Here is a 72089-nt window from a genome sequence, read left to right on the forward strand (position 1 = left end):
AGATATTTTTGCATGAAGTTTGGCCTGACTTGCAAAGGCAATCACACAAACTTCAGTTCATAGCGCAAATGGCAAATTTCAGTTCAATAAAACAACATCATGTGTTGCTGAACTTAAGCATTCTAGTAGCTGAAGTTGTGTTCTGTATTTGTTGAACTTCAACATGTTTTAGCTGAAGCTTTGTCATGTATTTGTTGAACTTCAGCATGTTTTAACTGAAGTTTTGTTCTATATTTGCTGAACTTCAGTATGTTTTAGCTGAAGCTTTGTTATGTTTGTGATGAACTTCAGGGCTGGAGTTTGTTTTGTATTTGCTAAACTTCAGCATTTTAGGAGCTGAAATTTTTGTTTATATTTGCTGAACTTCAGCATTCTTAGAGCTGAAGTTCTAAAACAACAAGGACAAGTTATCATTAAAATAACTACTATTTATTATATATTTTAGTCTTAGAATAATGGAATTATCAGAAAATTTGAAAAGCAATACTCATATAAAACAAGACCATTAGTAAAAGCACAGGGAATCAACTCGTGCTTTCGTGTTTCAGTAGCAATTAAAATTAGAATTCTTCAGCATTCAGAAAACGAAGGAGGAGCTAAAATTGTTTAAACAGTGGGTACAAGTTAAAACTTTAAAAAAAAATAGGTATATGTTAAATGAAGGCGACCAAATAGGGCGCCCCGTACAATTTTTACTATTCTAACTTATTATTTTCTTACCATTCTCAAACTCGGGGGTAGTTTGATGTAGGGTGATTAGTAGTTCCAAAATCATTAAATTCCCAAAGAATTATACCCAATATCAACTTTGTAGGGTCCACCATTGGGTGATTTACAATTATATTTTTAAATTATATAAATATTTAAGGGTATTAAAGTCGATCAATATTACAAGAATATTATAATTGTTTAACATTTAACATAAAATATTCGTGCTTTTATAATAGCTAGTCTCTATGCTCGTGCGTTGTACGAATACTTTATGTCGAATGTAATACGCATATAAAAAATAATAAACTTTCAAATACATAAATATTAATTATAAAGTTACTGACATCACAAGTTATACATTAAAGTTGTAAAACCAATCTAAGTATGCAACATAATTAATAATTTTTGTTATGCAATAATTTCTTTAGTTAACCTTAATGGCTCAGGTATATGAATGTAATATCTCAAGAAAAATATTAATGACAGAGAAAAAAAAAAAAGACAGAGTCTTCCATGGCATTACTTTTTGAGAAGGTATCCTAATAACTTCAATTAAATCTCTTTTTTTCATTCTCAACCTTATATTGTTGTGGGTATATGAGCATGTCATTTGAGACTCAACACCGGCCTTTTCAAATACCCTTGTTGAGTTGCATATTATCGTGTGTCAATTATCACAAAAGTTTATTTCTAATAAATTCTTAACCACACATATATTTAAAAATATTTATTTGATTGTAAAAGGATATAAAATTACACAAGAAATTACAGAAGTATACTTCCTCGTGCCTGAAATGGTTCACTCAATTTTATTTTTGTCAGAAAGAACGAGAGAGTCATCATGTATATCTCAACAGCTTGCAGAAAGATATTAATATAAAAATATATAACTTCACTACTAATTATTTTGCTTTACAATCACCTTGTCCTATAAAGAGAATTTTATCTTCGGGATACATGTTTTAACTAGACCACTTTTAAAAAATAGTGAAAATTACAATTACTTATTTATGCTAACAAGAACGATAAAATAACGTGGATGGAGTAAGTTTGTGTGTATTAGGTTACTTAATCCAAATTTCCTTCGAAATTCGACTTGAGCAGCTTAGCTCATGTACAATAGTTTTTCTTATATCAATATTTGACTTGGAATCAATAATTTGTTAGAAATTTACATCATAGGCAATCTAAGCAACAAAAAAAAATTGTTTGTAGGCTTGTTAAGCTATGTTTCCCAAAAGAATTTGACCCAAAATAATCTTCTTGATGTACGTGTAGTTTAAATTGGAAAAGAGTTCCAGCCTTAGATGATTTACAATTATATTATTAAATTATACAAATATTTAAGATTATAAAAGTCAATCAATATTCGAGAGATATTTTAATCGTTTAACATTTGGCATAAATTATTGGTGCTTTTACAATAATATAGATAAATATAGGTATAGATTTATATATATACACACATGTAAAAAATAATGTCGTTTTTTTTGTGGTACTTGTTATTGATAGTGTTGTATATTTACAAGACATAAAACCTTCAAGTTGACAATAAACATCTAATATTATTATTTGTATTGGTAAGATTAATTCAAGTTAATAAGATGTTAGTTAGGTGTTTGCGATACATAACCTTGGATCTTGTTATGAAAATTTTTATTTACTAGTTTAATTCAAAGTTCTAAAATACTTTTATCGTTAAAAAGTAGGTAGTCGTTCTTTCTTTTTATAAAGATTTTGTACTTTTTTCTACAAACTTCAACATTTTCTAAGACAAAAATAAAATATTAAATTTCTAATGAAAACTTTGGGGGTGTAAAGCAAAGCTAAGTGATGCATGGAAAACGTAAATTGTTTTAACCATTGAGCCGAGAGTCTTTCAAAAATAACCTCTCTACTCCCTTCGGGTAGGGGTAAAGTCTACGTACACACTACCCTCCCCACACCCACTAGTAGAATTTTACTGGGTTGTTGTTGTAGAATATTATAACATTACGACAATTTAATGTCATCAAAACGTATTAATTACTTGAACTTAATTAATTAGTGGATAAACTTGGAATAATAGTTTCAAAGGAAATGTGAAAAATAGAAATATCAGATGAGGTCAGTAATGTTCTAAATTTACATAGGAGTCAAAACATGATAAATGGAGGGGAAAAAGAGAAATAAAATAAAATTTCTCTTTTTAAAAATATCGCCCACCGTGGGGTTCGAACTCACGACCACAAGATTAAGAGCCTTGCGCTCTACCAACTAAGCTAGACGGGCTCTGACGTTACAGTAATTATTCTTTCAGTATTAATTATTTTACTTTTTTCTGCCTTGTCATTATAAAGTACAATATACATTCCCTAATCCAAGGTGTGTATGGCTTTTTGTTTTTATTTTATTAAGTAAGACTCAAAGTTGGACATTTGTACCGTAGACTTCCATTAATACATACCACTGAGTTAAATGCTCATTGATATGTGTATTAGTTTGAAAGTAGTATGTGAAAGTGCATTGGCGGACCCAGTATTTTGTGCAAGCGGGTTCAATCTTACAAGTACATAACTTTAGTCGTAAAATAATAGTTTTCAAGTGGGTTCAAATAAAATATTTATACAAAATTTACGCAGCTTTAATCCTAATTTATATATATACACAATATTATTTTTTGATGAAGCGGGTTCAGTTGAATCCGCTTGCCACTACGTGCGTCCGCAACTGTGAAAGTGTTATATATGCTTCTTGTGGGGATTATTTAGCCTAATTTTGAGTGTCAGCGGAAGTATCTAAACTCATCACCATATTGCATGACTTTCGAGTTCATAGTATTTGAAGTTTGAAGCAACTCTAATTGGGACCATTTTTTTTCCAAACTTTGGAGTTAGAAAAAAACAACTTTAATATTGAATGTTTTAATACGTAGATATTTCCGTGAGACCTATAGGTCATGGGTTCGAGCGGTGAAATCAACCGATGATGCTTGCATTAGGGTAGACTGCCTACATCACATCCCATAGGGTGCGACCCTTCTCTAGACCTTGTATAAATGCGGAATGCTTTATACATTGATAATGTAAGAATTGACGACATTAGAAGGACAATGCTGAATGTCTCTTTTAGTTAAATCAGAGTATGTTGTGCTCTTTTTACCCAAATATAATGATAAAAAACACTTCAATATGCTATACAACTTTCTACATATAGAAGTTTAAAAATCATATCTTCTGAAAAATGTATACTCTACTTCAGGTAACATTTAAGTCTAGATGAAGAGGAGATGATCTTTTCCAAAGTGAAATTTTGATGAGGAAAAAATAGTCCTTAAACAACAGTTATATTTCCAAGGAAAGACATCCATATAATTCACAGGTTTGGGACAAGAATACTGCACAATCTGCTATTGACAATGCCCACATATGTACTCTATTAGTCTAAGCAATTTGTGGCACAACTTTCAATTCCTCAGTGGTTGTTGAGAAGGCCAACAAGGATAATGAAGGGGAAAATTATGTAGTAGTAATAAATAAGAGAAGATACATGTGCGGCTGCAACGTCCAATGCAGGTGGTAGTGATAGACTCAGCCTGTTCAGTTACAACAATGTATCGGTGGAAAAAGACATGATACATACTATCAATAAAATAATGGGGCATGGTACGTGGAACATAGATGTAAGGACAAGTGGCGTTCTTAATTAGATGAGTTAAAGAATGCGAAAAATGCATGGAAGGAACACCCACGGGGATACACTGAGGAAAAAATCGGACCTGACAGTTGTAAAAGGAAAAACAAGAACGAAATGAATAAAGGTTGTGAAGAAGGGAAGATACACGAACCTATCATAAATAAGGTAGGGAAATCAGTGCAGCTACAAAGAAATCTTTAATCATAAATATTTTCGTTACGGTTATATATGATAACGGGCAATCAAGTCAATTAATACCATTAGTGAGCCCAAACTAAGTAAGGGAACAATTTTAATTGTATGCTCCTATATAAGGACTGAAATCTCATTTGTAATGGCAAGAAACAATTATTACTGAAATTTATACAGTTTTTCTTTGCTTTATTCTCAAAGTTCTAAGACGTAATTTTGGGAGTGATTATCAATTCATTTCATATTTTCTTTATCTATTATTTCCATTCCTTAATCTATTTTTTCAAATTGTTGGGAAAGTGAAATAAATCTTGGTTATCAGTAACCTAATTTCTTCTAGATATTGACTTTGAATGAGAAATCTATTTTTGGGTTAAACAAATTTGTTCCGTTACCGAGAATTTGATAATCTATTCACTTTTCAATCTTTAACAATCAAATATGTCAACTGTTAACGACAACAACCAGCTGAACCAACATGTGCAACTCTACCACACCACACACCTACGGGATTCCCTCAACAATCCCGAGGAAGTTCGCCTGAAAGGTTCACTTCACGTGCTGATAATCAGCAGGGAAACGACCAAACCATTGAGAAATATGCTCTAAAGCAATTGATTGCGGAATACGTGAACAATGCTCCTCCACCAGTTAATACAACGACTTTGGAGAACCCGCGTTCAGGACTTGATAATTCTGGAAGTGGAGAAAATCCTAATGAATCTCGTGATGGAGGGTCAGGTACTCCAAATAATTCTAATTTACAAAGTTTAGTGCTAACTTTGCAAAAACAGTTGAAGGAACAGAACGATCGTATAGAGCAGATACCGGGCATACAACCCGTAATCAAATAGGTGAATATTGATAAGTATTCACAACAACCCTAAAAGCCAAGTACGACACCTCTACCAATTCCCAAAAAATTTAAAATGCATGATATTCCCAAATATGATGGAACAACTGACCCTTGAGATCACGTAACTACGTTCACTATTGGCGTGAAACGCAATGACTTAACCAAACAGGAAATCGAATCGGTTTTGGTTAAAAAGTTTGGTGAAACACTCACAAAAGGAGCGTTAACGTGGTATTCTCTTTTACCCGAAAATTCTATGATTCTTTTGCTGAGCTTGAAGTTTCATTTATAAAGGCACATTCGAGAGCTCAAAAAGTTGAAAAAAGGATAGAAGACATCTTTAAGGTTAAACAAGGGAGTACAAAATTGCTCAGGGAATTCGTAGATAGATTCCAGTGGGAGAGGATGATGTTACCTTGAGTACCTGATAACTGGGCGGCTATGGCATTCGCGAGCAACTTGAACGAGAAAAGTTTAGAAGCTACGAGTAGACTGAAAGAAAGTTTACGAGAATTTCCAGCAACAACTTGGAACGATGTGTATAACAGGTACAGTACGAAGTTGCGGATAGAAGAAGATACTGTCGCACAACCAAGGGACGATGAGAGGCCAAGATCGAGACGTTCAGAATCAGAAAAAAGGTCTGGTAAAAACAGGTACGATCCGTACATGGGACCTGCAGGGCGAGACCCTCGATCTAAACATGAGAGTGCACGATTCGATTCAAGAACAAGGCAAAAAGACACGAGTTCTTCATCTAGGTTAAAAAAAAGGAATGAGATGCCCGAAGCAAGGCTGTTTTAAGAGGTATGGGGGATAAGGTGCGATGTCCTAAAGAAATGAGATCAGATCCAAGCAGAAGAAATCCAGATTTCTGTTGCGAATTTCATAATGATCATGGTCATAGAACAACAGATTGTAGGCTTCTGCAAGGAGAGGTCGAGCATTTGTTGAAGTAGGGTTATCTTACTGTTCTGTTAAGGGAGAAAGGAAGACAATCATATATGAAGAACAGACAAGAGCCCCCAAAACCTTCATCACCAAAAATAATAGTCAATGTAATAACTAGAGGAGATGAGGTCAATGGAGTGACATATACAGCCACAAAAAAGACATTAAAAGTAACGGTCACTCACGAAAAGCGAGTTAGCCAAGTCTTGGATGGCGACAATATAACATTCAACAATGAGAATGGGGGCAGCTTGATGATTTCTCACAACGATGCACTGGTAATATCTTTACTTGAACATGATACTAATGTAAACCGAGTTTTGATTGATCCAGGTTGCTCAATGAACATCATTTTACTGAGGGTGGTGAATGAAATGCAAGCTAATGATAAGGTTTGACAATTCAAGCGTTATTACAAAAGGGGAAGTTGTACTTACTGCATTTGCAGAAGGGGTCGTCAAGGATATAAAGTTCCAAGTGGTAGACACAGACGGCCTATAATATAATTCTAGGAAGACCGTGGATTCATGATATGGACGCTGTCCCTTCCACATTGCATCAAGTTATCAAATTTTCTTCACAGTGGGGAATCTGTAAAATTCGTGGAGATCAACAAGCTTCAAGAAGTATTAACTCAGTGGTGATCGCAAGCATGGTAGCCAATAATGTCGACATGACATAACAATTACATAATTCGGTTGAGGACAAAACCTAAACTGAAGACATACAAGGACAGACTAATGTTGATTCGAGACCCGATGTTATTCAAGAGCCTGGAGAAAATGAAAATATTAAAACAACTATTGAGGAGCTCGAAGCTATAATATTATTTGTCCACTAGCCAGACAGAAAAGTCTACATCAGATACCTTTGAGATTCTCCGCAAGTACAACATGAAGTTAAACCCGAAAAAATGTGCTTTTGGATGGCGTCACGTAAGTTTTTGGGTTTTCTTATTTCTAACAGAGGTTTTGAAGTGAATCCCGCACATATCAAAGCTATTGAGGAGATACCAGATATACTCACGAGAAAGAAAAAAGTGCAGAGATTAACAGGCGGGATAACAGCTCTGGGGAGGTTTATATCAAAGTTATCAAAAAAAAGTTTTAAATTCTTTTCAGTGCTGGAGAGGCAAATCAGTTTGAATGGACTGACGAGTGCCGGCAATCTCTCTAGGACCTAAAGTCGTATCTATCAAACCCATCTCTGTTGGCCAAACCAAAAGATGGTGAAAGATTTCTCATTTACCTTGCTGTGTCAGAAGTAGCGGTAAGTGCGGTTGGTACGAGAAGATAAAGGTAAACAATCCCCAATTTATTTTGTTAGTAAGACTTTACTAGATGCTGAGACACGGTATCCACACCTAGAAAAGCTCGCGTTAGCGTTAGTTATGGCATCTAGGAAGTTATGACCTTACTTTCAATGTCATCCTAATTCTGTTATAACTGCTTTCCCCTTGAGAAACATACTGCATAAACAAGAATTATCAGGTAGACTAGCTAAATGGGAAATAGAACTCAGTGAGTATGATATCATATATCAGCCTAGAACTGCAATAAAATCGTAGGTGTTAGCAGATTTTGTAGCGAATTTTAGCATGAATTTAGTTCCTGAGATAGAGAAAGAATTACATATGTTTACCGGAGCTAATCCGAGGAGTTGGACTCTGTTTACTGACGGTTCCTCAAATGTTAAAGGAGCAGGTTTAGGAATTATTCTAATTTCACCCTCAGGTGAAGTCATAAGACAAGCAATAAAATATTATCCAATCACTAATAATGAGGCAGAGTATGAAGCTGTGATTGCAGGCTTGGAATTGGCACGAGAACTTGGTATCGAACAAATTGTGATCAAAAGTTGTTACACCCTGCAGTATTATGTTAATGTTACACCCTGCAGTATTACTTCAATGTTATACCCCGTAGTATTATGTCGATATTACACTCCGCAGTATTACGTCGATGTTACATCCCGCAGTATTACGTCGATGTTACATCCCGTACTTTTGTACGTTGTGTTTGTCTTAAGATAAATTATATAAGTTCAAGAACAAGATTATTTTTGGAGGTTAAAAGTATTATGTTATTTCAAATAAGTGATGAGTAAGAGTCGTGAAGGTCAGAGGGTAAACGAGTTAAAGAAAATGAGGTTGGTCGAAGTTTGACATTTTGGGATAAAATACGATCCAAGCTATAATACCTCATATTTATGGACTAGTGCTATACCACATTGCCTTGATAGTAAGGTTTATGAATTTTATTAGTCTTTAAGTGAAATGAGATTAAGAAATTAATTATGTGGGTAATTAATTAAATGCAAGGATGTAATTAGGGATTAGTAAGACAAGTGTCCCAAATAGGGGACAATTATGGAGTCCATGTGGGACTACTCAAATCTCCACCTTATGACTCATGTTCCATGGATAGGTATATCTTGGTGGCTGCTCCATGGCAAAGCTTTTTTTTCTTATTAAATGATTATTATATGGGCACCCACAACCCACTAAGTATTAGCAAATTTCAAAGTTTCATTTTCAGTATATGTATATTATTAACAAACATCACCACCTAGGCTTAAAAAGCACAAAAATGTGAGAGATTGAGAGACAACTTTGGGATTTTATTTTCAAAAATTTTCTATCTTTTGATGGGGCAAAACATGGGCAGCAAAATCATAATACATAATTTATCCCTCCATCTCCCATAGATTAGCTTGTCGTAGCTGCTTATGGCATGACTGTTTGGAGAATAATTGGCAGGTCCTAGTTTATTAAGATAAGATTTTATCTCTCCTACATGTTCTTGAGGTTGTTGTTGTGTTACTATTGATATGCTTCTTGAAGTTGGAAGAGGGAAGTGTACAAGGTACCATATAAGAAGCGTTTATTGGGATGTCTTGGTGTATATTCTTAGTTGTTGATGATGTGAATTTAAAGGGATTAAAAGAGGTTGTAGTTGTGGTTGTTAAAGAATAAGGGAAATATTGTCCATTTCAATCTAGAACCGAATTATTGTTTGATGTAAGTGATATACTGGCGTCATCTAAGTTCGCATATGCATTCCTTTGTTATATAATTGGCATACTAGTTATGACGAGTTCGTTGTTGGATTGTGTTGACGATACGAGGTATCTTAATGCTATCCCTTCTTTCCTTTAGTGTAATGACCCGTCCGGTCGTTTTGAGAGTTAGAGCCCCAAACCCCTATTAACTGCTTTCCCCATATCTATTTCTGCTATTGTGACTTGCCGGGATGATTGGTTTTGAGTTTCGGAGTGTTTTGGGACACTTAGTCCCTAAATAAGAGCTTAAGTCTTAGAATTTGGACCGTAGTCGAAACTGTATGAAGACGGACCCGGAATGGAATTCCGTCAACTCCGTTAGCTTTGTTGAGTGATTTTGAGCTTAGGAGCGCGTCCGAATTGTGTTTTGGAGGTCTGCAGTAAATTTAGGCTTGAATTGGCGAAAGTTAGATTTTCGGCGATTTCGGCCGATAGTGAAAATTTTGATACGAGCTCGGAATGGATTTACAAAAGTGGTTGTAGGTTCGTAGTGTCATTTGTGACCTATGTGTGAAATTTGAGGTAATTCGGACTAGATTTGACGTGGTTCAGCGTCATTTGTAGAATTTAGAAAATTCTAAGTTCTTAGGCTTGAATCCGTGCTTAATTCATGATTTTTGGTGTTATTTGATGTGGTTTGAAGGTTCGACTAAGTTCGTATGGTGTTATAGGATTGGTTGGTAGGTTTGGTTGAGGTCCCGGGAGCCTCGGGTGAGTTTTGGGTGCTTAACGGATCAAAAATTAGATTTGTGTTGCTGCTGAAGTCTTCAGGCATCTGTTATTTTCGCACCTGCGGTGGAGAGACCGCAGGTGCGTAATCGCACGTGCGGAGAGGCAAGCGCAGAAGCGGATTTGGGATATGTGGTCAAGGGTCGCAGGTGCGAAGGGAAATGCCGCATCTGCGATGCCCGCAGATGCGCTAAAGGACCCGCAGGCGTGGACAATAGTCCGCAGGCGCGCACTCGCAGGTGCGGCCCTTTTTCCGCAGAAGCGGACCCAACCCTCTTAAGTCGTTTCTGCAACTGTGAAGGAAATTCCGCAGGTGCGGCGTCGCAGGTGCGACCCAAGGTCCGCAGATGCGGAATAACTGAGCAGAAATGGGACAGATTCGAGCGTTTGAAGTTCACTTCACAAATTTGATTGAGAGCTCGGTAGAAGGTGGAATTTGGAGAGATTTTTGGAGGAAGTTTTTGGGTAATGATTCTTAACTCCTTTATGGCTATATTCCACTAATCTATGCTTGAATTCATCGTTTAAATTCGAATTTGGGGTGAAAAATTGAGAAAAGTTCTTAGGCCGAATTTTGGGGTTTTGATCAAGATTTTGGTGTCAGATTTTAGTAAATTTGATATGGTTAGACTCGTGAGTAAATGAGCTTTCGTATTTTATGACTTTTACCCGATTCCAAGAAGTGGGCCCCACAGGCGATTTTGAGTTAATTTCAGAACTTTCGTTAAAATGTTGATTTCGTTAATTAGATGAGTCTATTATTGTTGTAATTATGATATCTAATTGCTTTTGGCTAGATTTGGGCCATTCAGAGCCGGATATTCGTGGAAAAGGCATTCTTACGGATTGTTTGAGCTTGACTCGAGGTAAGTGTCTTGCCTAACTTTGTGTGGGGGAAATCCCCTTAAGATTTGGAACTATTGTGATATGTGAGTGCCGTGTACGTGAGGTGACGAGTACGTACACATGCTAGTTGTGGTAAAACCCGTTTTTCTTACTGAGCAACAACATGTTTTCCTGTTATTTTGAGTTATACCATTTTAATGAGTACTAATCTATTTTCATTCTTAATTGAGGTATTACAATATGTGTAGCTATCATTTAGTCTAATACAACATGTCTACATGTCTTAATTGTTTATGTGAATTATGTGCAACATGCTTAGTGAATTTCCTGCTTCTTCCCTGACTGGTACTTAGTCTAAATTGTAAGAATTTCGTGATGTAGTTGTATTTCTATCATTCGCGCTGCATATTTACTTTGGGACTACGGAACTATATTCCGGGAGATCCCCCTGTACTGCATATTTATTTTAGGACTACGGAACGGTATTCCGAGAGATCCCCATGTACTGCATATTTACTTTGGGACTACGGAACGGTATTCTGGGAGATCCCCATGTATTGCATATTTACTTTGGGACTACGAAACGGTATTCCGGGAGATCCCCCTGTCTTGCATATTTACTTTGGGACTACGGAACGGTATTCCGGGAGATCCCCCTGCACATTTACTTTGGGACTACGGAACGGTATTCCGGGAGATCCCCCTGCTTATTTACGTTTGGGACTACGAGACGGTATCTCGGGAGATCCCCTATTGTGTTTCTGTGTACTGACCTGTTACCTTCTATGATTTCATTATTGTTAAATTTCAACCTTTATTTTATTACGGTATTATACTCTATATTGTTTTATTATATATTTACCAGTAGGGGCCTGACCCGACCTCGTCACTACTCGACCGAAGTTAGGCTTGGCACTTACTGGGTACTGATTGTGGTGTACTCATGCTACTCTCTGCATATGTTTTTCGTGTGCAGATCCAGGTGCACCTTGTCGGTCGCACTATCAGTGAGCCGTGATAGTTTTGGAGACTTCAAGGTATATCTGCCGCGTCCGTAGACCTCGGAGTCCCCTTCTACTCTTTCCCATGTACATTATCTTTTGTATTTTTCCTTGTTAGACTTTGATGTATAGAGACACTAGATCTTTCCTTCTATAGTTTGTGATTCACGATATTCCGGGTTTTGGGATTTGTTGTATATTTTTTTGAATAGTTGGTTAAATTTATATTTTTATTTCATTATTCCGCAAATGTTAGGCTTACCTAGTTATAGAGACTAGGTGCCGTAACGATGTCACATAGAGGGGAAATTGGGTCGTGACAAGTTGGTATCAGAGCTCTAGGTTCGTAGGTGTCGTGAGTCACAAACCGGTTTATTAGAGTCTCGCGGATCGGTACAAAGACGTCTGTACTTATCTTCGGGAAGCTATAGAACTGTTAGGAAAAAAGATTTCACTACTTTGATTCCTTGTTGTGCGAAAATTTGTTGACTTCAGAGATTCTAAATTTTTGTATTCTATTATCTCACAGATGGTGAGAACACGTACAAGCGGATCTGATGAACAGGTACCCGCGCCTCCTGCTAGAGCCGCGAGAGGCCAAGGCCGGGGTAGAGGCCGAGGACATCCACGTGGTGCAGGCAGAGCACCTGCACGAGCTGCTACAGATGAGCCCCCAATAGCTCAAGATGGAGGGCAGACACCTGAGATACCTGTTGCTGCACCAGGCCTCCAAGAGACTCTACCCCAGTTTTTGAGCATGTTCAAAACCTTAGCTCAGGTTGGATTGATTCCACTTGCTCCTGCCACATCTCAGGCTGGGGGAGGAGCACAGACTCCCGTCGCCGGTACTCCAGAGCAGCGGGTTCAGGTCAACCAGGTTCCAGAGATTGTACCCATGCAGTCGATAGCTCCAGCTCAGCCCGAGGTTAGGGCAACAACATCTGAGGCAGAGAAGCTCAGACTTGAGAGGTACAAGAAGTACCACCCACCTACCTTCAGCGGATTGGTTATAATTGATGCCCAGGGTTTTCTAGAGGAGTGTCATCGTATTTTCCGTACTATGGGCGTAGCGGAGACGAGCGGGGTTTCTTTTACTACATTCCAGCTTAGAGGAGCAGCCTATCAGTGGTGGCGTGCTTATGAGTTGAGTAGTCCGGCTGAGGCAGCTTCACTTACATGGACTCAGTTCTTGGACATGTTTTTGAGAGAGTATGTCCCTCAGAGCCTCAGGGACTCATGGCGCGCAGAGTTTGAGCAGCGATGCTAGGATGCTATGACTATGTCAGAGTATGCAGTTCACTTCAGTGATTTGGCCTGACATGCACCGACCTTAGTTACCACAGTTCGAGAGAGGGTTCGGCGGTTTATTGAGGGTCTCCATCCCAGTATCCGGAGTAGTATGGTCAGGGAATCGGAGATGGATATTTCTTATCAGTAGGTTGTGGGTATTGCCAGGAGGTTCGAAGGCATGTTTTCCCGGGATAGAGAGGAGAGGGAGGCCAAGAGGTCTCGAGAGGTTGGTTATTATTCTGGAGCTTGTGCCCCAGCAACTCACCATGGTAGGGGTTATGTGAGCCGCCCAGTTCATTCAGCTCTTCCAACCTCCAGCGATGTTCCAGCTCCTTCTAGACCCCAGGAGCCTTATTATGCACCGCCAGTATCTAGTGTGCCTCCTACACGGGGTGTTCCTAGCAGCCAGTTCAGCAGACCTGGCCCGAGCCAGTCACAACAGCCATGCTCTCCTAGAGCTTGTTTTGAGTGTGGCGACACTCGCCACATAGTGAGGGATTGCCCCAGGATTAGGAGGGGTGCACCTCCACAGACTTTTCAGAAACAGTGTGCTCCACCGGGTCCTCAGGTTATGATTACAGCACCAGCTGCCACCCCACCTGCTCAACCATCTCGAGGTGGAGGTCGGGGAAGTAGAGGTCGCCCTAGAGGGGGAGGCCAGGCCAGATATTATGCACTTCCTGCTCATACAGAGGTGGTTGCTTTTGATTCTGTCATTACAGGTATTGTTCCAGTCTGTCATAGAGATGCGTCGGTATTATTTGACCCACGCTCTACATATTCTTATGTGTCGTCTTATTTTGCCCCGTATTTGGGCGTATCTCGGGATTCTTTGATTTCCCCTATTTATGTATCTACTCCTGTGGGAGATTCTCTTGTTGTGGACCGCGTGTATCAGTCGTGTTTGATTGCTCTTAGTGGTTTTGAGACTAGAGCCGATTTATTATTGCTCAGCATGGTGGACTTTGATATTATTTTGGGCATGGACTGGTTTTCTCCCCATTATGCTATTCTTGATTGTCATGCTAAAACCGTGACACTGGCTATGCCAGGTTTATCGCGATTAGAGTGGAGAGGTACCTTAGAGTATACTTCCAGCAAAGTTATTTCTTTTCTTAAAGCTCAACGAATGGTTGAGAAGGGGTGTGACGCGTATCAAGCTTATGTGAGAGATGTCAGTATTGATACCCCTACAGTTGAGTCAGTTCCAGTAGTGAGGGACTTTCTAGATGTGTTTCCAGCTGATCTTCCGGGCATGCTGCCCGACAGAGATATTGATTTTGGCATTGATTTGTTGCCAGGCACTTAGCCCATCTTTATTCCTCCATATCGTATGGCTCCTCCTGAATTAAAGGAGTTGAAAGAGCAGTTACAAGAATTGCTTGATAAAGGCTTCATTCAGCCCAGTGTGTCACCTTGGGGTGTCCTGTCTTATTTGTGAAGAAGAAGGATGGTTCTATACGGATGTGTATTGATTACCGCCAGTTGAACAAAGTCACAGTGAAGAACAAGTACCCATTGCCTCGTATTGATGACTTATTTGATCAGTTACAGGGTGCCAGATTGTTTTCCAAGATTGATTTATGTTTAGGTTATCATCAGTTGAAGATTCGGGAGCGGGATATCCCGAAAACTGCTTTCAGGACCATATGTGGTCACTATGGGTTTCTTGTCATGTCATTTGGGCTGACCAATGCCCCAGCAGCCTTTATGCATTTGATGCACAATGTGTTCCGGCCTTATCTTGATTCCTTCGTCATTGTATTTATTGATGACATCCTGGTATATTCCCGGTCTCGGGAAGATCATGAGCAGCAACTGAGGACCGTGCTTCAGACTTTGAGGGAGAAGATGTTGTATGCAAAATTTTCTAAGTGTGAATTCTGGCTTGATTCAGTGGCATTCTTGGGCCACATAGTGTCTTGTGATAGGATCAAGGTAGATCCGAAGAAGATTGAAGCGATGCAAAGTTGGCCCAGGCCATCCTCAGCTACAGAGATTCGGAGTTTCTTGGTCTGGCGGGGTATTACCGTCGCTTTGTAGAGAGATTCTCATCTATTGCAGCACCTATGACCAGGCTGACCCAGAAGGGTGCTCCGTTTAGGTGAATAGAGGAATGTGAGGAGAGCTTTCAGAAGCTTAAGACAGCTTTGACTACAGCCCCAGTATTGGTATTACCTACAGGTTCAGGGTCTTATACTGTATATTATGATGCATCGTGTATTAGTCTCGGCGCGGTGTTGATGCAGGTCGGTAGGGTGATTGCCTACGCGTCTAGACAGCTGAAGGTGCACGAAAAGAACTATCCTGTCCACGACCTTGAGTTAGCATCTATTGTTCATGCCTTGAAGATATGGAGGCATTATTTGTATGGTGTTCCTTGTGAGATTTACACCGATCATTGGAGTTTGCAGCATCTGTTTAAGCAGAAAGATCTTAACTTACGTCAGTGGAGGTGGTTGGAGCTACTTAAGGATTATGATATCACTATTTTGTACCACCCTAGGAAGGCCAATGTGGTGGCCGATGCTTTGAGTCGGCGGGCAGAGAGTTTGGGAAGTTTAGCATATCTACCAGCAGTAGAGAGGCCATTGGCGTTGGATGTTCAGGCCTTAGCCAGCCAGTTTGTGAGATTGGATATTTCTGAGCCGAGTCGAGTATTGGCTTGTATGGTCTCTCAGTCTTTTCTTTATGATCGTATTAGGGAGCATTAGTATGATGACCCCCATTTGCTTGTCCTTAAGGACACAGTCCAGCACGGTGATGCTAAGGAGGTCACTATTGGAGATGATGAGGATGCATGGTAGGCTATGTGTGCCCAATGTAAATGGTTTGTGTGAGTTGATTCTTCAGGAGGCTCACAGTTCGCGGTACTCTATTCATCCGGGTGCCGCAAAGATGTATCAAGACTTGAAACAACATTACTGGTAGAGGAGAATAAAGAGGAACATAGTAGAGTATGTGGCTCGATGTCTGAATTGCTAGCAAGTAAAATATGAGCATTAGCGACCAAGTGGATTATTTCAGAAGATAGAGATTCTGGAGTGGAAATGGGAGCAGATCATTATGGACTTCGTTGTTGGTCTCCCACGGACTCAGCGGAAGTTTGATGCAGCTTGGGTGATTATGGATAGGTTGACCAAGTCGGCTCATTTCATTCCTGTGATGACTATCTATTCTTCTGAGCAGCTAGCTCTAATCTATATCCGTGAGATCGTCAGGATTCATGGCGTACCGGTATTTATTATCTATGACCGGAGTACAGAGTTTACATCACGGTTCTGGAGAGCTGTACAGCATGAGTTGGGTACTAGGGTTGAGTCGAGCATAGCATTTCACCCTCAGAAGGACGAGCAGTCCGAGCGCACTATTCAAATATTAGAGGATATGCTCTGTGCGTGTGATAGATTTTGGGGGTGCTTGGGACTAGTTCTTTCCACTCGTGGAGTTTGCTTACAATAACAGTTATCAGTCCAGCATTCAGATGGCATCGTATGAGGCTCTGTACGGTAGGCGGTGTCGGTCCCCAGTGGGTTGGTTCGAACCCGGTGAGGCCAGATTATTGGGTATGTACTTGGTTTAGGATGCCTTGGAAAAAGTGAAGGTGTTTCAGGATAGACTTCGCATAGCCCAGTCCAGATAGAAGGGTTATGCGGACCGGAAGGTTCGTGATGTGGCATTCATGGTTGGAGAGCGAGTCTTGCTCTAGGTTTCACCTATGAAGGGCGTTATGAGGTTTGGGAAGAAGGGCAAGATGAGCCCAAGGATCATTGGTCTATTTGAGGTGTTGCGTCGAGTTGGGAAGGTTGCTTATGAGCTCGCCCTGCCTCCCAGTCTAGTAGGAGTTCATCCGGTATTCCATGTTTTTATGCTTCGGAAGTATCACGGCAATCCGTCCCATGTGTTGGATTTCAGCTCAGTTCAATTGGATAGGGATCTATCTTATGTTGAGGAGCCAGTGGCTATTTGAGACAGGCAGGTCAGAAAGCTAAGATCAAAGAACATTGCTTTCGTGAAGGTTCATTAGAGGGAACAACCGGTCTAGGAGGTGACTTGGGAGACCGAGCAGGATATGCGCAGCCGTTATCCTCATCTTTTCACCACTCCAGGTACGTCTCTATGCTCGTTCGAGGACGAACGATTGTTTTAAGAGGGGGAGGATGTAACGACACGGCTGGTCATTTTGAGAGTTAGAGCCCCGAACCCCTATTAACTGCTTTCCCCATATCTATTTCTGCTATTGTGACTTGTCGGGATGATTGGTTTTGCGTTTCGGAGTGTTTTGGGACACTTAGTCCCTAAATGAGAGCTTAAGTCTTAGAATTTGGACCGTACTCGGAACTGTGTGAAGACGAATTCGGAATGGAATTCCGTCAACTCCGTTAGCTCCGTTGAGTGATTTTGAGCTTTGGAGGGCGTTCGGAATGTGTCTTGGAGGTCTGTAGTAGATTTAGGCTTGAACTTGCGAAAGTTAGATTTTCGGTGATTTCGGCCGATAGTGAAAATTTTGATATCGAGCTCGGAATGGATTTCCGAATGTGGCTGTAGGTTCATAGTGTCATTTGTGACCTGTGTGTAAATTTTGAGGTAATTCGGACTAGATTTGACGTGGTTCAGCATCGTTTGTAGAATTTGGAAAATTCTAAGTTCTTAGGCTTGAATCCGTGCATAATTCATGATTTTTGGTGTTATTCGATGTGGTTTGAAGGATCGACTAAGTTCGTATGGTGTTATAGGATTGGTTGGTAGGTTTGGTTGAGGTCCCGGGGGCCTCGGGTGAGTTTCGAGTGCTTAACAGATCAAAAGTTGGATTTGTGTTGCTGCTGAAGTTTTCAGGCATCTGTCATTTTCGCACCTACTGTGGAGAGACTGCAGGTGCATGATCGCACGTGTGGAGAGGCAAGCGCAGAAGCCTATTTGGGTATGTGTGGTCAGGGGTCACAGGTGCGAAGGGAAATGCCGTATCTGCGATGCCCGCAGATACGCTAAAGGACCCGCAGGCGCGCACTCGCAGGTGTGGTCGTTTTTCCGCCGAAGCGGACCCAGCCCTCTTAAGTTGTTTCTGCACCTGCGAAGGAAATTCCGCAGGTGCGGGGTTCGCAGATGCGGAATAACTGGGCAGAAAAGGGGCAGATTCGAGGGTTTGAAGTTCTCTTCACAAATTTGATTGAGAGCTCGACAGAAGGTGGAATTTGGAGAGATTTTCTGAGGAAGTTTTTGGGTAATGATTCTTAACTCCCTTATGGTTATATTCCACTAATTTATGCTTGAATTCATCATTTAAATTCGAATTTGGGGTGAAAAATTGAGAAAAGTTCTTAGGCCGAATTTTGGTATTTTGATAGAGATTTTGGTGTTGGATTTTAGTAAATTTGACATGGTTAGACTCGTGAGGAATGAGCTTTCGTATTTTATGACTTTTACCCGATTTCGAGAAGTGGGACCCACATGCGATTTTGAGTTAATTTCGGAATTTTTGTTAAAATGTTGATTTCGTTAATTAGATGAGTCTATTATTGTTGTAATTATGATATGTAATTGCTTTTGGCTAGATTTGGGCCATTTAGAGCCGGATATTCATGGAAAGGGCATTCTTACGGATTGATTGAGCTTGACTCGAGGTAAGTGGCTTGCCTAACTTTGTGTGGGGTAAATCCCCTTAAGATTTGGAACTATTGTGATATGTGAGCGCCGTGTACATGAGGTGACGAGTACGTACACGGACTAGTTGTGGTAAAACCCATTTTTCTTACTGAGCAACAACATATTTTTCTGTTATTTTGAGTTATACCATTTTAATAAGTACTAATCTATTTTCATTCTTAATTGAGTTATTCCAATATGTGTAGCTATCATGTTTAGTCTAATACAATATGTTTACGTGTCTTAATTATTTATGTGAATTATGTGCAACATGCTTAGTGAATTTTCTGCTTCTTCCCTGACTGGTACTTAGTCTAAATTGTAAGAATTTCGTGATGTAGTTGTATTTCTATCATTCGCGCTGCATATTTACTTTGGGACTACGGAACGGTATTCCGGGAGATCCTCCTGTACTGCATATTTACTTTGGGACTACGGAACGGTATTTCGGGAGATCCCCCTGTCTGCATATTTACTTTGGGACTACAAAACGGTATTCCGAGAGATCCCCCTGTATTGCACATTTACTTTGGGGCTACGGAACGGTATTCCGGGAGATCCCCATGTCTTGCATATTTACTTTGGGACTACGGAACGGCATTCCGGGAGATCCCCCTGCACATTTACTTTGGGACTACGGAACGGTATTCCGGGAGATCCCCCTGCTCATTTACGTTTGGGACTACGAGACGGTATCTCGGGAGATCTCCTGTTGTGTTTCTGTGTACTGAGCTGTTACCATCTATGATTTCATTGTTGTTAAATTTCAACCTTTTTTTATTGCGGTATTACACTCTATATTATTTTATTATATATTTACCAGTAGGGCCCTGACCTGACCTCGTCACTACTCGACCGAGGATAGGCTTGGCCCTTACTGGGTACCGATTATGGTATACTCATGCTACTCTCTGCATATGTTTTTCGTGTGCAGATCTAGGTGCACCTTATCAGCCGCACTATCAGTGAACCGGGACAGTTTTGGAGACTTCAAGGTATATCTGCCGCATCCGCAGACCTCGGAGTCCCCTTCTACTCTTTCCCATATCCATTATCTTTTGTATTTTTCCTTGTTAGACTTTGATGTATAGAGACACTAGATCTTTCCTTCTGTAGTTTGTGATTCACGATGTTCCAGGTTTTGGGATTTGTTATGTATTTGTTTTGAATAGTTGGTTTAATTTATATTTTTATTTCATTATTCTGCAAATGTTAGGCTTACCTAGTTGTAGAGACTAGGTACCGTCACGACGTCACACGGAGGGGAAATTGGGTCGTGACATTTAGGCAGGATCCATATGATGCAACAAAACGAGTAAACATACAACTTTCGCAAATGACTGTATTCTTAGAAGTACTAGGGATGCCCATATTCTTGATTCCCCATATGTCCTATTATTATATCGTATGTTCATGGGTTTAGAAAATACATAAGTTGATAAAGTTATTTCTCGATATTACCCGAAGGCATATTGATTGTATAACATCCCGAGAGATCTTATTGACTTACTTTATTATGCATTGCATTCATTTATACATGTATATTGACCCATGACCAGATGGCGTTATATACGCGTATATATATATATGTATATAGGGTATGAGGAAAAGGTTACGGCATTATATACGCATCACCATCTGATCAGCTGGTATACATTGATGATTTCGCCCACAGAGGCCGAGATGATATGATGGGATGCCCTCAGAGGCTTGATGATGTTATGTACTCATATACCTATGCATGGTATGACATTTACACGCATATGCATGACATTATAAATGTTTCACGATTCACAGAGATATTCAGACTTACATGTTGAGTTCTTTACACCATGTTTCTTTCATGCCTTACATACTCGGTACTTTATTTGTACTGACGTCCCTTTTGCCTGGGGACGCTACGTTTAATGTCCGCAGGTCCCGATAGACAGGTTGACAGTCCTCCTAGTAGGCTATCAGCTCAGTGGACGGTGTTGGTGCACTCCACTTGCTCCAGAGTTGCCTATTTGGTCAGTATGATTTGGCTCATGACAAAAATGTCTCACAGATCAAATGCAGGGGACTTACGTGGCAAGAGAGACGCGAATGCAACAATACCTGGAAAAGGTACGAGAATTGCTTAGACAATTTCACACACGGAAATCCTTGCAAATACCTAGGGAGGAAAATGCAGAAGCACACGCATTGGCAAATTTCGCATCTGTCGTGGATGTAACAAATACAGGAAATGCTATTGTGATACATTTATTTCTGTCACGACCCAAAATCTCACCTGTCGTGATGGAGCCTATCTCGATACTAGGCAAGTCGACAACATCAATAACCCACAATTTCTTTTAAATACTGAAAACATAATAATTAAGTTTAAGAGTAAATCCCACGAACATTAGAAATAAACATACTCCCAAAATCCGGTGTCACTGAGTACATGAGCATCTATACATTACAAGTATGGGAAACCTAGTCTATAATAATCCGACCTCAACTCGACCCTCAAATCTTCAATTTAAACCAAGAGGGTTTTCTAAATCTTCGAACTTAATTCACTAATTAAAAGTAAAAAAAAACCATGGATTCGGGGTAATTTAACCAATATTGAGTTTGGAACACTTACCCCATTTTTTCCCTTGAAAATCTCATGAAAATTCTCTCTCCCCGAGCTTCAAATCGGTAAAAATAGAAAATGGGACGAAGCACTTAAACTCTCTGCCCAGTCATTTGCTCTACGTGATCGCGGACAACCACACGCGATCGGGAAGCACAAATTTCCACTGCCCAGATTTAACCCTACGCGATCGCTGACTTTTCCATGTGATCGCGAAGCTCACTCTAACAGTCCTACGCGATCGCGAACTCGTCCACGCGATCGCGATGCACAAAATGCGTGACCTCTACTTCTATTCCACTTACTCTACGCGAACGTGGCCTTCTTCACGCGTTCGCGAATAACAAACTCGTACAGCTATGCAATCGAGGCCCTCTTCACACGATCGTGAAGAACAAAATCATCACTGCCTCAAACAAGCCTACACGATCGCAAAAATTCTCATGCGATCGCGTAGAAGGAAACCAGTGATAGAAAACCAGCATTCTTTAGCTGGAATGCCAAGTCCAGAATTGATCCGTTAACCATACGAAACTCACCCGAGGCCCCCGGGACCTCAACCAAACATGCTGTCAAGTACCATAACATCATACAAACTTAGTCCAACCCTCAAATTACCTCAAACAACGCTAAAATCACGAATCATACCCCAATTCAAGCCTAATGAACTTTTAAATTTCAAGTTTCCACAAACGACGCCGGAACCTATCAAATCAAGTTCGATTGACCTAAAATTTTGCACACAAATCATAAATGACATAACGGACCTATTAAAATTTTTAGAATCGGATTTCGACCCCGATATCAAAAAGTCAACCCCCTGGTCAAACTTTCCAAAAAATTCGACTTTCACTATTTCAAGCCTAATTCTACTACGGACCTCCAAATAATGTTTTGGACATGCTCCTAAGTCTAAAATCACCATACATAGCTATTGGAATCATCAGAATTAAATTCCGAGCTCGTTTACACATAAGTCAATATCCGGTCAACTTTTTTAATTTATGTTTTCAATTATGAGATTAAGTGTCTCATTTCACTCTGAAATCCTTATGGACCCAAACCAACTAACCCGGTAAGTCATAAAATAACTGTAAAGAATAACTTGAGCAGTAAATAGGGGAACATGGTTATAATACTCAAAACGACCGGCCGGGTCGTTAAATTCTCCCCCTCTTAAACAAACGTTCTTCCTCGAATGGGTGTAGAATCATACCTGGAGTCTCAAATAGGTGTGGATATTTGCTCCGCATCTCCTGCTCAATCTCCCAATTAGCTTCTCCGACTAGCTGGCCTCTCCACTGTACCTTCACTGATGCTACGTTCTTTGACCTCAGCTTTCGAACCTGCCGGTCTAAAATAGCCATCGGCTTCACATCATAAGTCAAATTTCCGTCCAGCTGCACTGTACTGAAATCCAAAATATAAGACAGATCCCCGACATACTTTCGGAGTATGGACACATGGAACACTGGATGAACACCTGATAGACTAGGTGGCAAAGTAAGTTCATAAGCCAGTTCTCCAATTTTCTTAAGTATCTCAAAAGGCCCAATATACCGAGGACTCAACTTGCCATTATTCCCGAACCTCAACACACCTTTCATGGATGAAATCTTGAGCAGAATCTTTTCCCCAACTATGTAAGAAACATCACTGACCTTCATGTCAGCTTAACTTTTCTGTCTAGACTGCGCCGTGCGAAGCTGCTCCTGAATCAATTTAACCTTCTCCAAAGCATCCTGAACTAAATCAGTACCCAATAGCCTAGCCTTACCCGGTTCAAACCAACCCACCGCAGACTGACACCGTCTCCCGTATAAAGCCTCATACAGAGCTATCTGAATGCTCGATTGGTAGCTGTTATTGTAAGCAAACTCTACCAGTGGCAGAAATTGACCCAAAGAACCTCCAAAATCAATTACACAAGCATGTAGAATATCCTCCATTAACTGAATAGTGCGCTTGGACTGTCCGTCCGTTTGAGGGTGAAATGCTGTACTCAACTGAACCTGTGTGCCCAATTCTCGCTGCACTGCTCTCCAAAACTGTGATGTAAACTGCGTGCCTCGATCTGAAATGGTGGATACTGGCACATCGTGTAGGCGGAAAATCTCACGGATATACATTTCAGCTAACCGCTCCAAAGAATAAGTAGTGCCAACTGGAATAAAATGTGCGGACTTGGTTAACCGATCTACGATCACCCAAACAACATCAAACTTCCTCAAAGTCCGTGGCAGCCCAACTATGAAGTCCATGGTAATACGCTCCCCCTTCCACTCCGGAATTTCAAGTCTCTAAAGCAATCCGCCCGATCTCTGATGTTCGTACTTCACTTGTTGACAATTTAAACACCGAGTTACAAACCCAACGATATCTTTCTTCATTTTCCTCTACCAATAGTGCTGTTTCAAGTCCTGATACATCTTTGTGGCACCTGGATGAATGGAGTACCATGAACTGTGAGCTTCCTGGAGAATCAACTCACGCAAACCATCTACATTAGGCACACATAGCCTGCCCTGCATCAGTAATACACTGTCATCCCCAATAGTGACTTCCTTGGCATCACCGTGCTGAACCGTGTCCTTAAGGACAAACAGATGGGGATCATCACACTGGCGCTCTCTGATACGATCATAAAGACAAGACCGAGAAACCACACAAGCCAAAACTCGACTCGGCTCAGAAAGATCCAATCTAACAAACTGGTTGGCCAAGGCCTGAACATCCAAGGCTAAAGGCCTCTCTGCTACAGGTAAGTATGCTAAGTTGCCCAAACTCTCAGCCTTATGACTCAAGGCATCGGCCACCACATTGCCCTTTCTAGGATGATAGATAATTGTGATATCATAATCCTTAAGCAACTCTAACCACCTTCTCTGCCGTAAATTAAGATCCTTCTGTTTAAATAAATGTTGTAAACTCCTATGATCAGTGTAAATCTCACAATGGACCCCGTACAAATAATGCCGCCAAATTTTCAAGGCATGAACAATAGCTGCTAACTCAAGGTCGTGGACCGGATAATTCTTCTCATGTACCTTTATCTGTCTGTATGCATAGGAAATCACCCTACCGTCTTGCATAAGCACTACGCCGAGACCAATACACGACGCGTCACAATACACAGTATAAGACCCTGAACCTAGAGGCAACACTAATACTGGAGCTGTAGTCAAAGCTGTCTTGAGCTTCTGAAAGCTCTCTTCACATTCATCCGACCACCTGAACGGAGCACCTTTCTGGGTTAATTTAGTCATAGGCGATGTAATAGACGAGAAACCCTCCACGAAGCGACGATAATAACCGGCCAAGCCGAGAAAACTACGAATCTTAGTAACTGATGATGGCTTGGGCCAACTCTGAACTGTCTCTATTTTCTTCGGATCCACATTCATCCCTTTACTGGACACTATGTGTCCCAAGAATGCCACCGAACTAAGCCAAAATTCACACTTAGAGAATTTGGCATACAATCTCTCCTCTCTCAGCCTCTATAATATAATACCCAAGTGTCGTGCATGATCCTCCTAGCTACGTGAGTACACCAGGATATCATCAATAAATGCCACGACAAATGAGTCAAGATACGGTTGGAATACGTTATTCATCAGGTGCATAAATGCTGCTGGGGCATTGGTTAGCCCAAATGACATCACAAGAAATTCATAGTGACCATAACGAGTTCTAAATGCTGTTTTTAGAATATCCGAATCCTGAATTTTCAACTGATGATACCAAGATCTCAAATCAATTTTGGAGAATACCCTCGCTCCCTGAAGTTGGTCAAATAAATCATCAATACGCGGGAAAGGATATTTGTTCTTGATTGTAACTTTGTTCAGTTGTTTGTAATCAATGCACATTCGCACAGTACCATCTTTCTTTTTCACAAACAAAATTGGTGCACCCTAAGGCGGCACACTAGGCCTAAAGAACCCCTTATCAAGAAGTTCCTGAAGTTGCTCTTTCAATTCTTTTAACTCAGCTGGTGCCATACGGTACGGAGGAATAGAAATGGGCTGAGTGCCCTACACCAAGTCAATACCGAAATCAATATCCCTGTCAGGCGGCATACCCGACAGGTCTGTAGGAAATACATCAGGAAAGTATCTTACTACTGGTACTGAATCAATAGTAGGAGTATCTGCATTAACATCTCTCACAAAAGCCAAATATGATAAACACCCCTTCCCCACCATACGTTGGGCCTTCAAATAAGAAATTACCATGCTAGGAACAAAATCAAGAGAACCTCTCCATTCAACCTTTGGCAACCCCGGCATCATCAACGTCACAGTTTTTGAGTGACAGTCCAGAATAACATGACATGGAGACAACCAATCCATACCCAGAATTACATCGAAATCAACCATACCGAGGAATAAAAGATCAATTTTAGTCTCTAGTTCTCCAATAGTTACCACACACGACCGATACACACGGTACACAGTAATAATATCGCCTACCTACGTAGATACACGAACATGTGAAACTAAGGACTCACGGGAGATATCCAAATAACGAGCAAAATACGATGATACATATGAATAAGTGGAACCAGGGTCAAATAATATAGAAGCCTCCCCGTGGCACACTGAAACAATATCTGTGAACACTGCATCTGAAGCAACAACATCTGGCTTGGGAGACAAAGCATAGAATCGGGCCTGACCACCACCTAATCGGCCTCCCCCTCTTGGTCGGCCCATAGCTCACTGACCCCCACCCTGAGCTGGCTGGGCAGGTGGCGAAGTAACTGGTGCAGAAGTCGTAGTCTGACTTCTCTACTGCACTGGACCTCCCGAGGACAAGGATATTATCTCCACATATGCCCAAATTCCCCGCATTCAAAGCAGCTCCCCGATACTGGTGGTGGTGCTGACTGAATCGGGCATCGAGAACCAGATAACTGCTAGAAGCACCCGGTGCAAATGAACCCTGAACTAAAGGAGCATGGGCAAACTCTGGGCTAGCAGGGCACTGAGAGATGACTGACCATGATGAGAACTATATGAACCCTGGATGGATGATGCACCACCATCTGAAGGCAGCTCCAGTAAACTGTAAAGTAGTGAACGAGACCCCACTGGTCTCCAAAATACTCGTTGTCTGAAGCATCCACTAGAACTTATCCATAAAACCCAGAGCATCCTCTAACTCAGCACCGCTAACCGATGGAGGTTGAAGCCTCCCAAATCTCTCAAGTCTCCTCTGCTCATCATCTACCATAACAAGGACTACCGGGGCCTGAACAGCTGCAGCCGACTGGGCTAGTAGTACCCCCGGTATCTGAAGTCCCTGTACCACCTGATCTGGAGTACGGGCAACATGGGTATAAGTACCTCCCCCGACCTGAGCCGAAACCACCTGAGGAAGGCTAGTGCAAACTGTCAATATCTGGGCCAAAGTCTCCTAAAGGCCTGGAATCTCAATGGGCACAACTGGTGCTTGAGATGGTCATGTCGGCTCAGCTATATCTGGAATCTGCTCCTGATCTGGAGCAACTGGTGGTGCTATTTGTGCTGCTCTAACTGCAGTACGAGCTACACCTCGACCTCTATCTCGGCCCCGAACTCTACCACGGCCTCGACCTTTCGCGGCCCTAGCTGGTGGCACTAGTGGCTGACCATCTGATTCGGTAGTACGTGTCCTCACCATTTCTGAGAGAATAGAATAACAGAAATTTAGTTTCCGGAATCAATAATTCGCACGACAGAATACAAGAAAGTGAAATTTTCCTAAAGGTTAGGCAGCCCCTCGAAGATAAGTACAGACATCTCCGTACCGATCCACAAGACTCTACCAAACTTGCTCATGACTCGTGAGACCTATGTAACCTAGGCTCTGATACCAACTTGTCACGACCCAAAGTCTCACCCGTCGTGATGGCGCCTATCTCGATACTAGGCAAGACGGCAACATCAATAACCCACAATTTCTTTTAAATACTGAAAACATAATAATTAAGTTTAAGAGTAAATACCTTAAACATTAAAAATAAACATACTCCCAAAACCCGGTTTCACTGAGTACATGAGCATTTATACATTACAAGTGTGGTAAACCTGGTCTATAATAATTCGACCTCAACTCGACCATCAAATCTTCAATTTAAATCAAGAGGGTTTTCTAAATCTTCCAACTTAATTCACTAATCAAATGTCAAAAATAACCATGGATTTAGGTAATTTAACCAATATTGAGTTAAGAACACTTACCCCGTTGAAAATCTCCCGAATATTCTCTCTCACCGAGCACCAAATCGGTAAAAATAGAAAATGGGATGAAGTCCCATTTTCAGTACTTAAACTCTCTGCCCAATCATTTGCTCTACACGATCGCGGCCAACCACACGTGATCGTGAAGCCCAAATTTTCATTGCCCAGATTTAACCCTACGCGATCGCGGACTTTTCCACACGATCGCGAAGCTGACTCTCACAGGCCTACGCGATTCCGGACTCGTCCACGAGATCGCGATGCACAAATTGCGTGACCTCTACTTCTGCTCCACTTAATATACACGAACGCGACCTTCTTCACGCGTTTGCGAATAACAAACTCGCACAGCTACGCGATCACGGCCCTTTTCACGCGATCGTGAAGAAAAAAATCATCACTATCTCAAACAAGCCTACGCAATCGCGGACATTCTCATGCGATCGCGTAGAAGGAAACCAATGAGAGAAAACCAGCACTCTTCAGCTAGAATGCCAAGTCCAGAATTGATCCGTTAACCACCCGAAACTCACCCGATACCCCCGGGACCTCAACCAAACATATCGTCAAGTCCCATAACATCATACGAACTTAGTTGAATCCTCAAATTACCTCAAACAACGCTAAAACCATGAATTATACCCCAATTCAAGGCTAATGAACTTTGAAATTTCAAGTTTCCACAAACGACGCCGGAACCTATCAAATCAAGTCCGATTGACCTTAAATTTTGCACACAAGTCATAAATGACATAACAGACCTATTAAAATTTTGAGAATCGGATTTTGACCCCGATATCAAAAAGTCAACCCCTCGGTCAAACTTTCCAAAAAATCGACTTTCACCATTTCAAGCTTGATTCCACTACGGATCTCCAAGTAATTTTCTGAACATGCTCTTAAGTCCAAAATCACCATACGGAGCTATTGGAACCATCAGAATTAACGGACAAACTGAATCAACAAATAAAGTTATTATTAATAACTTAAAGAAGAGATTGGAGAAATCAAAAGGCAAATGGACAGAAGTATTACCAGGGGTGCTATAGGCTTACCGAACAACCGCAAAAATTAGTACGGGTGAGACTCCGTTTTCACTTGTATACGGTGCATAAGCTTTGATTCCAGTGGAGATAGGAGAACCAAGTACGAGGTACACACATGCCACTGAAGAGGCAAATAAGGAAGAGTTGCGTGCAAATTTGGATTTATTTGAAGAAAGGAGAGAAGCGACAATAATTCAAATGGTGGCTCAAAAACATATGATTGAATGATATTATAACAGGAAAGCTAATTTGAAGTACTTCAAGATTGGGGACTTCGTCCTTGAAAAGGTGTTCCGGTCAACCGATGAGCTAGAAACACACATTTAATTTATGCTCGCTAGTCAAAGATAGTATAGTATAATATCGTATCCACAGAGATTTGAGTTAATCATTATTTTCATAGTTTCTAGCTTGATTTCTATCCAGGATGATCAACAATTTAGATTCCTATGATTAATAACTAAAATTAACTAAGAATCTAAAGCTATTGACTAATGACTATCGAAACAAAGATAAGCAAGGAAGGTATCGGTGGGAGAAAATAGGGGTTGATAGGATAGGTGCAAGATAATTGGTTGTGATCTAATTCTAAGTAATTCACTTCTAATGTTTAAGTAAGTCTCTCGAATTCACTCAATTATTAGTTCAAATATTCAGCCAAAACTCCTCTCTCGATTAAGTCTTAACCTCACAAGATGAACCAATTTAAGCATGTGAAGATATGCAAGAATGCGTAGTGGATTGGTCTTTAGGAGAACCTTTTTCAATTATTCTCCTAACTAGGTTTAATCAATGATTCAACTAGACTCTTTCAATTACTAAGAAGAATTAATGAACTCAACCAACAATATAATGCAAGGATTTCACAAGTTATGCCTCTCTCGATTACATGATCAAGTGAATATAGATGCAACAATTAAATCATCCAAAAATGCTTCAATACATAAAACTAGAGTTATAATCCACAAACAATCATCAATACACCAAATCTATCAAACCCTAAAGGGAACTACTCCATAGATATAAAGAAATTCATCACAAATAAAGCTAAAGTGGAGGAAAACATAAATTCAATCCAAACTCGGGTCTTGAGTGAGGAAGGAATGAAGAAATCCTTGTGCCTTTGCTCTTCTAACTCCTCCTTAGCCTCCTTAGGTCGAATGTGTGTCAAAATTCAAGAAAATAATGTTTTCCCATGTATTTATACCAAGTAGGGGGCAGACGAAACAATATTTTCCTAGCCAAAATAGGATATTTACTCTGTAAAAATTGTACAGGCGCGCAGCATGGGGCGACGCGCCATGCGGAGCATTAGTGGGGAAATCCAGAGAGTTGAAATCTGTCAGACAACATGATTTGTACAGCCGCCCCATGCACCGCGGTTGTGGACCTTTCTCAGAGATCGACTCAAATCTCAATTTTGACGTCCAAACTTGGTCCTCGACCCCCGATGTCACGACCCACATTTCCCTCCGTATGATGTCGTGACGACACCTAGTCTCTAAGATTAGGTAAGCCTAACAATTTTGCGGAATAACTGAATATAAAAATAAAAATCAAACTCAACATCTGAAATAAATAAGAATTGCGATTTAAAATATTTACAACTTCCAAAACCCGGTAGAAACAAATCACAAGCACTAAAGAGAAAATGTTAAGTGTCTCTATATATCAGAGTCTAATAAAATAAAGAAAGCAATATCATAAAGATAGAGGGGGACTCCGAGGTTTGCGGACACTGGCAGATGTACCTTGAAGTCTCCACGTACATACCAAGCTCATTGGTACCTGGTCTGGTTAGCATTACCTGGATCTGCACAAAACGATATGCAGAAGTGTAGTATGAGAATACCACAACGGTACCCAGTAAGTGCCAAGCCTAACCTCGGTAGCCCCACTGGAATAAAAAGGGAACCAGGAAGAAGATATAATAATATAATGAAATGACTAAGAATTTAACAATGAGAAATTACAGAAAGGTAACAACACAACAAATAGAGGTAAACAGTAGGGGCATTCCCGAGGTACCGCCTCATAGCCAAAAATGTAAATTCACAACAGGGGGAGCTTCCGAGCTACCGCCTCGCAGTCCCAAAAGTAAATATGCAACAGGGGCGCTCCCGAGGTACCGCCTCATAGCCAAAAAAGTAAATTCACAACAGGGGGAGCTCCCGAGGTACCGCCTCGTAGTCCCAAAAGTAAATACGTAACAAGGGCGCTCCCGAGGTACTGTCTCGTAGTCCCAAAAGTAAATACACAACTCATAACCTATGGAACAACGAAATTACAGCAAGGAATCCTACAGTTAAAGACTGAATACAAGATCAATGAAGCAGATAATTCAACTAAGCATGTTGCACAAGTTTCAAGTAAGGGTTAAGACACGTAGGCATGCGACATTAGGCTAAACATGATGACTACACACGCTAGAATAACTCATTTAAGGAATTAAAAGAAAACTACTAAGTAAGAACTGGATTTTTTCAATATTTAACCCAAGTACGCACTCGTCACCTCGCGTACACGGCCTTCACGTATTGAAAATATAGTAACAGTATCAAAACCTAAGGAGAGGTTCCCCCACACAAGGTTAGACAAGTCACTTACCTTAAATCTCGCTCAATCAATCGATAAGAATGCCTTTTCCTCTCGACTTTCCGACTCCGAACGGCCCAAATCTACCCACAAGCAATTACATACTATAAATACAACTACAAGAAACTAATTTAAATGCTAAATCTACGACTTTAGCAAAGAATCAAAAAATTGCCCCAAAAGGTCGACCCGAGCCCACGTCTCGGAATCGGGTAAAAGTCAAAAAATACGAACATCTATTCGATGTCAAGTTCACCCATATCAAAATTACTCAAATCCGTTACAAAATTCTCGATCAAAACCTCAAAATTCGACCTAAGGATTTTTCCAGCCTTTTCAGAAATTTCTCAACCCAAATCCTTAATTAATTGAAGAATAAATGATATCTTAGTGGAGATGAATCAAAAACAAGTCAAGAATCCTTATCCAAATGTTTCCTCTGAAAAACCCTCAAAAGCTTGCCTCAATTCAAGCTCTATATCTCAAAATATGAACAAAATTGCAAACACTCGATTTAATATAATCCGCCCAGGCTTTACGTACCTGCGGTCAAATAACCGTAAATGCGGAATTGCTTTTGCGGTAAAATCCTATGCTTCTGCGGAAATCACTTAAGTCCCCTAGGGCTCGCACCTACGCTCCAGGTTCCGCACCTACGGATGCGTTTCTGCGGCCCGTGATCCGCTTTTGCAGAAACAACCTTCGCCTCACTACTCCGCATCTGCTGAGCCCTTCTCGCACTTGTGGGCTCGCTGATGCAGATTTTCCTTCGCACTTGCATCCAACCCAGGCCAGACCCAGCTCTGCATCTGCACAATCCCAGCCGCACCTGCGGCCAACCCCTCGCAGGTGCGATCACACCAGAAGAGTCCCAGCTTCAGCAATGCACTAAGTCCCATTTTTGATCCGTTAACCATCCGAAAATTAACCCGAGGTCCCCAGAACCTCAACCAAACATACCAACAAGTCCTAAAACATCATACGAACTTAGTCGAGCCTTTAAATCACATAAAACAACGCTACAAATATGAATTGCACATCGATTCAAGCCTAATGAACTTTAAAACTTAAAACTTCTACATCCGACACCGAAACCTATTAAATCAAGTCCGATTGAGCTCAAATTTCGCACACAAGTCATAATTGATATTACGAACCTAGTCCAACTTCCGAAATCGAAATCCGACCCCGATATCAAAAAGTTTACTCTCGGTCAAACTTTCCAAAAATCATCCAATTTTCCAAATTTCGCCAATTGACGCTAAAATGACCTACGGACCTCCAATTCAACATCCGAACACGCTCCTAAGATAAAAATCACCCTACGAAGCTATTGGAACCGTCAAAACTCTGTTTCAGAGTCGTCTTCACACAATTCAAACTACGGTAAATTCCTAGAACTTAAATTCCTAATTTAGGGACTATGTGACCATTTCACTCCGAAACCAAAAAGCAAACCTCCCGGAGAGTCACGTAACCACAAAATGAGATGGAGGAAGCAATAAATAATGGTTCAGGGCTAATACTCTCAAAATTATTAGCCAGGTCATTACATCTTCCCCCTCTTAAAACAAACGTTCGCCCTCGAACGAGTATAGAGACATACCTGAAGTGGTGAAAAGATGAGGATAACGACTGCGCATATCATGCTCGATCTTCCAAGTCGCCTTCTCAACCGGATGACCCCTCCACTGCACCTTCACTGACGCGATGTTCTTTGACCTCAACTTTCGGATCTGCCTGTCCAAAATGGCCTCCGGTTCCTCAATATAAGATAGATCCTTGGACTGAGCTGAAGTCTAACACATGAGACGGATCGTCGTGATACTTCTGAAGCATGGAAACATGGAACACTAGATGAACTACAGAGAGACTAGGTGGTAGTGCAAGTCTGTAAACTACCTCTCCAACCCTCTCAAGAATCTCAAAAGGCCCGATATACCTAGGGCTCAACTTGCCCTTCTTTCCGAACCTCATAACACCCTTCATGGGCGAGACGGGGAGCAAGACCCGCTCCCTAACCATGAATGCAACGTCGCAAACCTTCCGATCTGCATAACTCTTCTTCCTAGGCTGGGTTGTACGAAGTCGATCCTAAATCAATTTAACCTTTTCCAAGGCATCCTCAACCAAGTCTGTACCCAATAGCCTAGACTCGCTCGGCTCGAACCAACCCACTGGATACCAGCACCGCCTACCATACAAAGTCTCATACAGTGCCATCTGAATGCTCAACTAATAACTATTGTTGTAGGAAAACTACGCAAGTGGCAGGAACTGATCCTAAGCACCACCCCTAAATCCATCACACACGCACGAAGCATATCCTCCAATATCTGAATAGTGTGCTCGGACTGTCCGTCTGTCTGAGGGTGAAATGCTGTGCTCAACTCCACCCATGTACCCAAATCATGATGTACGACTCTGTAGAACCACGATGTAAACTGCGTACCCCGGTCAGAGATGATAGATACCAGCATGCCATAAAGCCTGACAATCTCGCGAATGTAAACTTGAGCCAACTGCTCCGAAGAGTAAGTAGTAACCATAGGAATGAAATAAGCCGACTTGGTCAATCTATCCACAATCACCCAAACTGCATCGAACTTCCTCTGAGTCAGTGGGAGCCCAACAACGAAATTCATAGTGATCCACTCCCATTTCCACTCCGGAATCTCTAGCTTCTGAAGTAGTCCAGCCGGTCGCTGATGCTCATACTTCACTTGTTGACAATTTAGGCATCGAGCTACATATTCCACTATGTCCTTCTTCACTCTCCTCCACTAATAATGTTGCCTCAAGTCTTGATACATCTTCGCGACACCTGGATGAATGGAGTACTGCGAACTGTGAGCCTCCTGGAGAATCAACTCATGCAAGCCATCTATATTAGGCACACACAGAATGCCCTGCATCCGTAATACACCGCCATATCCAATAGTGACTTCCTTGGCATCGCCGTGCTGAACCATGTCCTTAAGGACAAGCAGATGGGGGTCATCATACTGATGCTCTCTGATACGATCATAAAGAGAAGACTGAGAAACCACACAAGCCAAAACCCTGCTCGGCTCAGAAATATCCAATCTGACAAACTGGTTGGCCAAGGCATGAACATCCAAGGCTAAAGGCCCCTCTGCTACTGGTAGATATGCTAAACTACCCAAACTCTCCGCCTTGTGACTCAAGACATCAGCCACCATATTGGCCTTCCCAGGATAATAGAGAATGGTGATGTCATAATCCTTAAGCAACTCCAACCATCTCCACTGTCGTAAGTTAAGATCTTTTTGTTTAAAAAGATGTTGTAGACTCCGATGATCGGTGTAGACCTCACAAGGGACACCATACAAATAGTGCCGCCAGATATTCAAGGTATGAACAATAGCTGTTAACTCGAGGTCGTGGATATGATAGTTCTTCTTATGCACATTCAGCTGTCTAGATGCGTTGGCAATCATCCTACCATCCTGCATCAAAACTGCGCCGAGACCAATACACGACGCATCACAATACATCGTATAGGACGCCGAACAAGTAGGCAAAACTATCATGGGGCTGTAATCAAAATAGTATTGAGCTTTTGAAAGCTCTGCTCACACTCCCCTGTCCACCTGAACGGAGCACCCTTTACAAATCGACGATAATACCCCTCCAAGGCAAGAAAACTTCGGATATCCGTAGCTGAGGATAGTTTGGGCCAACTCTGCACTGCTTCAATCTTCTTCGGATCTACCTTGATCCCCTCACTCGATACTACATGACCCAAAAATTCCACTGAATCTAGCCAGAATTCACACTTCAAAAATTTTGCATATAACTTTTTTTCCCTCAAGGTCTGAAGCACAGTCCTCAGGTGCTGCTCATGATCCTCCCGACTTTAGGAGTACACCAGAATGTCGTCAATAAACACAATGATGAAAGAGTCAAGATAGGGTTGAAATACATTGTGCATCAATTGCATGAATGTTGTAGGGGCGTTGGTCAGTCCAAAAGACATCACACAGAGCTCGTAATAATCGTACCGAGTCCTGAAAGCAGTCTTTGGGATATCTGGTTCCCGAATCTTCAACTGATGATAGCCTGAACGCAAGTTGATCTTAGAGAAAACTCTGGCACCCTCAAGCTGATCAAATAGGTCATCAATACGTGGTAATGGATACCTGTTCTTCACTGTAACCTTGTTCAGCTGGCGATAATCGATACACATTCGCATGGAACCATCCTTTTTCTTTACAAATAAGACAGGAGCACCCCAAGGCGACACACTGGGCCAAATGAAGCCCTTATCGAGCATATCTTATAATTGTTTCTTTAACTCTTTCAACTCTGCTGGGGCCATACGATACGGTGGGATAGAAATGGGCTGAGTGCCTGATAACAAATTAATGCCAAAGTCAATATCCCTGTTGGGCGGCATGCTCAGAAGATCCGTCGGGAATACATCTGAATAGTCCCTCACTACCGGAACTGACTCGACGGTAGGAGTATCAACACTAACATCCCTCACATATGCCAGATATGCATCACACCCCTTCTCAACCATTCACTGAGCCTTAAGAAATGAGACAACCCTGCTAGGAACATGATCTAAAGTACCTCTCCACTCTAGCTGCGGTAAACCTTGCATAGCCAACGTCACCATCTTGGTATGACAATCAAGGATAGCGGAGACAACCAGTCCATGCCCAAAATAACATCGAAATCCACCATACTGAGCAATAATAAATCGGCTATAGTCTCAAAACTAAGAATAATCAAACACGACCGATACACACGGTCAACAACAATAGAATCACCCACGGGTGTAGACGCATATACAGGAGAACTCAAAGAATCACGGGATACACCCAATATGGGGAAAAATAAGATGACACATAGGAATAAGTGGAGCCTGAATCAAATAAGACTGATGCATCTCTATGACAGACCAGAACAATACATGTGATGACAGAATCAGATGCAACTACCTATGTCCTAGCAGGAAGGGCATAATATATGGTTTGGCTCCTCCTCTACCCGTCCGATCTCCACCTCGAGCTGATTGTGCAGGTGAAGTGGTAGCTGGTGCTGTAACCATAGCCTGAGGACCCAGTGGAGCACACGGTGCCTGAGTGGTATGTGGAGGTGCACCCCTCCTGAGTCTGGGGCAATCCCTCACCACATGACGAGTGTCACCACACTCAAAACAAGCTCTCGGAGGATGTGGCTGCTGTGACCGGCTCGGGCCTGATCGGCTGGACTAACCGCTGAAAGTACCCCATGCAGGAGGTGCACTAGACAATAGCGGTGCATGATAAGGAGCCTGGGGGCTAGGAGTGGCCAGAGCACCACTGGCGGCTGGAAGTGCTGAATGAACATGGCGACCCACATAGACCCTACCCCAACGAGCTGCAGCTGGGGCACTAGTACCACTATATGTGCCAGACTCTCGAGCCCTCTTAGCCTCTATCCTCTAACTCCTGAGTAAAAATACCCTCTAATCTCCTAGCAATCCCTAATACCTGCTGATATGCGATATCCATCTCCAACTCTCGGGACATACTAAATCTTATACTGGGGTGGAGCCCCTCAATAAATCGACGAACCCGCTCCCGAACAGTTGCAACCAAGGCTGGTGCATACCTAGCCAAATCACTGAACCGTACCGCATACTCTGACACAGTCATAGAACCCTGGTGCAAATGCTCAAATTTTACGCGCCATGCATCTCTGAGATTCTGGGGGACATACTCCCTCAAGAATATATCTGAGACCTGAGTTCAAGTGAGTGAAGCTGCCTCGGCCGGACTACCCAACTCATATGCTCACCATCACTGATAAGCCGCTCCTCTAAGCTAGAACGTAGTGAAAGAAACCCTACTAGACTCCGCAACACCCATAGTATGGAGGATACAGTGGCACTCCTCAAGAAAACCCTGGGCATCCTCTGACGCCAAGCCACTGAAAGTAGGAAGGTGGTACTTCTTATACCTCTCGAGCTTGAGCTGCTCCCCCTCAGAAACTGCTGCCCTAACCTCGGGCTGAACTGGAGCTACCGGTTGTATCAGTATGATCTTTGGAACCTGGTCGACCTGAACCCGCTGCTCTGGGGTATCGGCGACAGGAGTCTGTGCTCCTCCCCTAGCCTGAGATGTGGCAGGAGCAAGTGGTATCAATCCTGCCTGAGCCAAGGTGCTGAACATGCTCAAAAACTTGGCGAGAGTCTCTTGGAGGGCTAGTGCAGTAACAGGCATCTCAGGCGCCTGCCTCTCCAGCTTGAGCTACTGGGGGCTCCTCTGTAGCAGCTCGTGCGGGTGCTCTGGTTGCACCACGTGGACGTCCTCGGCCTCTACCCCGACCCCGACCCCGGCCCCTCACGGCTCTAGCAGGGGGCGCAGGTGTCTGGTCATCCGATCTAATTGTACGTGCCTTCACCATTTGTGAGAGAATAGAACGACAAAAATTTAGAGTCCGAATTCAAAATATCACACGATAAGGTATCAAAGAAGTGAAGCTTTTCCTAATAGTTCCATAGCCTCCCAAAGATAAGTACAAACGTCTCCGTACCGATCCGCGAGACTCTACTAAACCTGCTTGTGACTCGTAAACCTATGAACCTAAAGCTCTGATACCAACTTGTCATGACCCATATTTCCCTCCGTAGAATGTCGTGACGGAACCTTGTCTCTACGACTAGGTAAGCCTAACAATTTTGCGGAATAACTGAATATAAAGATAAAACTCAACCTCAACATATGAAATAAATAAGAACTGCGATTCAAAATATTTACAACTCCCAAAACCCGGTAGAAATAAATCACAAGCTCTAAATAGAAAATGTTAAGTGTCTCTATATATCAGAGTCTAATAAAATAAAGAAAACAATATCATAGAAATAGAGGGGGACTCCGAGGTCTGCGGATGCTGGCAGATGTACCTTGAAGTCTCCACGTACATACCAAGCTCATTGGTACTCGGTCTAGTAAGCATTACCTGGATCTGCACAAAATGATGTGCAAAAGTGTAGTATGAGAACACCACAACGGTACCCAGTAAGTGCCAAGCCTAACCTCAGTAGAGTAGTGCTGAGGTTTGGTCAGGGCCCTACTGAAATAAAAAGGGAACCAGGAAGAAGATATAATAATATAATGAAATGACTGAGAATTTAACAATGAGAAATTATAGAAAGGTAACAACACAACAAATAGAAGTAAACAGTAGGGGCGATCCCGAGGTACCGCCTCATAGCCAAAAAAGTAAATTCACAATAGTGGGAGCTCCCGAGCTACCGCCTCGTAGTCCCAAAAGTAAATATGCAACAGGGGCGCTCCCGAGGTACCGTCTTGTAATCCCAAAAGTAAATACACAACTCATAACCTATGGAATAACGAATTTAGAGCAAGGAATCCTACAGTTAAAGACTGAATACAAGATCAAAGAAGCAGGTAATTCAACTAAGCATGTTGCACAAGTTTCAAGTAAGGGTTAAGACACGTAGGCATGCAACACTAGGCTAAACATAATGACTACACAGGCTAGAACAACTCATTTAAGGAGTTAAAAGAAAACTTCTCAGCAAGAACCGGAGTTTTTCAACATTTAACCCGAGTATGCACTCATCACCTCGCGTACACGACCTTCACGTATTGCAAATATCTTGACAGTATCAAAACCTAAGGGGAGGTTCCCCCACACAATGTTAGACAAGTCACTTACCTCAAATCTGGCTCAATCAATCGATAAGAATGCCTTTCCCTCGACTTTTCGACTCTGAACGACCTATATCTAGCCAAAAGCAATTACATACTATAAATACAACTACAAGAAACTAATTTAAATAATAAATCTACGACTTTAGCAAAGAATCAAAAAATAGTCCCAAAAGTCGACCCGGACCCATGTCTTGTAATCGGGTAAAAGTTACAAAATACGAACAACCATACCAAAATTACTAAAATTCGATACAGAATTCTTGATCTGAACCTAAAAATTCGGCCTAAGGATTTTCCCACCTTTTTCACAAATTTCTCAATCCAAACCCTTAATTAATTGAAGAATAAATGATATCTTAGTGGAGATTAATCAAAACAAGTCAAGAATCCTTACCCAAATATTTCCTCTGAAAAATCATCAAAATTTCACCTCAATCCGAGCTCTATATCTCAATTTAATATAATTTGCTCAGGCTTTTCGCACCTGCGGCCAAATAACCGCACCTTCAGAACCGCTTTTGCGGTAAAATCCTCCGCTTTTGCAGAAATCACTTAAGCCCCCCAGGGCCCGCACTTGCGCTCTAGGTTCCGCACTTGCGGATGCGCTTCTACAGCCCATGATCCGCTTCTGCGGAAACATCCTTCGCCTCACTACTCCACATCTGCGGAGCCCTTCTCGCATTTGCGGGCTCGCAGATGCAGATTTCCCTTTGCACCTGCGTCCACCCCAGGTCAGCCCCAGCTCCGCATCTGCGCAATCCTAGCCGCACCTGCGGCCAACCCCTCGCATGTGCGATTACACCAGAAGAGTCCCAACTTCAGCAATGCACTAAGTCCCATTTTTGATCCGTTAACCATCCAAAAATCAACCCGAGGTCCCCCTGACCACAACCAAACATACCAACAAATGCTAAAACATCATACGAACTTAGTCGAGCCTTTTAATCACGTTAAACAATGCTAAAAATACGAATTGCACATCGATTCAAGCCCAATGAACTTTAAAACTTCAAATTTCTACATCTGACACCGAAACCTATCAGATCAAGTCCGATTGACGTTAAATTTCGCACACAAGTCATAATTGACATTATGGACCTACTCCAACTTCCAAAATTGGAATCCTACCATGATATCAAAAAGTTCATTCCCGGTCAAACTTCCCAAAAATCATTCAATTTTTCAACTTTTGCCAATTGATGCTAAAATGACCTACGAACCTCCAATTCAACACTCGAACATGCTCCTAAGATCAAAATCATCATACGGGGCTATTGGAACCGCCGAAACTCCATTCCGGAGTCGTCTTCACACAATTCAAACTATGGTAAATTACTAGAACTTAAACTCCCAATTTAGGGACTGTGCCCCATTTCACTCTGAAACCAAAAAGCAAACCTCCCGGCGAGTCACGTAACCACAAAATGAGATGGAGGAATCAATAAATAGGGGTTTGAGGCTAATACTCTCAAAACGACCGGCCGGGTCATTACACCCGAACACGATCCCGACTTAATTAGCTCGAATTCTTTCCATAACATCTACATAGCTCAGAATCACTCCTACAAAGCATAAAACACATAATTAGTCCAAAATCTATCAATTAAAGCTCAAAACATGTAAAGTGCAGTGAATTAGATTGCAATAAGTGACTAAAATACGTAATTATAGCCTACTATCAACACCCCACACTTAAACCATTGCTCATCCTCGAGCAATCAAACTACACTTCACATAGACACGACTTGTTTCAACAACTCTCATAACTCATCACACCAAGAATATTCAAAACAGATTAAGCACAATATCGTAACATCCTAGCCTCAAGATTTGACTCAAAAGCACCACACATTATTTATAGTCTGCTCACTTACTCTAACACAAAGATCAAGTATTACCTTTCCTTCATGAATTAAGTACCCTCACACAACAATCGAAAGTAGTTCCACAAACAATGAAATTTAAAAATAATTAGGAACTCAAGATAGAAAGAATTCACTCACTCTCAGAAACAACATTCATATGCCACAAAAGACGTACCATAGGCTTGCCCGTAGTGTACTACTCTACTAATTGAGCTCATTCAGTCAAGGATCAAATAGGACTTTAACTGGTTGTAATGTAGGCTACGGGATGGGTAGGATACATTTAGATATAAGAGTGACTATACCTCCCTAAGCACTTTAATACATATATTTCATTATTTAAAATCCCACACTTTTGTCAAACCATAACTCCACATTCACACCAATATACATTAACTCTCTACTTCTTTAAGCACAATTACTTCAAGAGTTACCACTATCATGGAATATTTTGCACAACAATACAACATTTTTTCTTTCCTTTTTTCAATTCAAGTGGCTCTTACTTTTTCAATATAATGCACCTTTCTCATTATTTCATTAGTTCCACTCAAAAGCCAAGCCAACCACCCCACACTTTACTTTTACAAAGTTCATAAAAAATTCAAGTGCTCACGAGAAGTACACGGTTCAAATAGATGGTCAATTCAAACAATTGGGTAAGGCTTGTAATGTGGTTGCCAAAGAAACAAGATTACAGGCTCAAAAGGGTTGACTATGATACATAACAATTAGGTGGGTAAAAACATATAACTGGCTCAACAAAAAAATGCCTAAATCATTTCCAAGACTGAATAAAACTACTATTTCGCTTTGCAAACACACGGTGCAAGTTCTAGATATCAAATGCAATGCATAGAATAACACAAAACCTCACACCCACATGGCATATAACTCACTCAGGATCAGACTATCAAGACACTCTAGTCAAAGCAGTTAAGCAAAGTTAAGATAATACAATTAAGGTACTTATACAAGAGTCAAAAACTGAGCCTAAGCATCACAACAAAAACACTCACTCTATTCTCAAGGTATAATAAAGTTAAGAGATATTACCTTCAATTCAAATCATAGCACAAGTTTTCCTACTTCTAAAAATAAAGACTAACTACACCCGATTCAAACAAAACCCTTGAAAAAGAACCGCGACACAAAAAAAAATAAGGGAAAATTATTACACTACCTAACAAAAGAAAAGCTTTTTGTATTTTTATTTTGACTTTAATCCCTCAAGAAACCAATCAAATGATATCCATCGTCGGGAAAAATCAAAAATTTTAAAATTTTTATTATTTTTTTCAACTACTACAACTAACAAAACTAACACATATACATACAACATACAATTATCCACCACCCCACACTTTAAGTTGTGGCATGTCTCCATGACACACAATTAAAAAGCAAAAGGTAAAGGAAACTTCCCTGAACATCTAGTCGAAGTCGGGCTCCATTCCTCGCCTTCGAACTAATGCACACATCCATGCAGACAGATTATTCTCAGCCTTCTTGGGCTATGCCCCACATATATCTTTCTCGTTCACTGCATCCTTCTCTTTCGAGCCCTTCACTTTCCACTCAACACTCGCCGCCAGTTTTTCCTTTTGTGCCCCCTTTGCTATATTCATCTCAAAAGTCACAGTCTCCTCACCCACTCTAAGCATGAGTTTCCTCTCGTGTATATCTAATATTTCTCTACCCGTTGCTAAGAATGGTCTTCCTAGGATGATGGGGGCCTCCTTAGTTTCCTCCATTTTTACCACTATAAAATCTATAGGAAATACGAACTTATTCACCCGAACTAACAAATCTTCCACTATCCCCTCGGGTATTAAAGTCATTTGGTCTGCCAGCTGCAAAGATATTGGCACCAACCTTATCTCTCCAATCTCCTTCTCCAGTTTCCTATAAATAAATAGAGGCATTAAGTTAATTGAGGCACTAGAATCACATAAAGACTTATCAAAATTAATAGAGCTTAATGAGCAAGGTATAGTAAAACTCCCTAGATCTCCACACTTTTGTGGGAGTTTGCTTTGCAATATCACGCTGCAATGCTCTGTGAGCTTGACAACTGAGGTCTCCTTTATTTTCCTCTTCTTTGTAAGGATCTTCTTCAAGAATTTGGCATAAGATGACATTTGTGAGAGCACTTATGTGAATGGAAATTTTACATGAACCTGTTTCAGCATATTCAGAAATCTTCCAAACTGGTTGTCCAGCTTTTCTCTTCTTTGCTTTTGAGGGAAGGGTAAAACATGCATATACTGGCTCTCTTCAGGTTCCTCCCTTCTCGAAGTTTCTCCCTTCTTCTTTTTCCCAGCTTTTATCTGGGCCTTCTTCTTTTTATCAACATCATTCTTCAGCTGCTCCCCACTTTCTTTTTCAAGTTTCACATCTTTTTGGATCGGGGTGGGATCTTTCAACACTTGCCCACTTCTCAGAGTTACATCATTCACTGTTTCTTTGGGATTTCTCTTAGTATTAGCGGGGAGAGTTCCTAGAACCCTCTTAAAAAATATTGTTGCAATCTGTCCTACTTGTCGCTCCAAGTTTCGCAAACCAGTGCCCAATTCTTTGATAGCTGCTCAATGATCATCCAACCTCTCATCTGTCTTGATAATGAATGCCTTCATTAGATCCTCTAGACCAGGCTGAATGGGTTGTTTAGGCTGAAAATCTGCCTCTGCTGATTTTGGTATACTGTAGCTCCTTGTCCCTGCGGTCTAGAGTTATTTTGTTGCCAAGTATTCGCACAGATGTGTTAGCATCAACCTGGTGAACACTAGTCGATCTTCTTCTTTCAACACTCTCAGAGGGCCACTGATTTGTATCTTCAAATAACTCATCAAGGATTGTGACTATCTCCTATGTAGTCTTCTTCATCAACGGGCCTCCAGCTGCATTGCTTAATGTTCCGCGTGAGGCCGGTGTCACTCCATCCCAAAAGTCCTGGAGTTGCATCCATAGTTCAATTCCACTATGTTGGCACTTTCGAAATCTCCTTAAACCTCTCCCATGCTTCAAAAATAATTTTCGTCTCTTTCTGGCAGAAGTTATGAATTTCTATTCTAAACTTGCCCGTTTTAGCTGAGGAGAAATATTTATTAAGGAATTTTCTGGTCATCTCCTCCCAAGTTCTGATCGATCCTGTGGGTAAGCTTCGAAGCCATTGCTTTGCATCATCTTTGAATGTGAAGGGGAATGCCCTTAAGTACACTGCATCTTGTGACACACCATTATATGGAAAGGTGTTCATAATCTCCTCGAAATCCATTAGATGTGTATTTGGATCTTCGTTTGGCTTCCCTCTGAAGACACAAAAGTTCCGAAGGGTTTGAAGCAACCCTTGCTTCAACTCGAAATTATTAGCTACAATTGGAGGTGGTCTCACACTTGATAAACCTTGATTGTAGACTAGTCTAGCATAATCGCCAAGTGGTCTCCCAAGCATGGGAGCTATATTTCCAAACTGGTCTACACCCAAGGGTTGATTTTGAAATATTCTACGACCCCTCTATTCTTTGTAAATAATCTGTGCATCTCTAATAACTGCTTCTTCAGCATCCCGTGCAGCTTGTTCTCGTCGTTGGGCTGCTTTTCTTGCAGCCAAATCTACATTGTTATCACCGTTCCCATCCATAAGTTCTTTGGTTAAGGATTGTCCAACCTTTTCTATTGTCTCGGTGAGATTTCTTTCCTTCCTCGGTTGTCGCAATTGTTTTTCAATTTCTGGCTCGTATGGTAGCACTTCCTTTGCAGAAGTTTGAGTCATGCGCCAATATTAACCTGTAACCTACGCACAGTCAAAGAACACCAACCGTAAAAAGAAAAAAATAAAATAAAAATAAAAAGAAAAATTCCTGAATTAGCACTACAAACTATTTCTAACACTATTGATTGCTAATCCCCGACAATGGTGCCAAAATTTGACAAGCTCAAAACACACACTTAAATTATGCTCGCCAGTCAAAGATAGTATAGTATAATATCGTATCCACAGGGATTGGAGTTAAACAATATTTTCGTAGTTTCTAGCTTGATTGTTGTCAAGGATGATCAACAATTTAGATTTCTATGATTAATAACTAAAATTAACTAAGAATCTAATGCTATTGACTAGTGACTATCGAAACAAAGATAAACAAGGAAGGTATTAGTGGGAGAAAATAAGGGTTGATAGGATAGGTGCAAGATAATTGGTTGGGATCTAACACTAGAAAATTCACTTCTAATTTTTAAGTGAGTATCTAGAATTCACTCAATTATTAGTTCAAACGTTCATCCAAAACTCCTCTCTCGATTAAGTCTTAACCTTACAAAATGAACCAATTTAAGCACGCGAAGATATGCAAGAATGTGTAGTGGATTGGTCTTTAGGAGAATCTCTTTCGATTATTCTCCTAACTAGGTTTAATCAATGATTCAACTAGCCTCTTTCGATTACTAAGAAGAATTAATGAACTCAACCAACAATATAATGCAAGGATATCACAAGTTATGCTTCTCTCGATTACATTAACAAGTGAATATAGATGCAACAATTAAATCATCCAAAAATGCTTCAATACATAAAACTAGAGTTATAATCCACAAACAATCATCGATACACCAAATCCATCAAACCCTAAAGGGAACTACCTCATAGATATGGAGAAATTCATCACAAATAAAGTTAAAGTGGAGGAAAACATAAATTCAATCCAAACTCGGGTCTTGAGTGAGGAAGGGATGATGAAATCCTTATGGTTTTGGTCTTCCAACTCCTCCTTAGCCTCTTTAGGTCGAATATGTGTTAAAAGTCCAGAAAATAATATTTTTCATGTATTTATACCAAGTAGGGTCGGGCCCAAACGAAATCACCTTTTTCTAGCCTAAATAGGGCATTTACTCTATAAACATTGCACAGACACACCGCATGGGGCGACGCGCCATGCAGGGAATTAGTGGGGAAATCCAAAGAGATGAAATCTGTCAGACAACATGATTTGTACAGCCGCCCCACGCACCACAGTTGTGGACTTTTCTTAGAGTACGACTCAAATCTCAATTTTTGACGTCCAGACTTGGTCCTTGACCCCCGAACACGATCCCGGCTTAATCCCTTGGGCTTTTACTTAGAATTTAAAGCTCCAAATAGCTCAAATTTATTCCATAACATCTACATAGCTCGGAATCACTCTTACAAGGCATAAAACTCACAATTAGTGCAAAACTCTATCAATTAAAGCTCAAAACAAGTAAAGTGCAGTGAATTAGAGTGCAATAAGCGACTAAAATACGTAATTATAGCCTACCATCATCAACAAAAGCGGCAAATGCATGAAAATTGAGCCCAAATTGGGAAGACCTATATAGGGTTCGAGGCATCGCTGGGAAAGGAGCATACAAGTTGGAAACCATGGATGGCAAGGTATTTTCGTCGAACTAGAATGCAGTCCATTTGAAGAAGTATTACTTCTAAAACGAAGAAAAGGCCAACGGTTAGGTATCGCGCAAGTTCTATTTTATTTTGTTATTTTGAATTTTACTAACTATTTTAGATGATAGGCAAAAAGCTGACCCATATCAAAAGATGATATTAAACCCGAAAGACACGCGGAACACTGAATTATTCCCCGTATAGGTTACAAATTTTCTGATGGGAAAAGGGTTATGCAGTCATCATCTAAGAAATTAACTCCGAGTCCCGTTTGTATTTTTCTTTTTAGAGAAAGGACCAAAATAAAGGAGTGATCCAGTGTTCGAGATTTCATACTTCAAAACTCCAACATTTGGGGGGGGGGACTATGCATATAGAAGGAAGAAAAAGGAACCACGGGCATAGTTCAGCCTGAATCAAAACCTTGAAGAAACCCTTGAAAACTTTTCAAAGGAGTTCGAACTCGCAAAAATGATGCAAGATATTTTCACGAGTTTTTAGGTTAAGGCCATAAATTTAGTCACGAGAGAATTAGAACCGAATTCGTAAACCTGCTACAAGGAAAGTAGTTATGAATGTGTTGTATGAACAGTTATGAAAATGATGTACGAAATTTATTTGAAAGTTCAAAGCATAAAACTTCTTCAAATTATTTCTCTTTTCATATCTACGTCATGTTTCATATATTTGCACCAATATGAAGATAAGACGTCATCTTCATCAGTGTCGGTAATATAAAAAGGCCCTCTTTTATAAAAACCCATGTATATCGAAGTCACAGTCTATTAAAGCATTTTAAGTGCAAGAGAAAGCTAAAATATTATAAGGGCAGAAAACCTAATATGCGGCAAAAACAATAAAGATATTTATATCATAACCCCAAAGAATAGCGGCAGTATTTATGACATAACCCCAAAAATATAGGGGTAGAAAAAATAAACCTTCCAAAAAAGTTGTCCAAAAAATAAAAAGGAGTTCCAAGCAAAAACCAACAAACACACTTTTGACAAAAAGTCTAGAAAAGGAGAAAAGCTAAGGAGCATCATTAACGGGAGAAGAAGGATCAACTTGGGGAGAAGAGGGTTGAACATCAGCTTCGCCAGGAACAAGTACATCACCATCACCCTTAGAATCTTCGTCTTCAGATGTGAAAAAGCTTTGACGTTGCTGAGTTTGTTCAATTGCTTCTACGGCCTTAGCAGTCTCAGCGTTAAGGTCAAAACCTTCATTGCTGGCATCATTTAAAGTCTCGAGGCGAGTGTTCAAAAAAGTCCAACTAACATCCAACGATGACTTATCCTCGAGGGCTTCATAGTCCTTCTCCCACTGATCAATTTCAGCTCTCAGCTCTTCTATTTCTGCTTCTGAGGCTTCGTAAGCTGTCTTCAAAGGAGCAAGAGAACTTTCCAAGATTTGAATTTTATCTGTAGAGGTATGGAGATCTTCTTGAGCTTGGGTAAGTGTTTGAACCAATTCACCCGCGTAAACCTCTTTTTGATTAAGGATTTCTTTCAAACTCTTTATCTCTTTAGTAGCTTTGGAAAGTTGTTCAACAAAAGAGGATTCCAGTCTGTCCTTATCCTTCTCAACTTGACTAGAAGAAGCTTTTAGAACCGCTAACTCAGTAGATACCATTCTCATTTGCTGTTCCAAAGCTTATTTCTCTTCTGCAAGAACGTCCTTTTCCAACTGAAGACCTTCAAATTGTTCTCTCCAGTTATCAACTACAGTACGCAATTCAATTAGTTGCTTATCAGTCCAAGAGACCCTTTTCATAAGCTCTGTGCCTATCAAATTAATCTACAAAAAAGAAGGAGAGTTACGGATGAAGAAAAGGAAGGAAGACAATGTAAGTAAATTTATACCTTAAGAGAATAATGAATAATTTCATTCATTAAGGTCAAGGAACTGTGACCCTCTAACTTCTTCTTCTCCACGGGTAACAATGGCTTCAACCACACATCAGTTTGTACCGACTTCCTCAATAAATTTCCACCCTCGGGGACTTCAATCATAACCTTTTTCATTTCCTGCCCGCTATTAGAAGGCTTAGCTTCTACATGAGAAGCAACATCGGGAGCAACCATTGGAGTAACACCAGGAAAAGACACAAGGAGGTTGATAGTAGATAAAACTGGAAGGGAAGCAAGTGGCAATTCTTCAGAAACAGGCCCGGGGCCTTCTTCACCCTCAAAGACATATGCAAATAACCTTTCAAAAAGATTTGATGGGGGATTAGCTATGTTACCAGTGTCTTCATCAGAAATTTCTAAAGGGGTATTCTCCGGCTCATCAAGGAGTCTGAAGGGAATTGAACTTGATGGGGGATCATGAGAGACAAGGGTTTCATCATCAGAAACCACGCGTCTCCTGACATGCGGTTTTCTCACCAAAGAACCTTCTTCTATATCCTCTTCATCATCAGACCCACGAGCTTCGACAGTTTTCCTCTTGGAGGAAGAAACATTCAAAATCCGTTCTTGAGCAAGACTTACAAAAAGCCTGGTTGATAGAACAGATGCGGGGCTAATGCCACGAATAGCAAAACCTAATAAAAATGGGGGATGGGGGGGGGATGATGAAAAATTTATGTATAAACAAGTAAAGGAGGAGAGGAACTGCAAAGATAAAGAGTACAGCGAGTCTTCACTTTCCAACCGAATTTCTATGAAAGAAATTTCCAAGATCTTTTGTCCATAGGAGCAGCAGTCAATAGTTTTTCTACCCAAGCACGGAATTTTTTCAAAGACTTCCATGGTTGCTGAAAAAATGAATATGTGGTTACATGAAGGAATTCAAGGCATCAAAGGAAAAAAAAAACTTACGTGCAAAGTTTTATGTTTTTGGAAAAGACATGCTTTCTTCACCCACTAACCCACTAGTGGGGGGAACAACAAAGCAGGTGTACCAGCCACGGTCATGGTCATCCTCATGGATAACTAAAACCCTTTTACTTCTAGCCACGAGGGAAAAGACCCCTTTACGAAACAACTTGGGAGAGAAGATGAAGTAAGTGACGGAAGGTAAAAGGAATGAAAACCAAATCCGACAAATAGCGAAGACATGCCACAGCCCTCCACATGATAGGACCAATTTGGCCAAGGCAAATATTAAAATAACGACAAAACTCGATGATCACTAGATCAATGGGAGGCTTAAACCCTAAAGTGAAAGGGTAGGTATAAACCAAAAAAAGCCAGCATAGTAAGAGGTGATTCTTTGATTGGCACCAGAGATTAAAACTGGGAAATCTAGTATCCAATGACATCCTCATTGAACTAAAGAAAGAAGACCAGGAGTGATTAAACTTGGGCAAAGTTCAGCAGGGTTAAGGGAAGCTATAGAAGAAACTCGATTCTTCATAGTCTCACGATCTAACACAAAAGAAATCTCTTGAGGAACAATCTCAGAAACCGTAGGCTCACACATAGGTTCATCAGGTCCCTATTTCTAGAAGAAGATCTAGGGGTCAAAGGAGCCCTAGGTCTAGAAGAAGATGGCATGGCGGAACTACTTTGAGAAGTAGAACCTCGAGTAGATAACGAACCAAGGCTGCAGAGTCTACCACCTCTCCTATCCCTAGTAAGGGCAGTAGAAGGAGCAAGCTCGTCAACGATCACAACTTTGCGAGGGTCTGGTGTTGAAGAAGACATATTTAACAAAGAAAATACGAAGGAAAGGTACAAAAATACGAAGAAGGGTTAAGATGATGGATACAGAGAAGAAGGAAGAAGGTTTCAAGAAATCAAAAGGTATGAAGTATTTATAAGGAGATACAATTTTCGTTAAAATTGGTCATTATGAAGTGTCATAATGGAACCGTCACTTCATGACTGACGCAGCCGTAGAAAAAATCCTAAAAACGCTTAGAAACTGCAGAACCAATCATAAGAAGCCACGTGGCATGGGCATTAAATGAACGTGACATACGTCACATCGATTATGAAGGAGGCATAATGATACTCGAGAAACGACGGAAAAGAATTTCCGCCATAAAAACTTACCACTTCCCGAATATTCAGTGGGGGGACTATCTGCATTGATGGAAAAAGACATAACACATGGACTATCAACAAGATGATGAGGCATGGTATGTGGAACATAGATGTAAGGACAAGTGGCGTTCTTAATTAGATGAGTTAAATAATGTGGAAAAGGCACGTGAGGAACACCCACGAGGTTACACTGAGGAACAAACCCTGACCTGGCAGCTGTAAAAGGAGAAACAAGAACGAAATGAATAAAGACTGTGACGAAGGGAAGATACACGAACCTGTCATAAAGAAGGAATGAAAATTAGTGCAGTTACAAGGAATCTTTAATCATAAATATTTCCGTTATAGTTGTACATGGTAACAGGCAATCAAGGCAATTAATACCATTAGTGAGCCCAAATTAAGTAAGAGAACCATTATAATTGTATGCTCATATATAAGGACTGAAATCTCATTTGTCATGGAAAGAAACGATTATTACTGAAATTTATCCGGTTATTCTTTGCTTTATTCTCAAAGTTCTAAGTCGTAATTTTGGGAGTGATTATCATTTCATTTCATATTTTCTTTGTCAATTATTTTCATTCCTTGATCTATTTTTTCAAATTATTGGGAAAGTTAAGTAAATCTTGGTTATGAGTAACCCGATTTCTTCTAGATATTGACTTTGACCGAAAAATCTATTTTTGGATTAAACAAACAATATAGTTGTCAACTTTCCAGGAAAAACTTTTACCTATCAAGATTTTGACAGTCGCTCTGCGAGATGTCTGGTAATCCTTGACTTGGTGTTCGAATTGTAAGTCTCAGAGACTCACGTATAAAGAGATGATAACGCGAGAGATAGAGCTAACTAAAAATGTTTACAGGTCTTGGCATGCTATGGAGAATGAAAGGTTCAGCAGTTTCTTTTATAGGCCATAAAGAGGACTTGCAGAAAATTTTCATCTTTGTGAAGTTATTCTTAGAATGAAAAAGTAGTTCCCCATATAACCATTTGATAAAGAGCCAATGTTTCATTGATAGAATGGAAAAGGGCCAACAATACCCCTAACGTATTGAAAATGATTCAAAAATATTCTTTGTTAACCTTTTGGTTCGCAAATGTCCGTAACGTTTATTTTTGGGCTCAAACTTACCCCTCTATCTAACAGAACTAGCCTGGTCAGTTTTTTAACTTTAACTTCACCATGTGATATTTCCTTAACCAGTCACGTGTATTATTTGTATTAAATAAAATCCACATGTATCTTTTAAAATATCCAACGACCATGACCCGCTCCTATATATTTGAACGGTCGGCTAAAAATAATTATATTTGCTAGTTAAATATATAAAAAATATACATTGATTATATATAAAAATATGTATATTATACATTAATATTTTAATATATATTTTACATGATATTATTTTTAGGAGAAATTATACGGTGTAGTTTTCCCTTCAAATTTTATAGATCTTAATAAGTTTAACAAATATAAATTTTAATTTGCAAACATAAAAATGATAATGTTCTATTTGTATGACCTTCTAAAGGAGAAGCAAAGAAACAGATGGAAAGGAAATTCTTTAAAACCATTAATTATATACACATCCAACTGCTTAGCCCATTAATGGACTTCACTTGATCTTTTCAATGAGAACTAATAGTGTTTTAATATATAACGATAGAGCTAAAATATTAGCAAAAACTGTCGTTTCATTGTCAGATTTACTTAATAAATTCGAGTTATAGATCATAATTAATAGGGAAAACTACACCGTATAATTTCTCCTAAAAATAATGTCATGTAAAATATATATTAAAATATTAATGTATAATATGCATATTTTTTATATATAATCAATGTATATTTTTTATATATATATATTTAACTAGCGAATATAATTATTTTTAGCCGACCGTCTTATATAGGAGCGGGTCAGAGTCGTTGGGTATTTTAAAAGATACATGTGGGTTTTATTTAATACAAATAATACACGTGGCGGGTTAAGAAAATGCCACATGGCGAAGTTAAAGTAAAAAAATTGACCAGGTTATTTCGGTTATATATAGGGGTAAGTTTGAGCCCAAAACCAAACGTTAGGTGCATTTGCGGACCAAAAGGTTAACGTAGGGTATTTTTGAGCCATTTTCAATACGTTAGGGGTATTGTTGGCCCCTTTCCGTTGATAGAAAGAAGAGTGCCGAGTTCAATGTAGCATGGCCTCTCACTTAGAGCCATTTTCCGGAGAAAAATAAAAATGCTTCAATAATAGGGAATAGAAATACTTTTGGTGAATAGTACTACTAGTAATTACTATGACAGCAACAATTTGTTATTACTTCTTTTTACTGATAAAATTGATATGTAGGTAGGCTGCCAACGGATATCCTCTCCTTGGAGTATAGCCCCTAAAACCACATAACCTCATTGGAGATCCTACAGCAGCTATATCATAACCAGAGTTACTGTTCTATAAACTCCATAACTGTTTCACTTTGTTGAATAATTTTATGAAAGATTTATTTGTCTGCGATCACCTTTGAGGTTGTCGTACAGAGCAAGATTGAGGTTGTCGCACAATGTATATTTGATCACCATAACTGTTTTCATGGTAAATGTCCTGATTACGGTGCCAAGTCCATAATGCATGGGTTGAATTTACCATCTGCACATATGAATGGAGAAGAGAAAATGTTAAACAAAGGTTGACAATGGTAAATATGAAACATAAGTATTTGTTATCAGAAACAGAATAAGTTCTGTAGCTTTGAAATACAAAGTGGCACAGCAGCAATGGCAGGTTATTTACTATTTAACAGTATCTTGGTATAGACTAATAGCTTTCTTTAACTTGATGAAAGAGGCTTGTTTGACATCAAGGTGAATAAATTATACACAGAGATGAAACTTGAAGAGGAGAGAATTAAACATGTGGCAGTCAAAAGAAAAGTAGTAAAGCTAAAGCTCTGGCTTTACCTCCAATATCCCGTGGCCGAAGCTGCTCTCTCTATATGCACTCCATTCCGGTTGTCTGTCCCAGCAAAATTTACCTTTAGCAGGTCCACTGGAAAAGTTCATGTGACATACACCACCAAATTCTGGAATGTTGTCACTTGGTGAAGGACATTTCCCGGGATCATCTGCATAATCAACATCAACTTTCTCTATATTGCCACCATCTCCTACTGTTATATAAACAGGGCCGCATGGATCTAATGTATAGTTATAGACTCGATTCATTCGCTCATATGCATGTACCTGACATGAAATACACAACTTAAGTTAAAATGAGAAACCTATCTTTTCGTGAAGAAATTCTACTCAAATGTTTTCATGAAATCTTAAATCCTTATAGCTAGGTTGTCAATTGTTACAGGAACATGTTTTTTTTTTAAATTTAACAAAAGATCTTTCTTATATCACTACTTTCTGCAATCAATCATGATTGTCCTATGAGCTATAATATGATCCGATAAAAAGACAGAAAATAAGTCAATATAGCTTCTTATTTTAAGTGATTTAGTTCATTGTATTGTGATAGGTGGAGTGTTAGAAAACCTCACTAAGAACTGAGATCATTAATTTGTTTATTTATAGTCAACCATTAGGAGTGTAATTCATCTTACATGACCAGAGAAAACAATATCAACACGATACGTATAGAGGATTTCTTCCATTTCCTGCCTCATGCACTCAAATTCTTGGTAGTGTGACGAATAGCTATTGTACCAAGGAGAATGCCATGCAGCCACTAACCAAGGAGTCATGCCACGGTCTACTTTCTCCAGATCATCCTGAAGCCAAGCATACTGAGCACCTGATACAAGTTAAACTAAAAACCACATCATATTTGTAGCATGATCTTTCTTTATGGAAGTATATCAGAAGTGAAGAGGCAGTGACTGAAGATACTGAAGTGAAAAATGAAAAATGATTTATTAACTCAAGCAATATAATTGCTTACTGGTCTGATTATAGTCAACATAGGCTCCTAGCATGATGAAATGGACTCCTCCAGCATTAAAAGAGTAGTAAAAGTTACTGTTAGAGCCAGATTCCTTTGAAGGAACAGCAAATCTTGTCAAGTACGACTGGAATGTGAGGCCTGCTACTTGAGGCTCAATCTCATGGTTTCCTTCAATAACCATCATTGGAACTCTTGAGATCAGCGGTTCCATAAACCTGCAACTCCAGTTTATTCAGTTCAAATTTCTCTCTTTGCTTCAATTAGTAATGCACCACAAAGAATCATATTCAGATTAGCTTGTTTCAAATCCAACCACTTCCAATTTTTCACTTTATTTTCCATTTTCTTATCTCATAGGTGTATATAATAGGCTCTGCAGCAGTTTGTCGTTCCACAATGGTATCACTTTGATGAGCACTCAATAAATAGTGTAACTGGCATCAACTCAAACTTCACACCCGAAACAGACTATTGCATCCCTCATGCTCAACAATTACATTTATATGTATATTGTCTGCCCTAATCATGGCTACAACTTATGATTTGGCCATCAAAATAGGCACCTAAGTTGGCCATTTAGATGATTCTGCTCACAACACATCTAGCTTTAACAAAACGGCATTGTTACAGCGGAACACAGAATATTTTGTGCAATGTAGAACAACAAATTCAGTTATTATCTTGAGTTCAAATATCTATAAAGATGAGAAAAAATTCTACTTTCTTCAACTAAATTCTCCATGTAAGATTAGAAACTAAAGAGAGAACAACATTCAGTTGCAAGACATATCAGCAGAAGCTGACTATTTGTATCAATTTGCCATAGCAAAAGACAATTCTATATAGCATTAATAGCGATAGTGCAAGACAGGAGGCTTCTCATCAAGAAAGATATAGAGAAAGGGCAGAAAAGTTTTAAAAGACAAAAGGAGATTAGTTAAGTGAGAAAAAGAATAGACGACCTTCCCCATCCATCCCATCGAGGTTGATATGTCTCTCTGATGGGTGCATCTGGAAACTGACAAGAAAAACATGAAGCTCCTTTACCACCCGTTGTAAGGTATTGATTCGCATAAGTTAAATCTCCGACCATCAGAATCATGGAAGGATCATTCGTTATGAGATGATCAATGGTTGTGGTTGTATTGCTTGTAAGACCCAAGTCGCCAACAACTGCTATTCGCCGTGGATACTTGTAAGGTGCAGGCAATGGGAAGGTCTCAAATTCAAGCTCCTTACTCATTGCTGCTAAAGAACTATCCCCACACTTGTAATAATACTTTGTCTCAGGTTCAAGACCTAGGGAAGGAAAGAAAACACTCATTTTCCGATCAGAAAAAAAATAATTACATATTGCATTTTTCTCCTTGTGATCTATATGATTCTTCCACATCCAGTTTAGTAATTTACCCAATAAGACAAGTATGCTGGATGCACCAAAACACACAGATTAGCTTTTGGTTCTCCTATTGATTAATTAGAGATAACTAGTGGCACGGAGCAAAGCAAAGATATGTGGACGGAGAGGAGAACTAGCAATCATGGATCGCTTTAACTAATGCAATATACGCACATTTAAGTTATCATTCACTGTAACGGCTCATAATTCCGAGGCAATATTCAGCACCATATATAGATATATAGCGAACTGGTTTACCATATATCTATATAATATACCACTCAAATTCAGGGGATTACGACTGTAGGACCCTGCCACTTAAATTTGCATATAGAAACTTGAAACCAGAAGGAGTTCTTTGTGAAGCTCACTTGTTTAATATGTACCATTCTACTCACTCTTCCTTTTGGACTTCTTTTTCCCTTTGATTAGCTTACCACAGTTAAGATGAATTGATTGTCTTATTAGAGTAAAATACCATCTAACAAACAAGAAATGGTAACAATTGTAGCCCCTGTTACTTATATAAACTGCCAAACAATTCAGGATTTAATCTACATTTTCAGAGAAGGAAGTTTTGGTGATTGAATTTTCTAATAACCAAAGGTAATTTAAATTGTTCCCTATATCTACTTGACTTTTTAAGGCAAAACCGTGCCCACTCGTCAGCTAAAAGATAATTCTTCCAATTGCAGCATAAACAAAAGTATCAAAACCTGGTCTAATTTATCGTCCAAATTAAGTTACAACATTAAAAATAGTGAATTTTCGCAAGAACACATTCTTTTATCAACACGGATCTCATTTTCAAGCTGGAAAAGGCAAGATATTGTTAGCAAAGGGAACATACAGAAAACCTTACCATCAATCTTCACATGATGAATGATGCCAGAGGTGTAGTTCCATAGCCCTTCAAATGGATACAACTGACTGTAAACTACTGAAACCCCAGTTTTTTTCATTGTGTACTTCCCACTTTCCCTACCATACCACACCTCACTTGCTACTGTTGTTGGATCATGTGGAGTCACATTTAGACCAATCTGAGCTTCTCCTAAAACCAATCACAAGAAACCACAAAACTACTTTAAAACAACTTGAACAATCAAATCCATCTAAATTACTAGCGATATTGCGACTGCTACACTTCATGGTCTGAGCATCCCCTCAAAACCAATTGGAAAGCCAACAAAGCCGAAACATATAATATAAATCACCATGGAAACTTTTTTATAACTTGAGCAAAGTAAACCAACCTAACTGAATATAGCATACACAATTTCCAAAAACGAAAAGCCAAACGCAACCATACAACAAACTTTAATGAATTAAAGTTTTAAGCACTGAGAGTGTAAAACGTATACACCTTCAGCGAGATTTGACAAGCGCAAACAGTTTATCCAACCTCTACATATTTAGTGCATAACATTTACTTTAAGTTGACTTTAAGTGACCAGATTGTGTAAATACTCTTTATATTCATAAAAATCAACTCATTAAACTAGCTTGACCAATTATATTCATCTAACTTAAAATATGTTATTTCAATTGGTATACATAATTCCTTGATCTGGGAATCCCCTAAAAACCAATGAAAAGCCACCCAGGTAAAAATGGTAGAAAAACCAATTAATCATTCCGTGCAAGAGTCTAAGTTCTATGGACTGACGGTATAGAAAGATAATGGCAGATAACTCTATTTAATAGCAGCGAAGTGGTGTAAAAACTTCATTACACTATCAGTATATATAACGTAAATCCTATGTGCAATCTCAGTAATTAACCAGTAATTAAGTAACTTGAACAAGATTTAAAAGTTAGGAAACCAAATGAAGCAGAGAAGAGTGGAATCACAAACCAGAAACCCAAGAAACCCACATAGAAGTAGGAGATGATGACAAGGCAAGAGCAATCTGTTCTGGAAAAAATGAAGTCACATTTCTCTTAAGCCTTGGATGTTCCATTGCCAAATCATCACTTCCTTTACGCAATGAAGGATCAAATCTGGTAGTTACTGGCTTAAACGGCCCATCCAATGTTGTGGGTATGCTGTCTTTAGTTGCAACTATTACAAGAAACTGAAAGCAGTAAAGTGTTATACAAATTTTACCAACTTCCTTAATCATCATCTTTAGCTCTGAAACCAACTGGATTTTCTTGAAATGTTTAACATGAAATATAATATTCAATTGTTTGTTAAGTTGGTTGAAACACTTAATTCAGCTCATTTGAAAAGCCTTTTGTCTTCAGCCCAAAAGCTAAACACATAAAATCTTGGTTTGGAAGATGTCAGACAATGGTATTTAAAGAGTAATTTAGTTTCTATATTTCCGCTCCAATTTGAAGTCAATATATAGATACTGATTTTAGTCTAAACTGGAAAAATAGAACTAAGAAGAAAAAATATAAAAGAGAATTAACTTAGTAGATACTCTAAATATTCTAGATAAGAAAGAAAATAAATACTACTCCTATAAGATTCTACATAACAAGGAAATATATTAATTATAAGGAAATTAATTTACACCTAATATAGCTCATGCTGATAAAGGATTATGTTGAACTGATATAAGTGTTTCCCGAAAATAGTTTAATTTATTAGACGAAATCATTCATATAATTTCATATGGTAGTAAGAAACACAATGATTTTATCGGATAATTGACATCTAGCAATAAAGTATTTCCTTAAAATAGTTTAATTTATTTAGAAAATATAATTCATATAATTTTAGGCTCTATTATAATTCGCATCCCTGCATAACTCATTTCTGATCCAAATACTTCCTTAGTTAATAGAAAATAACGGAGGCTATACATGAAGAAACATGTCATAAATCTTAAATAAATTAAATTAGGTATTTTTTTCATTTTGTTATAAATAATATTAAGAGTGAATGTCCATGTATTATGAAATTACCAAGTGGCATGACTTTCAACAAGTGTCAAGACTTTCAACAAGTGACAAACTTTTCAACAAGTGTCAAGACTTTGGATAAGTTGCCAAATCCTTTCATGCAAAAATGCCTATAAATAAGCCCAAACACTTGAAGAATAATATGAAGAAAAGTTTATTAATTATCTCCCTCAAAATTCCTCTTGTTTTACTTTATTTTCTATTATTCCATAATACGTTATTAGTACGAGACTCTACCATCTCAAGAAGCTTTTTGAGAAGACTAAGGTATAATTTTTCTTATCTTTTAATTATGACTGATATTATGAAAAAAAAGTTCGTTGCCCTTGAAATTTCGGGCAGGAACTATATGTCATGGGTGTTGGATGCTGAAATCCATTTAGATGTAATGGGTCTTGGAGACGCCATTAAAGATAAAAATAAAGTATCTACCCAAGACTGTGCTAAGACCTTGATTTTCTTGCGTCATCACCTTGATGAAGGGTTGAAAATAGAATATCTCACAGTCAAACATCCACTTGTTTTGTGGAATGGCTTAAAGGAACGATATGACAACTTAAAATTGGTCACACTTTTTCACGACCCCAATTTCCCTCCGTAAGATGTCGTTATGGCACATAGTCTCTAAGACTAGGTAAGCCTAACAATTTGCGGAATAACTGAATAATAAATTGAACTCCAATCTCAACACATAATATATAAATAAAAGCTACGATTTAATAATGACAACTCCCAAAACCCGATGGAAATAAGTCACAAGCTTCTAAGAGAAAATACTAAGTGTCTTTATACATCAAGTATAAAGAGAATAAGGAAAACGATATAAGAAGGATAGAGGGGGACTCCGAGGTCCGCGGACGCTGACAGATATACCTTGAAGTCTTCACATACAGTCCAACTCACTAGTATCTGGCCTAGTAGGAAAAATCTGGATCTGCACAAAAGAATGTATAAAAGTGTAGTATGAGTACACCACAACGGTACCCAGTAAGTGCCAAGCCTAACCTCGGTAGAGTAGTGACGAGTTCAAGTCAGGGCCCTGTTGGTTTGAAAGAAAAGTAAGGAAGAAGATATAATAATATTTGAAATGACTGAAAATTTAAACAACGAAAAACTTCAGAAAATAACAGCTCAGCCAATAGGGGAAAATAATAGGGGCGCTCCTGAGGTACTGCCTCGTAGTCCCAAATGTAAGCATGCATGAAGGGGGGAGGGGGGAGGGGGGGATCTCCCGAGGTACCGCCTCGTAGCCCCAAAGTAAATATGCAAGACATGGGGGATCTCCCGAATAAACGCCTCGTAGTCTCAAAGTAAATAGTACAAGGGGATCTCCCGAGGAACTGCCTCGTAGTCCCAAAGTAAATATGCAAGACATGGTGGATCTCCCGAGCAACTGCCTCGTAGTCCCAAAGTAAATACGCAAGACAAGGGGATCTCCTGAGGAACCGCCTCGTAGTCCCACAGTAAATATGCAACAGATAACCGAAGGAATAACGAATTTACAGCAAGAAATCTTACAGTTAAAGCTTTAATTCAAATCAAGGGAAGCAAGTAATTCAACTAAGCATGTTGCACAAATTGAAAAAAATAGTTAAGGCACGTAGACATGCGATACTAGGCTTAACATGATCACTACATGTGCTAAGACAACTTAGTTAAGGAATTTAAAAGGAATCTACTCATCAAAAATCGAAAATTTTACAAATAGCCCGTGTATGCACTCGTCACCTCGCATACACGGAGCTCATATATCACAAATTGTTATAACATTACCAACCCCTAAGGGGAGGTTCCCCAAAACAAGGTTAGACAAGTCACTTACCTCAAATCTCGCTCAATCAATCGATAATGATACTTTTCCCTCGATTCTCCCACTCCGAATGGCCCAAATCTAGCCAAAAGCAATTACATAATATGAATACAACTACAAGAAACTAATTTAAATTATAGATCTACGACTTTAGCAAAGAATCAAAAAATCGCCCCAAAAGGTCGACCCGGACCCACGTCTCGGAATTGGGTAAAAGTCACAAAATACGAACACCCATACCAAAATTACCAAAATCCGACACCAAGTCACCACTCAAATCTCCAAATTAAACTCTCCGAATCCCTAGTCTCAAACTCCTAAATTCCACCTTAAACATACACAATCTAGGTGAGAAAATCAATGGCGAAACAAGATTATTGATCAAAAATAAGAACAAGAGACTTACCTCAAGAAATCCCTCGAAAATGCTCTCAAAAATCGCGAAACTCGAGCTTAAAATGTCCAATAATGATAAAAATTCCGAACCCTTGTATTTAAGTGTTTTGCCGAGCACTTTCGCTTCTGCAAAAACTTAGCCGTATCTACGGCATCGCAGAAGCGACAACTTATCCACTTCTGCGGCTACCCTCGCACCTACGGTCTCCTCATCCGTTCCTACGGGCTCCCAACCGCTTCTGCGGTCCCAGCTTCCTCGCCCATTCCCGCTTCTACGGCTCACAGCCGCTTTTGCGGGTGCGCATCTGTGCATACTCATCCGCTTCTACGGACATGCCTCCCAAGCACTCGTCCGCTTCTACGATCACTCTTCCGCAGAAGCGACTCCGCTTCTACGGCCTTCACGTCGCATCTGCGACCACTGATCAATTCCCCCAGCCCCGCATCTGCGTCCAATTGCTCGCTTCTGCGGGCTCGCACATGCGGTCAATCTTGCGCATGTGCGATTACACCAGAACTAGTGCCTTCAGCTATTCTCCCAAATCTAAATTTGATCCGTTAACCATCCGGAATCCACCCGAGGCCCCCGGGACCTCAACCAAACTTACCAATAGGTCCTAAATCATTATACTGACTTAGTTGAACCTTTAGATCACATCAAACAATACTAAAAATATGAATTGCACATCGATTCAAGCATAATGAACTTTAAAACTTCAAACTTCTACATTCGGCGCCGAATCCTATCAAATCAAGTCCGTTTGACCTCAAATTTTGCACACAGTTCATAATTGACATTACGGGCCTACTTCAACTTCCGGAATTGAAATCCAACCATGATATCAAAAAGTTCACTCCCAGTCAAACTTCCCAAAGACCATCCAATTTTCCAACTTTCGCCAATTAACGTTAAAATGACCTACAGACCTCCAATTCAACATCCGAACATGATCCTAAGACCAAAATCATCCTACAGAGCTATTGAAACCATCGAAAATCCATTCCGGAGTCGTCTTCACATAGTTCGAACTACGGTCGATTCCTACGACTTAAACTTCCATTTTAGGGACTATGTGTCCCATTTCACTCCGAAACCAAAAACAAATCCTGCTGGCAAGTTACATAACCACAAAATGAAGTAGATGGAGCAATAAATAGGGGTTCGGGACTAATTCTCTCAAAACGACCAGCCGGGTCGTTACATCCTCCCCCTCTTAAAACAAACGTTCATCCTCGAACGATTATAGAGACATGCCTGAAGTGGTGAAAAGATGAGGATAACGGCTGCGCATATCATGCTCGGTCTCCCAAGTCACCTCCTCGACCGGATGACCCCTCCACTGCACCTTCACTGATGTGATGTTCTTTGAACTCAACTTTCGGACCTGCCTGCCCAAAATGGCCACTGGCTCCTCAACATAAGATAGATCCTTGTCCAACTAGACTGAGCTGAAGTCTAACACATGAGACGGATCTTGTGATACTTCCGGAGCATGGAAACATGGAATAATGGATTAACTGTAGAGAGACTAGGTGGTAGTGCAAGTCTTAAGCCACCTCTCTAACCCTTTCAAGAATCTCAAAAGGCCCGATATACCTAGGGATCAACTTGCCCTTCTTTTCGAACCTCATAACACCCTTCATGGGCGAAACCCAGAGCAAGAGCCGCTCCCTAACCATGAATACCTTCCGATCCACATTACTCTTCTGCCTGGACTGGGCTGTATGAAATCGATCCTGAATTAATTTAACTTTCTCCAAGGCATCCTGAACCAAGTCTGTACCCAATAGCCTAGCCTCGCCCGGCTCGAACCAACCCACAGGAGACCAGCACCGTCTACAATATAAAGCCTCATACGGTGCCATCTGAATGATCGACTGATAACTGTTGTTGTAGGCGAACTCCGTAAGTGGAAAGAACTGATCCCAAGCACCCCCAAAATCGACCATACACGCACGAAGCATATCCTCTAATATCTGAATAGTGCACTCGGACTGTCCGTCCGTCTGAGGGTGAAATGCTGTACTCAACTCCACACGAGTACCCAACTCACGCTGTACGGCTCTCCAGAATCGTGATGTAAACTGCGTACCCCAGTCAGAGATGATAGATACCGGTATGTCATGAAGCCTGACAATCTCACGAATGTAAACCTGAGCCATCTGCTCCAAAGAGTAAGTAGTAACCACAGGAATGAAATGAGCTGACTTGGTCAACCTATCCACAATCACCCAAACTGCATCAAACTTCGTCTGAGTCTGTGGGAGCCCAACAACAAAATCCATAGTGATCCGCTCCCATTTCCACTCTTGAATCTCTAACTTCTGAAGCAATCTACCCGGTCGCTGATGCTCACACTTCACCTGCTGACAATTTAGGCAACGAGCTACATATTCCACTATGTCCTTCTTCATTCGCCTCCACCAATAGTACTACCTCAAATCCTGATACATCTTCGCGGCACCTGGATGAATGGAGTATCGCAAACTGTGAGCCTCCTGGAGAATGAACTCACACAAACCATCTATATTAGGCACACATAGCCTGCCCTGCATCCGTAATACACTGCCATCTCTAATAGTGATCTGCTTGGCATCACAGTGCTGAATTGTGTCCTTAAGGACGAGTAGATGAGGGTCATCATACTGACGTTCTTTGATACGATCATAAATAGAAGACTGAGAAACCACACAAGCCAAAACTCGACTCGGCTCGGAAACATTAAATCTAACAAACTGGTTGGCCAAGGCTTGAACATCCAAGGCTAAAGGCCTCTCTTCTACTGGTAGATATGCTAAACTGCCCAAACTCTACTCAAGGCATCGGCCACCACATTGGCTTTCTCGAGATGATTGAGAATGGTGATGTCATAATCCTCAAGAATCTCCAACCATCTCCGTTTCCGCAAGTTAAGATCCTTCTGTTTAAACAGATGCTGTAGATTCCGGTGATTGGTGAAAACCTCACAAGGGACACCATACAAATAATGCTGCCAGATCTTCAAGCCATGAACAATAGCTGCTGACTCGAGGACGTGGACATGATAGTTCTTCTCATGCACCTTCAACTGTCTAGACACGTAGGCAATCACCCTACTGTCCTGCATCAACACTGCGCCGAGACTAATGCGCGACGCATCACAATACTCCGTATTGGACCCCAATCCAGTAGGCAACACTAACACTGGGGCTGTAGTCAAGGCAGTATTGAGCTTTTGAAATCTCTCCTCACAATCCTCGGTCCACCTGAACGGAGCACCCTTCTGGGTCAATCTGGTCATAGGTGCTGCAATAGACGAAAAACCCTCTATAAATCGACGGTAATACCCCGCCAAGCCAAGAAAACTCCAGATATCTATAGCTGAGGATGGTCTGGGCCAACTCTACACTGCTTCAATCTTCTTTGGGTCTACCTTGATCCCCTCACTCGATAATACATGACCCAAAAATACCACTGAATCTAGCCAGAATTCACACTTCGTAACTTCTTCTCCCTCAAGGTCTAAAACATAGTCCTTAAGTGCTACTCATGATCCTCTCGACTCCGGGAGTACACCATAATGTCATCAATAAACACAATGACGAAAAAGTCAATATAGGGATGAACCACATTGTTCATCAAGTGCATGAATGTTGATGGGGCATTGGTCAGCCCAAACGACATCACAAGAAACTCATAATGACCACACCGAGTCCTGAAAGCAGTCTTCGGGATTTCTGGTCCGAATCTTCAACTGATGATAGCCTGAACGCAAGTCGATCTTAGAGAATACTCTGACACCATGAAGCTGATCAAATAGGTCATCAATACGTGGCAATGGATACCTGTTCTTCACTATAACCTTCTTCAACTGGCGATAATCGATACAGATTCGCATAGAACCATCATTCTTCTTCACAAACAAGACAGGAGCACCCCAAGGCGACACACTTGGCCGAATGAAGCCCTTATCTAGCAATTCTTTTTAATGTTTCTTTAATTCTTTCAATTCTGCTAGGGCCATATGATAAGGTGGAATAGAAATGGGCAGAGTACCCGGTAACAAATCAATGCCAAAGTCAATATCCCTGTCAGGCGACATGCCCGGAAGATCCGCCGGGAAATATATCTAAATAGTCCCTCACTATCGGAACAGACTCGATGGTAGGAGTATCAACACTAACATCTCTCGCATAGGCCAGATACGCATCACACCCCTTCTCAACCATTTGCTGAGCTTTAAGAAATGAGACAACCCTGCTAGGAACATGATCCAAGGTACCTCTCCACTCTAGCCGCGGTAGACCTGGCATAGCCAACGTCACTGATGATAGGCTATAATCTTGTGTTTTAGTCACTTATTGCACTCTAATTTATTGCACTTTAATTGAGTTGAGCTTTAATCGCTAGTGTTTTGCACTAATTGTGTATTTTATGCCTTGTAGGAGTAATTACGATCTATATAGATGTTATGGAAAGAATTCAAGCTAGTCGGGAGCTTTGAAGTCTGAGTAAAAGCCCAATGATTAAGTTGGGATCGAGTTCGGGGATAAACGGATGATAGTGCAACGAAATGAAAAATCGAGTAGGCATATTGCGCAGTGTCCAGTAAAATGCACATAACTCTTTTCTCGGAACTCCGTTTGGGCTCCACAATGTATCGTTGGAAACATATTTAAAAGGGCTACAACTGTTTCCTAAATTACCAACATAACGCCACCCACATGCACAGCCGCGCATTGGGCGCGCATATGAGGCAGAACAGGGTAAAAAGTGCGCGGCCAAGTGCACGAGCACACTTCCAAGTGTGTGGCCGTGCACGTCCTGTCTTGGAAAAGTGTCCTATTTTGCGTAGGAGAAGGTGTATTTGTTTGGGCCCAACCCTACTTGGTATATATACATAGAAAAATGGTATTTTGGGATCTTTTGACATAATTTAGACCTAAGGAGGCTAAGGAGAAGTGGGAGAAGCAAGAGCACAAGGATTTCATGATTCTATCCTCACTCAAGACAGGGGTTTGAATGTTTTATGTTTTCATTTGACTTAAACTTAATTGTGATGAATTTCTCCATATCCATACAGTAATTCTTCCTTAGGGATTGATGGATTTGGTGTTTTGAGAATTGTTTGTGGATATTAACTCTAGTTTTATGTATTGAAGTGTTTTGGGTGTTTTTATTGTTGCATATATATTCACTTGTTTATGTAATCAAAATAGGCATAATTTGTGATGTTTTGCATTATCTTATTGGTTAAATTCATTGATTCTTGTTAGTAATCGAAAGAGGCTAGATGAATTAATGTTTAGACCTAGTTAGGAGGATAATTGAAAGAGGTTCTCCTAAGGATCAATCCACTACGAATTCTTGCATATCTTCACCAAGCTTAACTTAGTTCATATCGTAAGGTTGAGACTTAATCGAGAGAGGAGTTTCTACTGAATATTCGAACTAATAATAAAGTCAATTCGAGAGACTCACTTGAACCTTAGAAGTGAATTAACTAGAGTTAAATCCCAGACAAGTATCTTGCACCTATCCAATCAACCCTTTTTTTCTCCCATTGATTTCTTATTTGCTTACTCTTGTTGCAATTGTCATTAGCCAATAGTTTAGACTTTTAGTTAATTTTAGTTTTAATTCACACAAATCTAAATTGTTGATCATCTTGAATAACAATTAAAACTAGAAGCTACGAAAATACTGTTTAAATCTAATCCCCGTGGATACAATATTTTCTATACTATATTCGACTATCGAGCATAATTTTGTGTTGTGTTTTTAGCTCACCAGTCACCGTCTTGGAATGACAATCAAGGATAGCGTGATAGGGCGACAACCAGTCTATGCCCAAAATTACATTGAAATCCACCATACTGAGCAATAATAAATCGGCACTGGTCTCAAAACCACTAAAAACAATCAAACACGGCCGATACACACGATCAACAACAATGGAATCACCCACGGGTGTAGATACATAAACAGGTGAACTCAGAGAATCACGGGATACACCCAAATACGGGGCAAAATAAGATGACACATAGGAATAAGTGGAGCCTGGATCAAATAAGACTAATGTTGTCACGACCTCAAATTCCCTCAGTAGGATGCCGTGATGGAACCTAGTCCCTAAGACTAGGTAAGCCTATCAATTATGGGGAATAACACAATCTAAAACTGAAACTCAAATCTCAACATATGTAGTAATTAAAAACTACAATTCAAAATAATTACAACTTCCAAAACCTGGTAGGAATAAGTCACAAGCTTCTAATTGAAATACTAAGTGTCTCTAAATATCATATTCTAATGAAGATAAGGAAAATAACATAATAAAGATAGAGGGGGACTCCGAGGTCTGCGGACGCTGGCAGATGTACCTTGATGTCTTCGCGTACAGACTAGCTCACTGATACCTGGTATGATTGGAAGTACCTGGATCTGCACAAAAAGATGTGCAGAAGCGTAGAATGAGTACACCACAACGGTACCTAGCAAGTGCCAAGCCTAACCCCGGTAGAGTAGTGACGAGGTCTTGTCAGGGCCCTACTGGAAATAATAAAAGATAGGGCGAACAGTTTATCAAAATAATAAAAGACAAGGCGAACAATTTAATAATATAATAATAATAATGACAACGAAAGTGAATCAAGTAAGGAGTATGTCACAATTTAACTGCACAGAGTAAGGGCAAATAATACATCACAGAAGAAAAATAGGAATTTACATATTTAGGGAAACACAAAACAATCAAGACAAGTACACCAATGAGAAAATATCAACAAGGGCACTCCTGATATACCGCTTCGTAGTCCCAAATAATAAATAAATTCATAATATTTCTTTTATTATATCACCGCAGGAGCCTTCACATTTAGTTTTAAAGAAATTATTTTTTCTGAAATAGCATACCGCGTTTTAGCCACCCTTATCACACCGCATGACTTCTAGTAGTTCCCCTACTAGCCACGCGTATCAATCCACCCTTATCTCACCGCATGCGTTTCAACACCCAGACCTTATACCACCACATACGTATCAATATCACAATATATCACAATTTGCATCTCAAGTGCCCAATTATTTCAACTTGCCAAATAAATCAACAACATTATTTTTCCACAATAAAGAGCTCACGGCTCAATCACAATGTATACAAAAATCTCAACAAAATATTCGGGAGTGAATAACTCAACCAAAAATAATATTTCACAAATTTAACACTTTGCCTCAATACCGAATTTTAATTAAGAAATCCAACTTTCAAATAATGAGCACAGAATAAAAGAAACTAAGCTTCAACTAAACATGTAAAGAAATTAGTAGGAAAAGGTAAGGCAAATTTAAAATATAAAAACAGATTAATGATGATGAGTATAACAGGATAAAATAATTTAATTAATATGTGACAGAGATCTACACAATTTAAAACCATAATTTTTCACATTTAGCCCGTGTACACACTCGTCACCTCGCGTACACGGCTTTCAACGCATCAAAATTTTCATAACAATACCAATCCTAAGGGGAATTTCCCCCACACAAGGTTAGACAAGTCACCTACCTCGACTTGCGTTAATTCAATCCATTTGTAGGCCTTTTCCTTGATTATCCAATTCCGAATGACTCGAATCTAGCCAAAACAATTAATTCGATGCAGTGAATACAAGTTATAGGAATTAATTCCATATGAAAATATTATTTTTTCTAAAAACAATCTGAAATTACACTCAAAAATTACCAGCGGAGCACACGTATCGGAACCCGACAAACATTAAAAAATATGAATGCCCATTCAACCACGAGTCCAACCATACCAAAATTACTAAATTGCGATAATAATTCGGCCCTCAAGTCTTCAAATTTAACCAAGAGTGTTTTCAAACTTTCCCAACTTAAATCACCAATTAAATGTTAAAAACTACCATAGATTCGGGTACTTTAACCAAAATTGAGTTAAGAACACTTACCCCGATGTTTTCCTTGAAAATCTCCCGAAAATTGCCTGTCCCTGAGCTCCAAATCGGTAAAAATGGAAAATGGGACGAAGTCCCATTTTTAGAACTTAAACTCTCTGCCCATTCATTTCTTCTACGCGATCGCGAAGCATAAATTTTTTACTGCCCAAAATAACCCTACGCGATCGCGAAGCATAGTTCCGCAAACCTACGCATTCACGCGATCGCGAAGAACAAAACGCGTGGCCCAACTTCTGATTGTAGCCCCATTCTCGCGATCGCGTAGAGCAAAATTCTCCTCTGCCCAATTAAGCCTACGCGATCGCGAACCTTCTCACGCGATCGCGTAGAAGAAAACCACACAATGCATCAGAAAAATTCCAACAGAGCTCAAAGTCCAAAATTAAATCCGTTAATCATCCGAAACTCACCCGAGGCCCCCGGGACCTCGACCAAATATACCAACAAGTCCTAAAACATCATACGAACTTAGTCGAAGCCCCAAATCACATCAAACAATGCTAAAAACACAAATCATACCCCAATTTAAGCTTAATGAAACCAAGAAATTCTAACTTCTACATTTGATGCCGAAACCTATCAATTCAATTCTGATTGACCTAAAATTTTGCACACAATTCATAAATGACATAACTGACCTATTCTAATTTCCAGAATTAGATTCCGACCCCGATATCAAAAAGTCAACTCCCTGATCAAACTTCTAACTTAAATTTCTTATTTTAGCCATTTCAAGCCTAATTTAACTACGGACTTCCAAATAATTTTACGGGCACACTCCTAAGTCCAAAATCACCATAGAGAATTATTGGAATCATCAAAACTATATTTCGGGGTCGTTTACACATAAGTCAACATCTGGTTAACCTTTTCAACTTAAGCTTTCAACTTTGAGACTAAGTGTCTCAATTCATTCCGAAATCTCTCCGGACCCGAACCGACTACCCCGACAAGTTACATAACATCTATAAAGTATAAAATGAGTAGTAATTGTGGGAACATGGCTAAAGTATTCATAACGACTGGCCGGGTCGTTACATATGCATCTTTATGACAGACCGAAACAATACCTGTGATAACAGAATATGATGCAACTGCCTCTGTCCTAGCATGAAGATCATAATATCTGGCATGTCCTCCCCCTCTAGGGAGACCTCTACCTGTCCGACCTCTACCTCTAGCTGGCTGTGCAGGTGGGGTAGTAGCTGGTGCTGTAATCATATCCTGAGGACCTGGTGGAGCACGCAGTGCCTGAGAAATCTGTGGAGGTGCACCCATCCTAGATCTGGGGCAATCCCTTACCACATGATGAGTGTCACCATACTCAAAAAAAGCTCTCGAAGGACGTGGCTACTGTGACTAGCTCGAGCCTGATCGATTGGACTGACCACTGAAAGCACCCCATACAAGAGGTACGATAGACACTGGCGGTGCATAATACGGATCCTGGGGCCTAGTAGTAGTCGGGGTACCGCTGGCGGCGGGAAATGCTGAATGAACAGGGCGACCCATATAACTTTTGCCCCGACGAGCTGCCGTTGGGGCACAAGTACCACTATAAGTGCCAGACTCTCGAGACCTCTTAGCCTCCCTCTCATCTCTATCCCGAGTCAGCATACCCTCCAACCTCCTAGAAATCCCTACTACCTGCTGGTATGCAATATCCATCTCCAACTCTCGGGCCATGCTCAATCTGATGCTGGGGTTGAGCCCCTTAATAAGCTGACGAACCCGCTCTCGAACAGTAGCAACCAAAGCTGGTGCATGTATGGCCAAATCACTGAATCAGACCGTATACTCTGACACGGTCATAGAACCATGGCGCAACTGCTCAAACTCTGTGCGCCATGCATCTCTGAGACTCTGGGGAACATACTCCCTCAAGAACATATCTGAGAACAGAGTCCAAGAGAGTGAGGCTGCCTCATCCGGACTATCTAACTCGTATGCGCGCCACCACTGATAGGTCGCTCCTCTAAGCTGGAATATAGTGAAAGAAAACTCACTAGTCTCCGTAACACCCATAGTACGAAGGATATGGTGTCACTCCTCAAGAAAACCCCGGGCATCCTCTGACACCAAGCCACTGAAAGTAGGAGGTTGGTACTTCTTGTACCTCTCGATCCTGAGCTGCTCCGCCTCAGAAACTGCTGCCCTAACTTCGGGCTGAACTGGAGCTACCGGCTGTATCGATATGATCTCTGGAACCTGGTCGACTTGAACCCACTAGGGTACCAGCAACGGGAGTCTGTGCTCCTCCCCCGACCTGAGATGTGGCAGGAGCAAGTGGTCTCAATCCTGCTTGAGCCAAGGTGCTGAACATGCTTAGAAACTAGACTAGGGTCTTTTGTAGGGCTAGTGCAGTAACAGGCATCTCAGGTGCCTGCCCTCCAACTGGAGCTACTGGTGGCTCCTCTGTAGCAACTCATGCGGGTGCTCTGTCTGCACCACGTGGACGTCCTCATCCTCTACCCCGACCCCAGCCTCTCGCGGCTCTAGTAGGGGGCGCGAGTATATGATCATCCGATCCAGCTGTACGTGTCCTCACCATCTGTGATAGAATAGAAAGAGAGAGGCTTAGAGTCTGAAGTCAAAATCTCGCACAATAAGGAATCAAAGAAAGTGAAACTTTTCCTAACAATTCCATAGCCTCCCAAAGATATGTATAGACGTCTCCATACCGATCCGCGAGACTCTACTAAACCTTCGTGCGACTCATAACACCTATGAACCTAGTGCTCTAATACCAACTTGTCACGACCCCAATTTCCCTCCGTAGGATGTCGTGATAGAACCTAGTCTCTAAGACTAGGTTAGCCTAACAATTTGCGGAATAACTAAATAATAAACTGAACTCCAATCTCAACACATGATATATAAATAAAAACTATGATTTAATAATTACAACTCCCAAAACCCGATGGAAATAAGTCACAAGCTTCTAAAAGAAAATACTAAGTGTCTCTATACATCAAGTCTAAAGAGAATAAGGGAAATAACATAATAAGGATAGAGGGGGACTCCGAGGTCTGCGAACGCTGGCAGATATACCTTGAAGTCTCCATGTACAGTCTAGCTCACTAGTATCTGGCCTGGTAGGAAGAACCTGGATCTGCACAAAAGGATGTGCAGAAGTGTAGTATGAGTACACCACAATGGTACCCAGTAAGTGCCAAGCCTAACCTCGATATAGTAGTGACGAGGTCAAGTTAGGGCCCTACTGGTTTAAAAGAAAAGTAAGGCAGA

At 40.4% G+C, this 72089-nt stretch overlaps 1 protein-coding gene and 2 non-coding genes across 3 annotated transcripts; 1 reads left to right on the forward strand and 2 right to left on the reverse strand.

The window, feature by feature from the left end:
* Nucleotides 1-2909: 2909 nt before the first annotated feature.
* TRNAK-CUU (transfer RNA lysine (anticodon CUU)) lies at nt 2910-2982 on the reverse strand. The gene has a single exon. It is a non-coding gene; the product is annotated as a tRNA-Lys (tRNA).
* A 40978-nt stretch (nt 2983-43960) lies between these two features.
* On the forward strand, nt 43961-44065 carry LOC142168510 (small nucleolar RNA R71). Its single transcript, XR_012698367.1, has one exon. It is a non-coding gene; the product is annotated as a small nucleolar RNA R71 (small nucleolar RNA).
* An 8599-nt stretch (nt 44066-52664) lies between these two features.
* Nucleotides 52665-58122, reverse strand: LOC107773532 (purple acid phosphatase 23-like). Its single transcript, XM_016592939.2, has 7 exons — nt 57618-58122; nt 56622-56813; nt 55323-55659; nt 54358-54575; nt 54020-54210; nt 53370-53651; nt 52665-53058 (listed from the first exon to the last, which is right to left on the reverse strand). Exons 1-7 carry the CDS (start codon nt 57886-57888, stop codon nt 52927-52929), a joined length of 1623 nt encoding a protein of 540 aa, XP_016448425.1. The 5' UTR covers nt 57889-58122; the 3' UTR covers nt 52665-52926.
* Nucleotides 58123-72089: the final 13967 nt, after the last annotated feature.

The sequence above is a fragment of the Nicotiana tabacum genome, chromosome 13 (genome assembly GCF_000715075.1).
Source record: "Nicotiana tabacum cultivar K326 chromosome 13, ASM71507v2, whole genome shotgun sequence".
Lineage (NCBI taxonomy): Eukaryota > Viridiplantae > Streptophyta > Magnoliopsida > Solanales > Solanaceae > Nicotiana > Nicotiana tabacum.

Excerpts from the sequence above, each read along its gene's own strand:
- LOC107773532 (XM_016592939.2), bottom strand. The coding sequence starts at position 57,888 with ATGATGATTAAGGAAGTTGGTAAAATTTGTATAACACTTTACTGCTTT. Across the intron at positions 54,576-55,322 it reads CGATGGGATGGATGGGGAAG|GTTTATGGAACCGCTGATCT; the intron begins GTCGTCTATTCT and ends CTGGAGTTGCAG. Across the intron at positions 53,652-54,019 it reads ATATTGTTTTCTCTGGTCAT|GTACATGCATATGAGCGAAT; the intron begins GTAAGATGAATT and ends ATTTCATGTCAG.